General features: G+C 43.4%; 5 protein-coding genes across 8 annotated transcripts in view; 2 read left to right on the top strand and 3 right to left on the bottom strand.

Moving 5' to 3' along the window:
* Positions 1-12,098: 12,098 nt before the first annotated feature.
* On the bottom strand, positions 12,099-19,248 carry cpsf2 (cleavage and polyadenylation specific factor 2). 2 transcript variants are annotated; one of them, XM_053445588.1, is made up of 15 exons: positions 19,109-19,248; positions 18,599-18,765; positions 17,836-17,995; positions 17,632-17,737; positions 17,408-17,537; positions 17,212-17,327; positions 16,744-16,931; positions 16,359-16,649; positions 16,158-16,258; positions 15,602-15,805; positions 15,370-15,522; positions 14,773-14,995; positions 14,182-14,496; positions 13,538-13,672; positions 12,099-12,529 (listed from the first exon to the last, which is right to left on the bottom strand). In XM_053445588.1, exons 2-15 carry the CDS (start codon positions 18,745-18,747, stop codon positions 12,437-12,439), a joined length of 2,364 nt encoding a protein of 787 aa, XP_053301563.1. In that variant the 5' UTR covers positions 18,748-18,765; positions 19,109-19,248; the 3' UTR covers positions 12,099-12,436. The 2 variants fall into 2 exon arrangements, with proteins under 2 accessions (XP_053301563.1, XP_053301564.1); XM_053445589.1 differs by having other exon boundaries at positions 18,599-18,762.
* Positions 19,249-19,457: 209 nt separating this feature from the next.
* Positions 19,458-21,372, top strand: LOC128460411 (NADH dehydrogenase [ubiquinone] 1 beta subcomplex subunit 1). Its single transcript, XM_053445592.1, has 3 exons — positions 19,458-19,541; positions 20,573-20,717; positions 21,218-21,372. The coding sequence occupies exons 2-3, from the start codon at positions 20,578-20,580 to the stop codon at positions 21,252-21,254; spliced, it is 177 nt and encodes a 58-aa protein (XP_053301567.1). The 5' UTR covers positions 19,458-19,541; positions 20,573-20,577; the 3' UTR covers positions 21,255-21,372.
* Positions 21,373-21,469: 97 nt separating this feature from the next.
* On the bottom strand, positions 21,470-26,260 carry riox1 (ribosomal oxygenase 1). Of its 2 annotated transcripts, XM_053445591.1 has the most exons (15): positions 26,125-26,260; positions 25,095-25,250; positions 24,827-25,020; positions 24,586-24,685; positions 24,228-24,341; positions 23,815-23,921; positions 23,420-23,527; positions 23,308-23,342; positions 23,019-23,197; positions 22,798-22,902; positions 22,575-22,716; positions 22,208-22,328; positions 21,945-22,044; positions 21,768-21,854; positions 21,470-21,611 (listed from the first exon to the last, which is right to left on the bottom strand). In XM_053445591.1, the coding sequence occupies exons 1-15, from the start codon at positions 26,209-26,211 to the stop codon at positions 21,552-21,554; spliced, it is 1,695 nt and encodes a 564-aa protein (XP_053301566.1). In that variant the 5' UTR covers positions 26,212-26,260; the 3' UTR covers positions 21,470-21,551. The 2 variants fall into 2 exon arrangements, with proteins under 2 accessions (XP_053301566.1, XP_053301565.1); XM_053445590.1 differs by having other exon boundaries at positions 21,768-22,044.
* A 1,338-nt stretch (positions 26,261-27,598) lies between these two features.
* extl3 (exostosin-like glycosyltransferase 3) lies at positions 27,599-52,583 on the top strand. 2 transcript variants are annotated; one of them, XM_053445498.1, is made up of 6 exons: positions 27,599-27,708; positions 44,560-47,164; positions 48,081-48,208; positions 49,182-49,326; positions 49,454-49,582; positions 50,646-52,583. In XM_053445498.1, exons 2-6 carry the CDS (start codon positions 45,029-45,031, stop codon positions 50,853-50,855), a joined length of 2,748 nt encoding a protein of 915 aa, XP_053301473.1. In that variant the 5' UTR covers positions 27,599-27,708; positions 44,560-45,028; the 3' UTR covers positions 50,856-52,583. The 2 variants fall into 2 exon arrangements, with proteins under 2 accessions (XP_053301473.1, XP_053301474.1); XM_053445499.1 differs by lacking the exon at positions 27,599-27,708 and adding an exon at positions 43,529-43,729.
* Positions 52,584-56,063: 3,480 nt separating this feature from the next.
* LOC128460292 (synaptotagmin-14) overlaps positions 56,064-56,130 on the bottom strand; it is a 7,932-nt gene continuing 7,865 nt past the window's right edge. Inside the window, exon 9 of the mRNA XM_053445410.1 lies at positions 56,064-56,130. This exon is cut by the window's right edge and continues 250 nt beyond it. Within this exon, the coding sequence (XP_053301385.1) occupies positions 56,064-56,130 (67 nt within the window).

Genomic DNA, 56,130 nt, shown 5'->3' with positions numbered 1-56,130 from the left:
TAAAAGAAAAAAGATCTCGGCTGTAATATCCTCCTCCAATCCGTGGAGTGTTTCCTTTTATTTTTTTTGGGTCTTTCTGTCTTGCGTGAGATGCGTCAGTGTCCGGTGATCAGCGTGGAACCGCTCAGCTGCGCCGCGCCGTGGACTCCACGCACCTGCGCCTGTTGAGTGAAACCAATCCGTGCTCATCAAGGTTAATTGTCGGATGCGGCCGGAGAGTCGTGCCCACTCGCTCGGGCGCCTCCCCCTCCACACGAGTCCCTCCGCGGTGCAGAGGAGCCTTGCTGATGATAGAGAGACACAGAGAGAGAGAGAGAGAGAGAGAGAGAACAGTCAGCTCCCTGCGCCTCCAGCTGCCCTCCTCCTCCTCTTCCTCCTCCTCCTCTTCCTCCTCTATGCCCCACGCTCCCTCCACACAAACCCTGGCCTCCTTGAACTTTCCCGAGCTCGTGCACGTGCAAACAGCTCTTAAATAATCCCTCTGTCCTCCGTCTCGTCTGTTTCTCCACCGGCTCCTCGTCGATCACTCTGGACCCCGAGGAGTAAAAAATACCAAAAACAAACAAATGGCCACTTTATTAATGAAAAGATAGATTTGTGCAAAGAGGCGCCCCCGCAAGTGCAAAACATGTCAACCAAGGAGAAAACTACAAATCGCAAGAGATAAGAAATCAGAAAACACAACAAAATATGAGTTAAAGTCACAAAATCACAAAAGATAACAACAAATATAATCAAACGCAGATAAGAAAATGCAACAAACTATCACATAGCACAAAACACAACAGTCAACAAGAAACACCAAATTCCAGAAGATAACAAATCACGAAAGACAACACATAAGAAAAAACACAACAACAAATAGGAAGATACACTGGCAAATAAGGAAACAAAAATGCTAAAAACAAATTACAAAAGATAACAAATACGAAAACACAACGGTTAAGCAGAAAACAAAGTCATATCAGACAATACGACAACATTGTGTCAGAGCCCAGTTCCCAGATCAGGGGCTGAGCTGGAGCTGTGTTTCTTGCAGCCGTTAGCTCTGGGGCCAGAGCCAGGCCTGATCCTGGTCTGTGTGCTAAGCTAAGCTAAAGATAAGCTAAGCTACCAGCTGTAGCTTCATATTCACATTGCAAAGCACATCCTTCAGCTTTCTCTCTCGACTGTCTAATGAGGTGAACCATTTCCCCTAAAGAGTCAAACTTTTCCCTTTAGCGCTTGAGTGCGATCTAGTGTTGAAATTTAAAACAACACACACCGACACACACACACACACACACACACACACGTGTTGGGGCACATGAGAGGCCACAGATCAGAGGCTGGCTCCAGGCCGCCTACGTGTCACCTCGGCTGAGATAACATCACAGGATCTCTGCCACAGCCTCGTGTACATCCACAGGAACAGGCTGACGAGGCTGAAACAGCTCGTCCACTTGTGCCCACATAGGCAAAAACTGAGAAGCCTGCAGGGGTCAGAGGCCTCAAGAGCAAGGTCACGTAAGGTCGGGGCCGTCTCTCTCAGTACAGTGTGAGGCTGACCTCCAAAAGGATTTGACCCCATCATCTCCGAGAGGCCTGGAGACACTGTGTGAGGGCCACTGGTTAAGTGTGGAGGGCGTCGCAGGTTATTAGTCTGGGCTTTTCTCAATCTGTCGCCAGGTATTGTGTTTATCCTGCAGCTTGGGTCTCCTGCGTGCACACACACACACACCCACACACACATGACCATCATCATGTGTGACCCGTGCCCATGCCAGGGCATTAGTCCCCTCCGGGCCCCTGCCCACCCTGCAGGCAGAGGCAATCGGGGAGCGGTGCCAGCGGCTGCTTACAGAGCTTTAGCCGCTGCTCTCCACTCCCTAGCTGGGTCAAACATACACACGGTCGTCTTTGCCTCCCACAGGAGCCGGTGAGCGGCTGCTAATCTGCAGCAGAGATAACGTGTGTTGAACTCTGCTTCAGAGACGGCGAGCGGCCGGCCTCCTGCAGGAGTGCTTCAACGTGGGGCAGATCTCAAAAGGAGCAGCCAGTGTAATGTAAACGTGCTGTTGCAGACAAATGCCAAGTATGTGTCACGTCCTCGCGCTGCAGTTCACTAATGAGCGAATGTGAGTGTTACACAACAATTGCCTTTTGACACAGCGCTGCTCACGTCCAACTCCATTATTGCCTCGATGATTCATGGGGATTTGTTCGCCGGTTCAATAGTGTGATTAAGATCGAGCTCTCCGCTTACATAATGTTTTTCTAATTGTGTTGATATTTGTTTTTCATTGTGAAATTCACAGCGTTGGCTCCTGATGCAGACACGGACATTGTGCAGTGCAGATGTATTTTCTTAATGCTGTTTGTGTGTGTTGGTGTTGTACAGAATTAGGCTGATTAAAGGCACTTTGTCATCAGACAGTTAATGATCCTCTGCTACTTCAACTTGCTGTGATCACACACAACCACGGCCATAATACAAATGTGACATGAAGGATTGAAACTGCCCAAAAACTTTCCAATTCGGTGTTCTCGTGTGTGCAGCACTAAAAAGATGTGTTCCAAGAATCTGGAGGTATTAATGAACATTCATCACATCGAAGGACATTTAAACATTTCTCGACCCTTTTAGAATTGTTGCCCCTAAAACATTGTGACGAGTCTCGATGGACAAGTTTGATCTGTTGTTTGATTTTGTTGTCTCGAGAAGCTCTGGTTCGACAGAGGAGTTCCTGTTAGTGTCACTAGCTTGCTCAGGAAATGGAAGGACACATTTGTCTGCTGCATTTGAAATAGGGGATATTACCCCAGTGTGAAGCAATGTTGTGACACAGCCTTCAAATGCAACCTCGGAAGGATGCAGCCCCTGAGTTGAGACACAACTATAGTTTCCTTCATCCCACATGATCTCCTTCCCTCGTCAAAACCTGGCACCTACATTTCCCATAATGCAACTTGGACGGCCCCACAGTTCAGTCGGAGATGGTAAATGGATTTGTATAGAGCTTTTCTAGTCTTGATCACCACTCAAAGAGCTTTACAGTACAGTTTTACATTCACCCATTCACACCCACATTCACACACACATACATACAGTGCATCTATTCGCAGCACTTTGTTGTTCTATGGGGGGAAATTCAGGGTTCAGCAACTTGCCTAAAGGACACTTCGGCATGCAGATGGGTCAGACTGGGGCTCGAACTGCCGACCTTCAGGTTGGAGGACGACCACTCTACCCCTCAGCCACAGCCGCCCCTTGAGATGAACTCTGCACAGTGGCTGAAGCAACCACCTTAAACCTACTTTATTCCAACTCCCGGATTTCTTTTTCATTTTCCAACTTGTCGTCTTCAGACCCAAGTGGCACCTTTCCCTGCCGGCAGACATCTTACACCTGTAAATTGATTCCAGTATTTGATGGTGCAATCAATGGCTTCACTGTGTTGGTGTAAACCCATGTGTGAGGGAGCACGATTTCCGCTGAGTCGTGTTTCGTGATGTGTCCAGGTGACCAGGTGACACTGAGCCAGAGAAAGAAGCGTGACACCTTCCATTAAACGCTCCGCTGGCATCATAACCAATGTTCAACTTATCTGAAGCAGGTAAACAGATGGAGGGATAAACACCTCCATCTCTTTTTCCCCCTCAACCTGCCAACTATCGCCGAGTCCACTTCAGAGAATGGCTGTGTGTGTTGGGCGTGCGTGCACACACACACACACACAGGAGACGTCCCTGGAGACCTGCTGATTCCACTTCTCGCAAAAGCTCCTCAGTCATTCGGGGGAAAATGAAATATTCATCATGAGCGTTGAGCGTTCTAGGGCAGCACCGCGGGTTTATTTGTATGTCTCCTCAGGTGTGAAGAGTAAACAGGGCAGAGGAGAGTGTAATCTGTGTGTTCTGGAGGCAGCAGGCATCTCCTGCTCTGCTCTCTCCATCTCACCGCGTCGCGAAAACTCACCCGTGCAGCTGTCGACAGCACGAGGCGACTCAGTCAACCTCAGAGTCAGCACCCGGGCAAACACGCCAGGAATCATACGCTTCTCTTTATACGACACACAGGTTTACATGCTCCAGAAAACAGCAAATTGATCAATTATGTGTGTTTTAATGCTGGCTTGTTTCTTCATCTAAAAAAAAAAAAGACACACATTACATAACACATACCGGAGGGGCATACAATCAGAGCTGCAACCGGGGCAACCTTTTTCATTATTGATCAATCTGCTGATTATTCACTTCACAAGCAATTTAATCACTTTGTCTGTCAAACCTCAGTGAATAGAGAGCCCGCTAATTTCCCTGCACCACAGGTAACGTTTTCAAACAAACCTCCAAAAATTGTTGTGTATACATGACGGATAAAAACATCCAATCTTATGTTTGTTGGGCTGAAATTAGAGAATAGGATTAGGACTGAAATCATAATTAATGATGCTCTATGGTTAATTGTCTGTCAACTTATTGATGTATGAATCAACTGATTTTACAAAGAGTGGCCTCTGAGGTCTAGACTAGACTCAGGAGGCAGAACTTGCTCATTGATGTACTGTATATGTAAACACTTGTAATGTGCATAGTCTACTCAATAAGCCATAGCCGAGGTATTTCCTCCCACAGTCTAAAGACATGCAGGTTGGGATTAGGTTAAATGGAAAATTGTTGTTAATGGTTGTGTGTCTGTGTTGGCCGTGTGATAAGCTGCTGACCCGTCCTGGGTGTGTCTCTCGTCTCGACCCTCAGAGGACAAGTAGTAGGCCTGTAGATAATGGATGGACAAATTGGAGCTGTGGTTTGTGTTGTTTTATTATAAATATGCCTGCGCTGCTCTGGAGGAAATATCTCTTCGATGCTGCTGATTAAATATCTCAACACGTCACTTGTTATTAACTTTCACCTCTTTTTCATTATTCTGGTGACAAACTCCGATAACTACACCTCCTCAGTTTCTCCCTTTTCTTTCCTCCTTTGCGCAAACTGCCGTCTACAGATCAGATCAGAGCATCACCCGCCTCCCTTGGGCCCAAGACATCAATCCCAAACTTTTCTGGCGACATTTAATTCATTTTGTGCTCGAGCATCAGGACCGCGTGAAATTGGATGACGGTTTTCACAGTTGCCGGCGCTCTCCTGTCAAGCGACAGGCAGTGGCTCGGGGAAAAAGGTTATATCTGAGAGGCTTTGCCTTTTGGTAATGAGCTGAACATAAATAACTTCATTATTCTTTTGTCTGCAGAGCAGCAGAGAAAAGAGCAACCTTTGCTCCTCGCGAAAGAACAGTGGAGAGTCCCATTCAGACGGACCTCAGAGGTTGTGCCAGCAGAAGTAGGAAGCCAATTCATACGATAGCATCAGAGCTGCAGAGTTTATATTAATACAGTAGCAGTACACCCGAGAAACAGAGGACAAGCGAGGGTGAGGTCTTCATTCACTCGGAGCTGTGGGGGGGGGGGGGGGGGGGGGGGTGCAGCAGAGTCAATGAGCCAGTAGATTTCCCTGCTGCGTGATTCCATCACCCTGAACACCTCCATGCTGGACACAAAAGTCCCAGGCACTGTGTGGTGGGAGGGAGAGTAGGAGTTGTTAATGTCATAAGCTTATTATTCATAAGCAGGCACGAGGATGGCAGCGTGATTTTCTCGTGGAAAACTTATCAGAAATGTTTCAAAGAGCACTGCACCAGAAAGGGTTCGGAAAAGAGCTTTTTAAAAGTCTGAGCAACTCACCCGGAAAATGTGATTCATCTTCCTTTAAACTGCACTGTAAAAAACTGTAAACAGATGGTAAAGAGTCTGATTGCTTCTTTTTTTTATATATTCTATAGAGATTTTTTTTAAATACAGATAAATATTTTTTGTTTTTCCAAATAATTCAGTGTTATTCAACATTCAAGACCATAAAGCAATTTTTTTTGTATTAATTAATGGATTACCATACCGCGTACTTTTGTTTTACTGTATTTGGCATTTACACGTTACAATAATTTTACACTTGTTACACTTAATATAGTTACTTGAAAAGACTAGAAAATAAAAGTCATAATATCTTGTTACAGTGCTGATCATTCTAATCTTAATCTGTTTCTTGTGAGTCCCTAGCCTAGAGAGAGTGAAATGTTTAGTTGCTTGAGTTCCCCCTCAAAGACTGAAGTCAGTTGAGAACCACCAGTCACATCTGAAGAAGCCGATCCCTTCAGGGCGACTGAGTTCCGGAGTCCTCATGAACTAAATGCCCTCCGGTCTTCCAGGTCCCTGAATAATTCAAACGATATAACATTCTATCACGCTCCTCTCCGCGCTGCTGTATGAGCACATGTGACGAGGTAAACTTAACTCGAAGGTCACAGGCTTCAACTGGACCTCTTTATGTGCATCTCGTGGTCTTCATCAATGAACAGGGGTCAGAACTAACCGGTCAATCATCAACCAGGTCAACTGATCATCTGACCTCGGGCACCAGAGACTCAGGGGGTCTGAGGGATCCAGGATGTGGTTGTTCTATTTAAAATGTATTTGGTGATAACGTGTTTAGATACACACATTATCACCAAATACATACACAATGGCGACCCCTACCATTACATCTCATAATCTTGAGGCCCTGGTTTGAAGACAGGCCCAGAGTTCAAGGGTTTCATTTTTGTTATTTGAATCAGATTGCCACAGACAGATGATCATTTAGAAATATTTATGCAATGCACAGAATTGGAAAATGTCATTGAGGGCACCAAGTGTTTATGGCCTCAGGGGAAAGCTTGTTCATTTGAAATTTTCAGGTTTTTACTTGGATCTCAGTCTCCCTAAATATAACAGATTTTCTTTCATCATTCATTCTAAAAAAAACCTTCATTGGGATTCGGCCCTTAGTCCGGAGCTGTGTCTGAATTCAATGGGTTCTGGCTCGTGCTGCCTCCTTTTACAAATACTCATTACAAATATATTCTGTAGTTTTTGCCGAATCCTGTTCACAATCAAAACAACCATCAGTCTAGGGTTATAACATGTCCTCCTTGCCAGAGGTCTATATCATCTATGACCCTTTCACCAGTGTCAAAATACTCCATTCCAGTTAAACTCCAACGTGTCAGGCCCTCTGCAAATCCCAGAAAGCATTGGACTATTTAAAAAGAAAATGTATTCGTGTTTCCAGTGAACGGTCTGATGCAGAAAAACCTCATTATGTTGTGCCACAAGTTAAAGCAAGCAGAATAATTTGGACCCGCAGTCTGACCCAGGTCTGCAGGCCCCCGACTCAGAGCGCATCTCAACTGAACTGCACCGAGATAAATGGTTGTAGTGCGGCGTCACCGAGTCCTCGGCCTGGCACCTACTCATTTTCACATCACCATCACTCCCCGCCAATGATTCAGCCCTATTACACGACCCCTGTGTCACGGAGTCATTCGGAGTTTATAGGAGAGACGTCTGCGGGGGTAAACACAGGGAAGCTAATCCTCATCGTGCTTCCCGAGCTAGAATTAATCACCGGCAGGGTCTCCTCGCAGCTCTCAAGGTGGTGTCAGCCGCGTCACATCAGATGAAGCCTCCTCCCTCTGATGTGCTGAGCGGAAAGAGCAGGGCCCGGCCAGGTTGGATTCTGCTGAGTGGCTGGAAGCGCAGGGTCAGCCTGGATGCAGTTTTCCAAGAGGAGAATACTGCACTCGCCCCAGGAGCACGTTTCCTGAGCGCATCACCTTCAGTTACAGACAACCGACCGTGCAAGTCTGCTTGGGTCCAGATGGAGAAGAATGCACTGCTTGTACTGGGAGCCAAGCAAAACATTCTCATGTGATCGGCCCTAAATATCCAGTCTCATACACATGATCGCTAATTCATCCACATGTCTGATTGCCTGAGAGCCAGCGAGGATAAGTCCCAGCCGTGAATGAGGACCAACAAAAGGCATTGTTTCCTCAAAAAGGCAACATGGCAGCCGCAGCACTGTGGACAGCGGATAAGAGGACAGCGAGGGCCTTTGTGGGTTTGTGCTCGTGAGCGTTCTCGCTTTGTGGACAGGGTGTGAAGAGCAGGTTGCATAAGAAGATCTCCTCTGTAGTGGTGTAATTCAGAATTCATGCTCAACGCAGCCCCACTGTGTGTATTTCAAAGGAGTGGGTGAGCTTATAGGTTTCCTTCACTCGAGGACCATATCCACAGGAAGATGCTGGCTCACTGGGATTATATATTGATGGAGGAATAAGGGATGAGATGGAGGGGGGAAAGCAACCGAGGCCCCTTGTAGAGAAATAGGAAGTGTAGAAAATGAATGAAAACAGGAAGGAAACGTTTCAACTTACTTCATCAACAAACTGATTTTACAAAAAAAGAGTATGTCATCTCAAGAAATGCGGTTTTCACCTGCTGGCCGGGAGTTAGTGTAAGAGATCAATACAACTCTGATATCTGTGTGCTGACCACTGAGCAAGGAGCGTAATTTATTATGACGTAAAGAGATGTAGCATACACCACACCACTACAATATACCAAATCGCACAATGTGTCTTAATCCTGAAAACAAAAGGTGGAAATTGCGCTTTTACTAGGAATGAGCTGTATTAATTATATCAGTTTTAGTGATTTCAATTTAGACGTAGCAGCCATTTTGCTGATGGTTCATTTACAATTCTGTAAGTTTGCGATATCTTGGTCTTGGAATCAGAAATAGGGGGATGATAATTCTGTGGTTTTTTTAATCAGTCTAAACTACAAACGTGAATGAGGTCAAAAACAATAAAGTTGTATCTTTATTTCACAAACTCATTCTTTAAGCTTCTTTTTCCAGTTTCCTGAGCCATATTTCTTCCTGTTATCTCTTGTGGAAAATATCATAAAATCTTGGAGAACAACCTTGTGATAAAGCTCCACACATTTCTGCGTGAAGTCCATTTGGGCCGGCCGACACCAGCAAGTTCCATTTTTAGATATCATGGGACTTTTGTGCCTTATGCTTATGTTTCATAGAAATCCATCCCCTCTTCACATTATTACACTGATGTCATTTACATTAAGTGGTCTGCTTAGCGAGGAGGCCGGGAATTCAGAAGGGATTAAATTCATTCATCCTCCAATCCACACGGATGAATGGGCACACACCGCCAAGATGCTCTCTTTCCGAGTGCAGCTCCTCGCTAACGAGTGCGGTGTGAAAGGCGAGCGGGCGGCCACCCTGGAGCCAGGTGACCGATTCATGACTTGATGCGGCGCGACAGATTGACGGGGCGAGGTCAGCGGGAGCACTTGTTGAGCGGGAGAGCAGATCTCTCGCTCGGCCTCCAGGGGGCAGAGTGGCCCGTGTGGCCCCCGGGGCGACCGTGCCCCCTGTGCTCTGGGCTTAGCTGCTCGTTACATTAAAACAGGGGCTTCTGTGACAGAGTCAGCATTATGAAAGCTAAGAGGATTAGCTGATGGACATTTCTGGCGTTGCCGGTCAATTATCAAAATGAAAAGCAGTGACTGGGCAGGGCTGGCATGCTCTATGGCACAGAAGAGCTCCTCTCTCTCCCCTCCCCACCTCCACCCCAGCTCTGTGTCGCTTGCCCCGGCCCCAGTCTGTCACAGGTCACTGTGGTTCAGGGTGGAAAAAAAAAAAAAAAAATTAAGAAATGAAGGCATCACTGGTGTGTTTCTGAACATGGAAGTTATTTATTTTTTTGTTGAGTGTCTGTCTGTGTGAGCAGCGGATTAAAAAAGAGCATTTAAATTTTAATGTTTCTAAAGTGCAAGACTGTACGTTATGCAACTGTGTAAAAAAAACAGGCCTGCACGTCAGCCGGCCATCCATCCGTGCTCAAGTCTCACTCCTCCAACCATGTGCATGATCACCCCCTCACACACACACACACACACACAACACACACAACACACACTTTCACAGCTCACTTTCACTGTCCTACTTGCGTGTGTGTATGTGTGTGAGTGTGTGTGTGTACCTCCTGCTGTGATTGCTTAACAGGCTATCAGTGTAGGAGGAGACTCCATCACCGAGCGTGTCGTCACAACTGTGGGCACGTGTGAGAGCTGGAGAGCTGGGGGGGTGGAAGGGAGGAGGGGGGGGGGGGGGGGGGTGATGGAGAGGTGGTTTGTTTTGGTGTATCCAGATCCAACACAGGGATTCAAACACAGCACTGCAAACCTAATCATCCGAGCCGAGGTGCCACCGCGGCCACGCTCCCTCTTATCACCCAACTTTTCTAATGCTGCAGTTCCACCTCACCGGGGCCCTGCAGAGATGAGGCCGTTTATCCATGTGTGCCGGAAAGAGATAAGAAAAAAAAAACTGCTGAACCATCTTTTCATTATTTCATTTACTTTTTTTTATTGCAATGTCACAAACGCTGCAGTTGGAGAACATAAAGAGGATATGGTAATCCCAGCTCACAACACAGCAGGCTGAGCTCCATTCAATCCCAGTTATCACTTCTGGGACAATGTCATCTCGGCCCCGTGCTGCAGATGGTGCGGCTGCACGGGCAGATTCCATGTGGTTTGTTCAGAGGCCGCTGAGATGGAGCTGCAAAATGTCTCCATCTGCTGTTAATGCAGTAGCTAGTGGAGCTGGTATCAGTGCAGCTGGTGTGGTGATAGCACATCACACCTTGTGCAAACAGGGCTGGGTAGTGTTACGTAATGTTTGGTGTTTGGGTGTCAATGTTTTACTTTTTGATACTTTTGTTTTAGGAATATTTTATTTTTCCTCCCTTTTTTTACATTAATAAATATATAATATACAAATATATTTCATACATTTTACACCTGAAAATCAGGTTACTGGGCATGAGTCCTCTTTACAGCATTTTTAGAGTGGAGTATTTCTATTTCCAGTCTTAAGTCTTTATTTTGTAGGTTTAAAATCATGTTAGATTAGATATGATTGAACAGATTGCATGTGCATTCAGTAATTTGTAAGCCACTGCGCAAGAGTCAGTCAGTGTTTTCCGTCCGTCCCATTATCGTGAACACGATATCTCAGGAACTCCTCGAGGGGATTTCGGACGGGCTGATTAGAATTCGGTGGTCAAAGGTCAAGCTCCCTGTGACCTCACAATATCATTTTTTGCTTCATGGACACCTTATCTTAAAAACACCTTGAGAGAATCCAGCCACAAATGTTACTCCCAGTTTAACTGATAAGATGTGGGTGGTCAAAGATCCGAGGTAGAGACATGAGATCTCAAGACGGCCTTTAAGGAGTTTCTTCAAATTTGTATCAGTTGATTCAAAGATGGACTAAGGTCACGGTGACCTCTGGAGAAAAATGTATATAGACTGAAATTGCACTGGTTTTGTTGCATCTTACATTTTGTGTTATTATTTGGGAGGTGTTTAAAAACCAAATGACACAACTGCAGTGTTCTGTCCGGACACAACTCATTTCTAATGTATGTGAACACATCTCCTGTGACTCTGCAGGAGCTTTATGAGTTTTAATATTATTACTCTGCCGGACAGAAATCCTGTAGTCTGAGCTGTGGAGGAGGAATCATCCAGAAAGGGAAAGAGGAACCTTAACGTAATGGAGGATGCTATCGAGCTGCGTTTTAGACAGTGCAGGATCCACCTTTTTTCAGCCTGACCTATATAAGGGACAAAAAAACTCAGCACATCTCTGCTGCAGCATTTCTCCTTTTCATCCGTCTCCTGCAGGTTCTCTGACTTAATGGAAAACGATGATTAATAGCTGGTGTATCTCTAATGTTCTTTCAGAAAATAGCTGCAAACTTTGTTATGATTAATCTTGAAATATACTATCAAAGATTATGTTAAGATTGTTAATCATCATAAATTCAGCCTTTATAATGTTCGTTTTCTGGTGACATGGTTTGAAATGTGTAAATGATTAGTTTTTAACAGAGGTCATATTCAAAGGAAGGTATAGCACTGTATTACAGAATATGCAGAGGTGTTCCTAATGTTTTGTTTTTCCTACTTACTTAAATGAGGCCTCTGAATGCGATGCAATCTATCACAACACATGACTTCACTGTGACCTAGTTTCTGAACTACTGAAACTTGGTAAAGCCACATTTTGAAGGCAAGTATTTCAACTTGAATATCCAAACCAAACAATGGACCCCTGAAACAAACCTTTCACAACGACGCACATTTGAAAAAGAAAAAACAAGACTGCTTTTAATGACAGGACATGAGTGGGCAGTCTTTCCTCGTTACTGTTGAACGTAGATGATATTCAGTCTGTGATCATACAGAGAAACAATCTGCCTCCAAAAATGTGCAGTAAACTAACAACAGCAAAAATAGCACATTACTAACCGGGGAAAAAAATATATAAAATGGAAAATGTACAAGAAGGTCTGCAGTAAAACAGCTGGAACCGCCCAAGGGGGGCAGAGGAAGCTGGAGCGTGGTACACTCTTGTCCTCTGGGTAAAGTTCTCATTAAGGATTGTCTCTATATCGCCCTGGAATAGTCTGCTGCTGCTGCTACACCACGGCGTACTGCTGATACAGCAGATCCCGGATCTTGTAGTAGTCGTCACACAGGCAGCCTTCCAGCCCGATGCGTCCGGCCTCCGTCTGGACAAAGAGCACAAAGGTCAGAGAACATTCATTTACACTTTGCACAACATGGTCTCACCTTTAAAAGTGAATGTAAAAGCCTTGTGCAGCACATGGCTGACCTCGAAAACTAAATGTAAAGACATGTTCCCAATTATTTCTTACTGACTTTAAAAAGATCTGCCTAACAAATCCAAAACCATCCAGATTAACACACACACACACACACACACACACACACACACACACACACACACACACACACACACACACACACACACACACACACACACACACACACACACACACACACACACACACACACACACACACACACACACACACACCTCTTTGATTTCACTTTCTGGGTTGCATCTATTTTTAGTTCTTGTCAATTATGCATTTTGTTGTTGATTTCCTGTCTCACTCCATCTTCTCCTTTTACTTCCATTGTTACGTTCTGCCTGGGATTCTTCTGTGTGCATCTGGACTGAGGCTGTATTTGTTTCTCTTTGTGTTTAATGTTCCACTTTATTTCATTGTGTAAGTTTCATTGGAAATTTGGTTATTCCCTACTAATTATAGTTAGAAATCTTTTTTGTAAGACGTTTTGCGAATCATGACGAATCAATTTTTTATCTCAAACAAATTCAACGTTGATTTTGGTTTGTTGTCAGTGGGACAACATTCAGCCGTGCGGTGCTACTTCTGATGGCTCACAGTCAACAGAAACTATAAATACTCATGTGTAATGGAAATGTATTAATTCCGTCTGTCTGTTGACATAAATCATTCCTCTCATTAGAGTGGCCTGAACTGAGGAAACCTTTAAAAGACCTTTAAATTTACTTTTTGAGTCATCTTGTGTGGGCACTCAATTCCTCTGGTTTTATACAGGCCCATTAATTCTAAGTTCTTTAAATTTTCAAAACTTCTACAGATCTTATCCAAATACCAGCAGCTGAACAGATAATTCACTGGTATCTGTAGCAGACGGATGGTGCGCTCAGGGAGAAGGACACTCACCCTGCGGACGGCCACCATGTTGTTGCACACCAGAACTCCTCCCACAAACTCGGCCTGGATGCCCTCTCTCAGCAGGACCTGCTTGAAGTCAGACAGGCGCGGCTCGTTGATGAACACCGACTGATGCCCGGCAATCTAGAGGGAGGAACAGAGGAGTCAGACTCTGTGTTGAGTTTTTTTGTGAACTGCACATGTCACAGGATCAAGTTAAAGTTGCTGTCAACGAAACTTGTTTTTGCTATCCCGGCTTATTGTCTCTTCTGCTACTACTTGTAATTTAAACTGGAGTTTATGGTGTGTTTGTACAAGCACATATTGCAATATCCTTAATTTCCCTTGGGGTCAAAAAGGGAAGTGAGCAAGTAAGTCAGTGAGTCATCTATCCATCCATCACACAACTAGTGAGCTCATCCTGATCCAAAATGCAACTGGGCCATAAAATGTAAGAGGAAAACATGAATCTTTCATAGCGCAGATCCTGAGAGTTCTGTGAAGTAGCAGACATCTTGTGTTTTCATAGATCACGTTCACTGATTAAGAATTTTTCAATGAAGAAGCAGTAGTTGAGGCAATATCGATAACATTTTAACTGGGTCATTTTTTACAAATGCTGAGAGTGAGAAGGTCTGTTTGCGTTCCCTCACCTCGGGCGGAGGCAGCGGCTCTAACATGGGAATCACGTCACTCTCTTCAGACAGCTCCTTCTCGTCCTCTCCGAACAGGCTCTTGAGGGCTCGCTGTGCGGCCACCGCTGTGGCGCTGATGTCGATGCCGAGATCGGAGGCGACCTCCATGGCCAGGTCGCCCTCCTCGACGTCCTCCTTCACTCCCTCCTCGAGCATCACGCCGGTGTCCACCTTCACCACGCGCATGTCCAGCACGCCATCAATCCATGCCAGCTCCGTGTCCTTGGCTTTGCAGAACTGCAGAGAGCTCACCAAGGAGTCCTTCAACCGCACCTTTATCATGAGAAGACGAGATTGAATGAAGACACGGGCCTGTCGTGGAAGCTTGCTTTTATCCACTGACTCAGTAATAGCTAAATAAATCAACCCTGTGGCAGTTTAATTTCTGACCTGACAAAGAGGGATCCATCAAATGTTATTATAGCAAAGTATTTATGAATCTACAAAACACATTTAAGGGTGGGATATTACACTTTGTTTACCAGTTCTTCAAGAGGCAAACTGAATGCCCCCCAATAGAGCAGCATGGCCTGACTGAGGCGTACGTACCTGGTAGATGTGTGTCTCGCTGGTGGCGTCTATGGTCTCCTGCAGTTTGGGTGTGTAGACCTTGATGTCCTTGCTGAAAGCCTTACAAGACTCAGCCAAGTCCAGACTGGCTTCTGGTGGCCCGTGAACGATGGCGAGCTGCCTGGGCTTCATCTGATTAATGATCTTCTTTATGGAGTCGCCGTCAGAGCGACCTTCGTAGTCTATGTACGTTATTCTCGCTCTGCAAATGGACAAAGACATGTTTTTATAATTCTGCAGATTTGACAGAAACAGAGTTTACTGCAGAGTCATATGAGCCAGGAGTGAAAACTGATTGTATCCACCCCCATAGCAGAGAAAAGCCAGGTGTTGGTGGGTGTTAGTGGGTTTTTTGACCAGTGGGAAAGGAGGCTTGAGCTTCACTTTCAAACATTAACACTCATTCACACCGGGCGGCCATCCAACAACTACAACACAATACTGTACTGTTGGCCACCGACCAGCTGTGAGGGCAGAAGATTCACCTACACAGTATTATGGGAATTAAAAACCTACAAAGACCCTGAACTCATTAATATGATTCCCAGCGGTCCATAGCTTTGGATGGACACTCACTTGATTTCGAGGTTTTCTACACTGGAGATGCATTTGGTGGGAACGACCGAGAGATCCTGGTCCATGGGTTCATCCCCGTTGGTCATCCCGGATTCAAGTTTGCTTTTCTCCTCCTCTGTGGATTGCAGTTCCGGAACCAGAAACTCCTCTAGCCTGTGAAAACGCAGAATTCGTTTACTTTTAACAGCAGGTTCGGACAATCTCATGTGTAAACGTGTCAGTGTTGTAATACCTGATGATTTCCCCATACTCGTCCCATTTGATCCTTTCCTCGTGTGTGGGGAACATTGGATATGATTTTTTGGCTTGTTTGAAGAAACTGCCTTTGCGGCTCCCCTCGCTCTTCATCATCAAGTCATGGTGTTTGTTTTTTACTACTGCAGGCTGGTCCAGATCATCGTCCAGATCACTCTCATCGCTGGAGTCCACGTCCACCCTGCAGGAGCAGTGAAAAACACATTAAAAACAGTACAAATGAGTTCCATCTTTCCAAGGACAGAGAAACGTTTTTTTAGATTTTAGTTTTTATAAACGTTGTCTTCATTAGGTCATGACTCATCCTCCATTTACAGATTTGCATTTAAACAGCCCGTTTTAGACTTTGACTCTAGATCACCATTAGCATTTCTGGTGGCTTTTTACATAATGAGCTGTTTTAGTTTTCATCAGACTGTAAAATTACATGAAATAAGGGTTTTGTGATCTAACCAGCGAAATGCATCATCGAGAAAAGACAATTAACCCATAAACCACCAAAATGAATGTAGCTTCTCTCTACTGGGACTTACTCTTTTGCTTGTTCAAGTTTTTTAGCAGCTTCTTTCTTTTGTTTGTCCTTTTCCAGGAATTCTTCCAGCTCCTTGCCTTCGAGCTTCACTCTTTTCCTCACCTGTCATAAAGAAGAGCAAAGAATTACATATTTTGTTGTTTCTTTAGCTGAGGCTGAATATGAGTGAGGAGTAAATCAGCATCACGACCACTGGTCTCACCTCCAGATCCAGCATCTTCTCTCCGGGGTTGTCGATGAGGTAACGGGCCAGGGTTCCAGGTGTGGTGCGGTAGGTCAGGATGATGGAGTTTTTGGCGTCTTGGCACCACTGGATGAAGAGCTCTCGAGAAAAGCCGGACTCGAGGTCTGGCTGGCTGCAGAGCACCACCTTGGGGCTGGGCACCCGGGCCAGGTCTGCCAGACTGTGGCACAAGGTCAGGTGACGAAACTGGAAGGGGTTGTTTCTCTTGTCCTCGAAACACCTCATGAGTTTGTCACTCATCCACTCGACCTACGAACAAGCAGGAGATTATAAGAATGTTATCAAGCTGCTGGTATCTGCACAAGACATCTTCTAACAACAGACTGGGACCAGTGAATGTTACCTGGGACTTGGAAAACTCCACCACGTTGTAGCTGACATTGTTTAGCAGAGCGAGTGGGTAAACTCCCAGCCCAGCATCCTTTGTCCTCCAGATCTGGTCCAGGAGCTGAGCCAGCTCCAACACGCGCCCTGCTGTGTCCACGGCAATCAGGACATTACCGTCACCTCGGAGAGTCTCCATCACATTCGCTTTGAGGAAAAACACATAATATAAGTAATTTAAGGTAAAATATCATGCAATTTCATCTCTGCCTAACAGAGCTGGAAAAAATCACGTTATTTACTGCACATTTATAAACAAAACTGTCTTAAAAGGACAGAAGATGAGACGTTAAATGACTAAATGCTTTTTGAAACAATAGGGTCAATTCGTATGACGACTGGAATGGGTTATAAAATGATGATTAACGAAATAAATGAATACACAACCATACTGGACAACTACTATAGCTTTCATGAGTATACTTACTAAGAAGCTGCTCATCTCTTTGTTTACGACGTGGCTGCACATATGTGGCATTGAAGGAATCTGTAATAAGTAAGGAAGGACGACTTATGCTCTCCAGCATGCAGCCATTCAGGTGACTGGAAACAGAAAACAGGAAATTAACTAACAGCCCAATAAAGAATCCCTGTTTATATGTTTATCTTGTGTCTGAGCTTACATCTCTCTCTTGTGGTTGAAGTCCACTGCGTAAATAATCTCCTCCTCCTCGTCTTTCACAATTTTCCAAATGGTGCCTCCAATCATGTGACCGGCCGAAAGTGGCGTGATGGAGAGACCATGTCCTTTGCCTGTCAAGTAAAAAGAAGGATGTCAGAGAATTTGCTGGTTGTGATACATAACCCCAGGCGACTTCTGGCCTATACAGATCTGAAACTGTCTCACCTTTCAAGTGGACAATCTGAGAGTATTTCAGCTGCTGGATTTTATCAAAAGCACAATCCACATCATCCAGAGTGAAGAGCTTGAAATCTTCACTGTTGTTTCGAGACTAGAGAGAGTAAGAAATTATTAACAACAATATTAACAACAATTGTAGCACTGAAACTGAGATCTACATGCATAGCATTTTTGACTACTTCTCCTTACCTGGTAAAGATCATACATGAACATCTGACCCATCTTATAAACAGGAATGGTGGCATAAATTGTACAGTTTAGACCCAGTTTGCCCACAGCGTAGGGCAGGGCTCCCAGGTGTAAGGGGTCAGGGTGGGAGAGGAGCACAGCATCGACCTGATGAACATATCTGAGGAGGAGAAAGGATATTTACACTTATACATTTTGCAGATGAAGTTTGCAGAGAGCGCACTTAAAAATATAAACACACAGTACAATCCAAACTGCAGTGGATCCAGGAGAAGTCTTTGCATATATGACATTTAAATGTGAACAGTGCATGACAAGAGATAAAGAGGGATCGGAGATAGAAAGAGAGAGAGAGAGGACGAAAGGGATTTGGCTGACTGAGTCAAGACACATTTTCAAGTCACCAATAATCAGGTGCTCATATGAACATTGAAACTGGTTTCAGTCCTAAGAGGAAAGGCACATTTACTTGCTATAATAGTTCTTTCTGTTTTAACTGGCTATTAAACTATTCCAACCCTAAAGGGATTTCAGTCTATAACATTGTCCTAAAAGAGGGAATGTTGTACAAAAAGAGACAGGATATCCACTTGATTTGATTAGTTTACACTACTAACGCCTATTGTTAACATAAAATAAAACTCTGCAGAGGTTTTACTTAGATTAAGAAAAGAGGAGACCAGAGATGACTAGTATGTCATATATTGTTATTATATCATCCCTCTTGGCTCAATCTAGAGACATGATGGAGCATCATAGTCACCGTTTCATTGCATCGATGATGTCCATGGAGAAGTTCTCATCCCAGCCACAGTCCAGGAGGAAGCGGAATTCATCCACCTGCAGCAGGTAGCAGAGGGCGGACTCCTCCTGGACGCCTGACACGGCGGTCAGCTTGATGATGGACGTCATTCTTCTTCAGATGTCCTGCTGAAAGTTCAGGGGTGCAACAGGCGGATGAGACTGAGCCAAAACACAAATCACCACATGGAACTAAACATGAGCATCTCGGGTTAAATGCTGTGCTTCTTCACTCAATTACCAACTTATCTCCCCCCGGATCATTCAGTTAAAACAATGGAGCTGCTGTCAAGTGGAACCTAATCATATAATATCAGGTTTCAGAGAATTAAATGAATGAATTATAATTTAATGTGGATGCTAGTAGCCGTTAGCCCACACACAATCAACAATGGTGCGGATTTAGCATGCTAGCTACATGCTAGCATGGGGATATACGTGACTTAAATCTCGAAAGGAACGTGCAACACACCGTTCAATGTGACACGGTACAAAGTCTCTGTCGGTGGAATAGAAAAACAACAAAGTGGCGTCTCTGTTATTCCGACTTTAGGACATTTTGACTCGCGGCTTCAGGAAACACTCTCCACTCGCCGACATGTTGGCGCTGCGTCAGTGTCAAAGTGCAAAAGAGCGTACCACGTGTAGAGGGGCGACTAGGAACGGTTTAATAACAAAACGATACATTCTCGTTATTTTATCACGCGAACATGAATTAGAAAACACCCAATAGATCATGTATGGAGTTATTTAGCTGTGATGCTTAAAAAAATACATTGCGGTAGTAATTATGTCTGTAGTTTATTTTCCTGATTACGCCCCCACGACTTGGTTGCGCAGTTGGTACAGTCCAGTGTCCTCTGTTGATAGTAGAGCTAAAGGCCGCAGCTCGGTGTGAGAACAAGGTAAAGTTCAGACATTTAAAACCCGTTTAAACCTCATAAGTGTTTCAGTACTTGTGCTTTAACGTGTTTGATGCACTAAATTTGAACCAGCTATTCTAAACGAGACACGGTTCTAAACGTAAACCAGACGTTTAAAGCCGGATGCTACATGGCTGTCCAGCTAGCTAGCCAGGCTAGTGGGGGGTGATCACAGGCTGTAAGCGTTTAACATGTGTTTTTAAAAGTGAGCAAAAGCTTAATTTCACTTTGTGCAAATGGTGAAATGACCGCAGTGAATATGTGTTGAGGCAGAAGCAGAATTTACTGTGTTTTCATTTATGAAGCTGTAAGTTGAGGCGATGTTGAATTGTTTAAGTGAAGTGTTTAGTTATTCTGTCCAAAGCATTCATAACATCGAGTTTAAGCTCAATTTAAAAACCTGTCATTTTATTATGCAATAATAAACTAATAACATTAACGTAGCATAGTGCCTTCTTTTTTTTTGCTAAGGATTATCTTCACTGTCTCTTATGACTGGGTAATAAAGCAATATCCTACAATCACAATATAATTAATCAATACATTTAAACCAAATAGATCTAAAACCACAAACTTCACCCTGGAGTTAAATCCAGTCTTTAAACTTAAGAGAAATAATGTTGCATTTATTATGATGATATCTTCCAGTCCCACTGTCTCCAGATCAAATCCCTTCTAAAATATATAGGTGTTCATTTACTTGTTGAGAGTACATATGGTTTAAAAGATGTCAACAAATGTAGTCGTAATATAATGTGTCTTCAGTTTCCTCAACATGTACATTTAGTTTTAAGGGGCTGTGAAAATCAATACCACTCAGTTTAAGGCAATTATATTATTATATTGTATCTGTTGAAGTCCTGTTCTCACATCAAACTAATGAATCCATCAGTTATAAGTGTGGGAATGGATAAGTGACAGCTTTAATCACTCTACATATGTGCTAATGTAAACAGATTTGATCAGCGAGTAAAACTAATGTTGCATTGCGTCTGTTTTTGTTATTACTGTAGGAACCATGCTCAAATTTGTCGGACTAGCGCGTGAGCACTGGGTGACCATATTGGTGCCCATGGGTTTTCTGGTCGGGTGGTACCTCGACAGACAACAGGACCTGAAGTTGACAGCATTCAGGAACAAAAGTGTTTTGTTCAGCAGGTAAGAAACAACTATTACCTACCTGCATGTTTAAGTAAAACCGGCCAGTGTATTAAATATCAGTTATGATTCCTGCTGCTCTGAATCAACTTTGATCCTTTTATATGTATTAAGTTGTGTAGTTGCTGTCAGGAGATCATTAGGGAATACCTGGAGTTGCAGCTGCATCAGCTTCTCAATATACAGTCACTCCCCGAACAAATATTTGAGGTTTTCATGAGATGATACAATTTCAGTCATATCAGTGTTTTGATATGACTGAAGTTCTATCAAAACACTGATTAGCTGTGATGAAGAATTAAAAAAAACTTGTAGAAATGATTTATTTTTAAATTTGAAACTGTTCAAATATGGATCCTACATTTTCACAGCAGCCTCAGAGTGTGTGAAGTGAAAGCAGAAGATTTATTGCGTAATGCACTGCTTTACAAAGGTCATCTAATGCCAGCAGTGGTCGAGGCACAAACGTTATGTAACTGTCTAATTTGTCCTCTCCATAGGGAGCTGAAGCCCGGTGAGGAGGTGACCTGGAAGTAGATGTGTCCTGTGGTGTGAATGACTGATGGATGTCCCTCAAACCAGATTATTTAAGACTCCTACACTTTTCCTTTTGAGTTGTATCAACCAATAATAAACATGCCCCTTTCTCATCCCACTCAGTTTCAGTTTCTTTTCTAAAAACGTTCTTTCATAAATGGCTTGTTCAGCACAATCATTCCAGTACAGCTAATAAATATATATGGGACAAGAAGTGGTTTGAATCAAAGACTGTATTTTGTACAAAGGCAGTTTTTAATCGACTCATAGTCGGCATGGTTAAAGAATCTTAGGCCATTACAGAGGTTCATCAGTGTGGATGATCCCCTTCTCAAACAGCAGCTCGGCCAAGGCAACCTGGACAAAAAGGAAAAATATAACTGGTCAAAGCCGAGCTCAGATATTCATTATCTGGACGTGAATATGGGATGTATTTTAGTCTTTAATGCATACATTTCCTAAAGCAAACCCTGTAAAACAACTGTATAATGCAGATCATATGTAAAAATAAACCTTGTCCTCTGCAGCATCGCATGGGAAGCTTCCTACTTTCACAAACTCCGGATAAGAATGGATCAGAAACTCAACAGCGTCCGTGTGCTGCAAGAAGAAGCAATGATTAGTTATTGACACCGTCAGCAGAACGCTGTGTTCTACACATGAGATTTGCAAAGATCTTCCAGTGTCTACCTCCGCTTGGATTTCAAAACTCTTGGGCTCCTCTTTGTGGTAAACTCTGGAGTTGTCTGTGGTGTAGTAAAGATGAACGGCTTCTCCATCACTGCATAACCTGGCAAGAGAGAAAGCTTGAGCGCACTAACTGAACAAATACATTTTTAACATTGTTATTTTATCAAATTTCTGCTTAACTGATCATTGGAGCAGGTAAGGCACTGAACTCATGGTTGTCTGATGCGTATGCACAGATGAATGATTTTGAACAGTTCTATTACCTGGCACATTCGGCGCGGAGGACTCGGACTCGGGTCTGCAGATTGATGCGTGCACCCACACTCACAACTTGCCCACATTCCCACGTAACAGAGGCTCCTTGAACACTGGTGACCAGTTCCTCTGTAGAAGATGCAGAGAATAGACTGATCAGTATTTATTAGTCACAACAAGTCAAACAACATTCTAATCTCCAGGTGGAATAAAAATAAATAAAACTTGCTGCAACTGCTTTACAAAATACTTGGAAAAAAACCACACAGACCAAAAAAAGACATTAATAAAATATTAAATGCAAACAACATCCATTGAAACCAACCAAAGAAATCTGGCAATAAATGTCTGTCCAATAAAAATGTGTTTCCATACCTGGAGTCAGCATGGGAGGGAGGCAGTCATGGAGGAAGGCTCTGGCTTTCTGATCCACGGCAGCATCGACCGGGGCGAAATTTTTAAGCCTCTTTATCAGATTCTCGATCCGGGAGAAGAATTTGATCCGACGTGGGTCCTCCTGCACGGGAAGGACTGGAGTTAGTAAATGGTGAAAGGACAAAGGAGAGTCGCAGCGGCTGAGAAAGAAAGGCCTCACTACCGTGTCAGAATTCTGTACTCCCATGTACGACAGGTAGTCCAGAGGTAAACCCTGTCTGAACTCCACATCCTCCTCCATCGCTACTTCCAGTGCAGCTGGAACAACCTGGAAAGAGCAGCTGGTGAATTTACAGAAATATTCGAGATGATCTGTTCTCACTCCCAGCAGAGTCTCTGGCTGAGAACGGAACACAGCCCTCGTCTTCATCAATGTGTATTAACCTTCTGCAGCAGATCGCCCCAGCTGTTCTTCTGGTAAGAGGAGATGGTGATGTGCAGGGAGTGAGCGTCCGGCAGGCAGTCGCCCTGGTGGATGAATCCTCTGGGAAAGTAGAGGAGATCTCCGGCTTCCAGCACCACCTCCAGGATCGGCCGACCAATGTTTCTCTGATCGAAGTTCTCTGCAGAGGGAACGCAAAGAAGTCGGCTCAGAGAAACGGCGATTTATCAGTTTAAATTTGAAAAGTACTACATTACAAAGTGTAAAAAAACTGTTTAATATTTTACTCACTGCTTGAAACCACAGGCAGCACCTCTTCGTCTGTCCTACAAAAGTAAGAGGAACAACTCAGAGTGGGTTCCTTCATATATGTGTTGTGTTTAACTTTGTGGCTGTATCTTACCTCGGCTTGTACACTCTCCAATGTTTCTTCCCTTCCAGCTGAACCACAAACGCCTCAATGTCGTCATAATGTGGAGCAAAGCCTTGTGTTCCGGGTGGTGTCAGGTATCTGGTGAAGGAAAACACAGACATTTAATACCAAAACAAAAACTACAATGACACAAGGTTGACATCCCTCGACAGTCCCTTGAAATTCAATCAAGCTGCAACAAATGTCCCACACTCAGATATCACTTCCTCAAATATGTCAGTTTTTTATTTCAGGATCCATTAATTACTTCCTGGGAAATAGGTGAAAATGTTGAAAAAGACGTGAAAATAACCTCTTTGTTTGGAGGTCAAAACTGAAACACTACATCTAAATATCTCTGGTGTGTTTTTGTCTCTGCTTCTTACACGTTGGCTCCTGCCATGCTGCCGAACTGCTCCTGAAGGATGGACAGCACGTTCCACACGGTGGAGGAGGAAGACTGAGGATTCAGCAATCGGAGGGAGCAGCCACTCTGTACAAAAAAATTGAGATACAGTAAGTATGATGACTGCCTATCTGCTGTGAGAGCGCTGTGCAGATGGTGCACTGATTTGGTTAAAGCTAAAAATCTGTTTCTGACTTGCAGCACAGAAAATGTGTTCATGAGGAGATAAACATGCATCTCACTCCTGCTGCACCTGATTTTGCAGCCAAGGTCCCAGTTATTAGGAACATAATCAGAACCATAAAAATGCATAATTACTTTAATATTGCAGTAGAAATACCCACATTCTGTAAACATACAAATCAACTGCCTGCTTCACAGCATCCCCTTTACCTCATAGAAGTTCCACACAGTGAACGGCAGAGCTCGCCCTGGAGGATTGTGCGTCTCCCTCTTGCCGTTGGTGTAGCTCGTGACGTCCAGGTTCACGCCGTACTGCACATCCTCCTGCAAGTGAAAAAACATGTGATTTTCTGTCTTTATATGAACTAAACAATAAGATGAACTTTAGTAAACTTCCCACATTACCGGTTTTAAAGTTGAGACTGAACTGTGTACCTCCACCAACGAAAACTAGATACCTGCCACTGACTGCTTATAAACTAATATATTGTGTAAATATTTATATATAGTCTCTGATAAATGCAGTATGATGCAAAGTGATGAAATACATTATATTCCAGATTCTTACCTCTCTTAATATGCGATCGAACTCTGCTGTGGAGAACAGCCCCTTGTAGTAATGTGGATTCTTTCGTTGAACCAGAATGGGCTTCTTTTCCCATGTGTCCCTTATGGAGGGAAAAATATGTATAGGTTAAGAAAATTGTACTTCTCTTACTTCCTTTGCTCATTCAAAATTGTAAAAATTGCATTTGCTGTCAAATGCATTGTCATATCATCATTTTGAAATTGTGTAAACCCCTCAGTACCTGAAGAAAGGTTTGACAGGAACAGGGTGAATGAGCCACCTGAACAGCTGGCTCGCTCTCTCCCTGCTGTTGTTCACTCTCGCCAGCTCGGCCAGCAGAGTGTCAACCATCTCACCGCCAGCCTCGCCATCACCGTTCACACACTCCTCCTCTTCCGCCTCCTCTTCCTCCTCCCCCTGCTGATGTTGCTGCTTCTGAAACACATACACTCTGTTCAGGTTGAGAAGAAGAAGATGTGGTCATCAACGAGGCATCGATCTCGTCTTACCTCTGCGCTTCCCTTCTGTCTCTCCGCTCTCGGTGAAGACTTCTGCAGCTTCTTTCTCATCTTCTTTTTCCTTTCAGACTTCAGTTGAGCTTTAAGTGCGTTGGCCTTAATAACCGCGACTCCATTTTCCTTTCTCTTTCTCTTCTTAGTGACCACCTAGAAAAAATTATAAGGAAACACAATGTTAAACAGATAGGACACAAACGGTAGACGTTCTGGTTTCAGTTCTGTTCCCTCTGCAAAAATTGCCTTTACTGTATATAAACTAATATAATCTCCCGTTTATATCTTTACATACAGTCTTACACATTTTTTTTGAAACACTGAGGATCAGTTATGTTTAATACCTTCTTTTCTCTGTAGTAGCATTATATTATGATAAATACTGATATTATTGCATTGCCCAGCCCTAGATCACACTTAATACCTTTTTACATTATGAATACGTTCATCCTATCTTAGCTTTGTACAAAACAATCTACTTGTTCTATTCTTTGTCCAGAATTTTTTTATCTGTGCATCATCGCCTCTTTCCTCCTCGTAAACATTACTGTTCTGGTTTGCTCTATTGAAAACTTGAATGACTTAGAATGGGACCATTTTTCAACTACATTAACTAGCTCTTTTTTTTTTACAGAATTATGATGATACCTACTTTTCCACAAAAAAACCCCCATAATATATCATAATAGGGAAAAAATGATTGGCTAATGACACTACCTAGTGAAGTTCCACAATCAACCTGATTAGGCTGTACTTATTATTAACTTGGATATATCTAAAGCTATAAATCCTGTAATATGTTCCTCTTATCTATTGTTATCATATTAGATCAGGTCATGAGGTGTTGGAGTGGGATCAGGAACATGAGAGGAAGCAGAAGGGAAAGGAAAGGTGAGGGAGGAGGAAGCAGTATGTGATGTAGTAGCAGCAGCAGCAGTCGCATGGTGGTGGTGGTGGTGGTGGTAGCAGCAGTAGTTTTAGTATTTGATGAGAAAAAAGCAGAGGTGTCATGTTTATTGATTCCTACCTGAGGGGGGGTCTTCTTCACAGGTGGAGAATCGTCTGTTGGCAACGTTTGATACAAAGCAAAAGCAGACATGTGTTTTCTCTCCATGATTCAGGAGGATCACGTCATCACCCTGCGACTGCAGCGAATGCAGCCTTCTTCTTCTTTGCATTTAGCTGCCCACCGGGCTCACTACCGCCGCCTGCAGAGTCACAAGACATCAACAGCAGGTAATCCAATCCTTAATGTTAATAAACCTGCTGAAGTTTGGCAGGCTGTCGTGTTGGCAGGACTCCAACCCCCTATTCATTGCACAATATCTTACACTATGTACATTTTAAAACAAAATTAATAAATACACATTTTTAAATATATATATATATTAATAAATATAAAATAATAATTCAATTAAATGAAAAAATTAAATTAAATTAAATTATCCTGCGCAGTTGACTTCTGCGCACATTTAATTCAATTTAATTAAAAAAAAATATATATATATATATTTTTTTTAATTTAATTTATTTATTTATGTTTGTTTTTAAATTTACATAGTGTACGATATTGTGCAATGAATAGGTGGTTGATGTCCTGCTAAATGATTGTGTCCATATCTTGCCAAGGACACTTTGGAATGTAGATGGGGAGGAGTGAGATTCGAACCGCCAACCTTCTTTTTGAAGCAGGATTCCCTCGAGAAACTAAGCACACCAAGAAGATGGACAAATTATTGTGTGTCTATGCTGCTTTTGATACACATTTCAGAGAAAACTCTGTATTTTCTACTTTACTACATATATTTGATAGCCTCACTTAAAAGTTACTTTTATATTTTTGGATTTAGATACTGGATGATTTAACATGCTTTAAAAACCTATTGTTAGAGAATAACCCTGTAGTTTCCAGCCTTGGCTTCTTACACCTTACAAGAATCACAGTGTGGGACACATTTAATTTAATATAATTCTGAAAATTCATGCAAAATCTTCTACTTTATATTCGGTGATCAAATAAATGACATATTGTTCTCATCAACTGGCACAAGGAGTAAGGTTCACTCATTACTCATTAATCAAATCAAACCCCGGGCTCCTGAACTTTTACTTTGAAGGTGAGCTGTCTCTCTGTCCCCGGCTGGATGTCCTAGAATCTTATTAAGTGTTACATGAATATAAAATAGCAGTGTATGTTGTTGGGATATAAATTAAACCAAATTAAATAAATATATATATGATCCACTTTTTCCACCACTTCAAACAATCAGGTTAAATTCACGTTAAACACATTAGTACCGACATCAACCACCAGGTGTAGCATTTAGCCCCTTTTCATAAACTCCCCTCGAAGGGTCCGCTTCATAAACACAATGTCCCACAATGCTCCGCGGCAGGCTGTCGGTGCCGTTTGTCCGTCCGTCCGTCGCTCCGACACAATGCAGCTTTTAATGGAGCTGGGGCTGTGAGCGGTGCGGGGCTCGAACACGCAGCAGCACAGCGGGCTCGACCGGACACCGCGAGCCTCCCGGACCCGACCCGCCGAACCGTGACCGGCCTGACGGAGCCACCGAGCGGCCGCGACTCGCTTTATCCCCGGGACTCCGCTGCGGTGAGTAGCCACCGAAGCTAACAGCGTTGTGTTGTGACCACTGTTGGCTAACAGGCTAGCTAATTGACCACAGGAGACATATGTCCCCGTGTCCCTCTGCACCTCAGCAGCCCCACGTCCACAGTTTACCTGGGTTTAAACGTGACACTGCTGGAAATGTAGTTTTTTGTACGTAAAGACTTTGGAGTCGGTTTTTTTGTGTGCAGCCAATGAAAGTCGTGAGTGTTTCTGCTTTGATCTCGGCTGAGGTACACGTCAACCAGCCGGCGTTTCACCCGGGAGACGGTTCCCCCGGTACGGGACTCTTCCCCCCCGGTACACATCCCGGTTGGGTGCACATTTCGATTTGATCGTCCCTGTTCTCAAACAAGCCCTCAGTGTAGAAAGTAGAGTGTCACACCAAATTCCATTAAAAAAAAGTGACAATTTAACGTGGACCTCCTCAATGGCAAGCACATACACGAGCGTTACGATTCACGATGATTGTGAAGATCAGACGTGAGCATCCAGGTTAAGTGAACAAGCTTGAATACACCGAAAGTATGTACTAGTGTGTCCTGACTACTGTGTATCAGTAGGCAGCGAACATGCACGTCTGTGGGTTATTGCTCACGATCCAACTGTACAATTGTAGATTTGCGAATGGAAGTTCTGTTCGGTGTGTGTTTGGAAGGTTTTAGATCTGCCCTGTCAGTCATGTACTGAATCTTTACCATCAGACCCAGTGCTTTTTGTAGTTTCTTCCCTACTGCAGACCTGTGTACATACAGAGTATCCCCAGACATTGCTGGTACCATCTAACACTTCATTTAATGTGACATTTCTTTCATGAAACCCACATTTTGATTCGGAAGTTATCATCCTATTTCTTTATATCTTGTTTAGACCTAAAGTCTCTTGGTATTACGTAATACGGCAACTGTTCTCTCTACAGCATCCTGAGTCAGTTGTCTCTTTCCTCTCTCTCCCATCAGTCCTTGTCTGATCACCACAATGCAAATCAAACATCCGAACACACAATAAATGACACAAAACCTGCACAGAGTGATCAGTTTATTAGGTACACCCAGCTGAAACCGATGCAGTGCAATACAACCATCCTGCAATGGAAGTAGGTTGCTGCAGTCAGATATTGATTTGATTGATTAGATATTAGAAGAGGTGTTAATTGCATTTTCTGTTCATTGAATAATTGCAGGCTGGTTGCATGAACCTGCGTTCGTTGTTTAAGCTAGGTGAACCTAATTAACTGACAACTCCATACAAATGTAGTGTCATTTTCATTCTGGTTAACAACCATTGACTCACTGGACAGGGTGGTTCAAGTACATCTTTAAGCGGCGTCCACTACACTGTATATAAGTTGAGTGTTGTATACACCAGCCTCTTGCAGTTTTGTTAAAGAAGCCACCATTAAGACGAGGCCCAGCCTGTTTGTGGGAACAGTAAAGTTACTGCCAGGGGCCACTGCTTTTAAATCACATTTCACTAACCAGTAAATCAGTTTTCACTTAAGATTCCTTGGCTCAGAGGTTATCACTTAATAAAATCCTCACCAGAGCTGTTGGACAAGAATGTGGTGTCTTTTTTGTGTGTGTGGCTGTCTTCAGAGTTGTTGTGCATTGTTACTCAACAGGAAGAGGGTTGTGTCAAATCAGATGGGAAGTCCTTGTAAAGTCGTGTAAAATATGAGCCAGATTTCCCGTTTTATTACATTTTGTGTTACTTTTGTGTCCTTCGAGGTCTGAAACTCGATGGAGAAACAAAGTTGCTGAGCTCGTACATACGCGGTGTCCGAGAATCTGATGATGCAGAGGAAACTAAACAGGAGATTGCAGTGAAAAGTGCATAATCTTTACCTCAGGTATAGAGGCAGGAGATGTTAGAGTTCAGATTTCACATTGGGACCGTATCACCTTTCCTCACTTCCAAGCCATTATCCAAATATCAGGTTGTGATGTATATTCATCATGTCTAACTAGATTTTGGCATCTTTGTGTGGGATGTTGAGGACGGGGCACGTGGTAGTTTTTGCAGGACCGCTGTCTTTCACCGAGTAATTGGGGTCAGTGAGTGTATCACAGCAGATCTATGCTCGTGTTGGTTATGAATTGGTGTTTTTATTTGGAAGCCCTTTTCCATCATTGATATTTATTTTCTGTGCTCAGATAAACAGCTGTGTGTCATTTCAGTATTTGTTAACTGGGAACTGAACAAATTAGGCTGTCAGATTAAATGTCAGCACAAATCTCTCTGGAATTTGAGATGCTGATAGGGATGTTATGTTTAGATAATGTTGTGAATATAAAACTTTCCCCTCTGTTGTGGTCAGATTGAACCACAACACACATTGATATGACTGTACAGGGTAAAGTGTATTCCACTGTGAACACTGATATTTATCTTTTCTTCTCAAAGGTTTTGCTGTTGCCACAATGTGTTGGGACAGAAAAACTGCAAAGTCAGTATTTCATTATATGAATTCTGTCTGTGTGGAATACTTCCGGCCTGATAGGGATCTTGTACTTTGGAATAAAAAGAATGTGGCTTTTTGAAACACTCATAACATAGCTGCGCATTTGGTTTTATGTGTGATTTCATAAGTCCCTACTGTAAACAACTGGCTTTCAATTTAGTAACCGCAGTACATGCTTCAGAATGTGTTCGCTTACACTTGGCCCATGCACTGTTGGATTCTCTAGAAGACAATATTTCCAAAAACGCTTGTTTGACCAATCACCAGTCGGGGTCAGTTGTCAATCATGACGTTTTGCCCTGTTTTTATAGCATCAAAGAATTCATTAAAACCAAACTTCAGCACTTTAACATACAGCAGTGTGATAAGAACTACCTTAACTTTTTTGTTTAACCCATGTCCCATCTGCTAACATGGAGTAGCCGGGTTTTTCCAGGTTGCGATAGGTATAATTAAGCAATAAGGGGTTGTTCCTACTCCTGATCTGATCCAATCTTTTCTCAACCGTGCGAGTAGTTTCATTACAGTAGAAAAGTCGCCTGTGATGTCTGGGAGTCAAAAATCATAACACAGAAAACAAATTGAGTGCATGGTTAGAAAATACGGCGAATCACCAAGTGAAGAGAAGGAGAGGAGTTCTTACTGAACACAACATATGTTTTTCACAGCAACATTATGAAATTTCATTGCAGGAGCAAAACAGATGGAACTAATAACATGAATGCATTTTTATTTGGGCTTTCAACTCCAGAGTCGTGGTGTTGTGCATGCTGGCTCATTGGCTGTCGCCTTGCTGAGTGGAGCCCTCTTTTATGTTGGTGGTTACACATGTGCTTTTCCCTTTTTGCATTTTTACTATTGTTACAGCCTGTAGAGTGAAAACTATAAATTGACACATTTATCTGGTGTAGGGCTGTTCTACTTATGTCAGGGATGGAGTATGCTTCTTCGTGGCAGCCTTGAGTTATGATTACAGTCTGGTAAAAATGTCACGGGCCAGTGTGAGAGAACTTGGTTGCATTGTTAAAAACACTGAGGCATTAATTGGCATGTCCTTGTCAAATGGCAACCGCTATCTCTCAACTTCCATTCTGTCCAAACTGTCCTGCTGTCCTCTGAGAGAGCGCTGAGGTTTAGCTGAATAGCTGAGTGTTCTCGGTATGGAGGAGCCAGCTCTTCTACCCCTAATGAACATCTGCTTTAGGAGGCAGGAGAAGTAAGGCTACAGAACCCAAGGACATCTTGTTCTGTGTGTTTATTGAATAACAGGCAGAGAGAAGAACAGATGTAACAGCTCGAAGCGGTACGAAGAGTAACTGGAGAACGAGAGATGGTATGACTAGTTATACTTTTGGCAAAGTAAGAAAACAGCAGCTCTCCGTGCCATGCTCGCTGTAGAATTTCTCAGCTAATTCGTTTTCCAAACAGAAATACTTCCTTAAATAGAAGTCCAGTTTTCCCTCCTACACTGGACCTTAGTTAGTGAACATCAATGTCGAGCTCGAGGGAAGTGCTGTGTGAGTAAAGCAGTTAAAAATAAATATGAAATGAGGCAAGAGTGAATATTTGATTGTCAGTCCCTTTTTTCTTTTTCTTTTTTACAAATCACACAGAACCTGTTGTCTTGTGAAAAGAAGGCAGTCACTGTCTCAATGAGGCCATTCTAGAGTGATGTGTTTGATCTGCGCCCCCACACAATTTTCCACTTGTTGTTCTTGACGTCCCGAGATCGAGCTCGGTGCATTTGAAAGACCGAATGGGCTCTAACAACATGACTTAATGCTGTGTGCGTGCCCCTCGCTGACACTCAGGTGCAGTCTCTTTTGGGGAGGTACACTGTAATAATTCTCCCATGTCAGGGGCTAATCACCCTGGCTCCCCTCCCACAATCCATCAGTGTCTGGAGTATGAGGCTTGCGGGGTTCTGGCAGCTGTTGTCGGGTTGAGTCAATCTGTTATGGCCTACGCCAGCCTGCACAGGAGGGAGAGGGGGGGGGAAGGAGCTCTCAGGAGGACACAGCGAGCGGGGCTGCTAATGCTGCCACGGCGAGATAACACAAGGATTTATTTGTTGGGGGGGCGGGATTTATGGGCTTGCATGTTCATTTTGCTGAGTTTCCGCTAACTTTTTCCTCTGTGAAATATTTAGGGAATAGTCAGGTTTCATCATCTATGTCTAAAAGGGGAAATATTTTATTACAATTTTGTACTAAAATTTAAGATAACCGGGCTGATATGAGTAGTTGATAGACTAAAAATGATTTGCCTTTGTCCTTCTATAATTGTTGAAGTCATTTATTATAAAAGCTAAAAAAAGCTTCTGCAGTGGGGACTACATGGTGGAGGCAATGATACAGACAATACTGTTCAAATGCTGATTAGATTGCACTCACTTGTGTCTGTAGCTTGATCGACATGTTTATATATCTCGATCTATACAGGAAATGTCTGACTTTTAAGATATTTGTGCAAACAAACATCAAAGTGATCTATGTCTAAATTTGTCTTATTTTTGGAACAAGGACAGCACTCAGTGGATTAAAATCACTTAAATGTCTAAATTACTTTTTATTATTTTCAGTAATTATCGTGGCTTTAGTCCTATTTATGGATTTAGCCTAAATGTTGACATTGCAGGGTTGGCACAGAATGGTGTTGATGCCGTGAGTTGGCAGAGACCTCACAATTCGACTCAGTTGTCAAGGCAAGTATCTGGAGTCATGCTTCCATTTGCACTCTGTTCAGAGTGCATGTCTGTTCACAACTTTTCGAGAGCCGATGGAGGGGAAAGTTGAAAACAATTGTAGATGTAATGCTGAACTAAAAACATGCTCAACATGCGCATTTTGATTTGTCACAGCAGGAAAAGCACCAACCTTAATGCCTATGTTCATTCAGGTGTGTGAGTAAGCAATAATGCAAATACCATGGTCCTGACATGTCAATGCAATTTCTTTTTTTTACTGTGTCAAGTCTGAATGCTTGCAGTATTTGTTAATTATAGCATCATTTAATTCATGAGAAATCGAAGCTAGTTATAGCTGTTGTAGTGAAAAGTTTAACCACTTCCTGAGTTAACTCGGTAGTGAAAGTAAGTTTAATTCCATCACATCTCTTCCACTGGGCACAAACCACATGCAGTTTCTCTGGTGTTCAGTGAAGCAACACACAATGTACCACAAAATTCATGTTATCTATTCCAAGTGACAGGTACACATGCGTGAGAGAGGGAACTGATTACTTTCCACTTGTGGGATCATTGACAGCTGAAAGTACAAGGTCTGACTGTCTGCATGGATGGTAAAACATAGTGGATAAGAGCGCACAAGCAAGCAGTGCAAATACTGCTGCACATCTCATGTCATTATGAGATGTGTACAAAAAAGGTAGGTTCATTATGAAACTGTGGTGGGACGAATTAGAATATGGCGGGCTGCCACAGTCTAGGTAATAAAGGGGAAACACTGTTGTAATTAGTTTAATTGGCAGAAATACCACTCTGTATTTTAGGTATTTTGACTCTGATGTTATTTTGGAGCCCAACTGATATGGATTTGGTGTAATAAAAAATGCATATCTCATGTGTTGAACAGGCTTCAACACTGATGTTTATAGGTTTGCGTTCAGGAAATCAAGGATCAATTCAGAAACTGGAGATGTGGATGTAACTTGTGAACCTCCATGTTTTTCTGTCTCCCTGATGTGTACTCGTAAAGAGAGTTAGTATTCAAAGAGCAGTGTGCCTCGGTGCAAACCACTCAACTTTACCCTCAAAGTTTCGAGATTGAGAGGAAGACCGGTTTCTTCGGACTCATGAGAATCTCTGCTGCACTGAGCACCACATGTAATAAATCACTGAGGCAGCTTTCACTCTGGAATACAAAAAATACTTTTTCTATCCAGCTCATTCTTTTTCCTGTTCTGGACAAACACATGGAACACTGAGCTGTTATTGTAATTATGATGACTGGACTTAATTTGTGCTTGAAGATAAGCAAAGCGACTTATTCAGATTGGACCTGGCCCTAAAAAATATGACTGTTTGTCTCGTGTAATGTCTCAAACTCTTGTTTATTGAGAGGAACTTACTTTCATTTATTTCTGAGTAGCTTAAACCATTTTTTCTTCAATTTATTATCTTTACTGCTTATCTGGTTTGAGGGTTACTGGGGGCTATAGATAATCCCAGTTGGCATTAGATGTGAAGCAGGAAACACTCTGGACAAGTCACTAGTCTGTCTTGACATATAGAGACAAACAACCATTCACGCTCACATTCCCACCCACGGACAATTTAGTGTTCCCACTTGACCTTCACTGCATGTCTTTGGACTGTGTCAGGAAATTGGGTGGCAGAGTGGTTAGAATAGTTGCCTCCAGGCAAAAGGGTTCTGGATTCTAACCGGCAACCATTTCTTATTTGGTCTGAAACCATAGGACAATTATAAAGCAAATAAATGCCAAACGGAAATCAATGCTTTGATTCTAAGATACCCTGTTGAAAGAGGAGAAAAAATATTGATCCTTCCGTTTAGATATTATCATGATTAGTCAAAGATGTTTAAAGCAGCATCCTACACAAAGCTGCTTCTGGTTTCCATTTTACCTGACGATTTACTAGATTCTGTTGGCATGGACATGTTTCCTCAGACTTTTCTGTGTCTTTTCATCTCTGTCTAAAGTAATTACGCAAATGGTTAAATGAAAACCATGTGGCAGCCTGTAATTACATTTTCGGTAATGAATGGGTCAAATACCAGTTTCACAGAAATTCCCTCTGAAGATAGATAGAGCTTCACGAAAAAATGGTGCGTCACATGAGACGGGGACCTGTCGTATAACAGAACACATGGATGAGAAGCTTGTTTGAATTTTGGTTTCCAAAATATATGATGTTAGTCTTCCACATTTAAAAGACTATTTCGATTTCAGAGACCTACATACGCGTCTCCCAGAGTGTTGGAGCTGATAAACGAGTCTCACTGCTTCTTATGATGGAAGCGAGGATCTGATGTCACACATCCAGCTTGAAACGTTAGTCTGAGAAACACTTACATGAAGTTGTTCACACTGTGAAAATGAGCTGTTACAAGATGCAGCATGTAGGCGACTAATTGATAGGAAATGAATCATCAGTCCTAATGGAATACCTGTGTTTGGCATTTTTAAGCGTAAATGCCAATTTGATCCCTTGTCCTTCGTGATGGTACACTGAATATATTTGTTTTTTTTTAAATATGAAGGACATTTAAATTTGTGACATTTCAGAGATGAATCAATAATTAAATAATTGTAACGTGCAGTCATAATGTTAACCCAAAGTCCTTTTTTAAAATGTTTTTACAATGCTAAAGACTAATACCAAGTATAGTCATCCATAGTTTTTTATCTTTAGGGGTCAAATTGAAAGTATTGAACTTGCGCTATGTGTCCACAAATGCCAGTGGAACCTTATCCGAATCTTTTCAAACTGTAATATTATCTGTGGCTTCATAGTCGTGTGGTTTCTTCTCTGATCAGTCAACGGTATCAGATCCAACAGCTCTGATTAATTCAGGAAGCTCATCAGCAACGACTTTGCGGACTAATCAAGAAAGCTAGGCCAGCTAATTTATTTTCAAACTGCGACCGACACAGACACACAAGAACATTTGCCCTTGAGAGAATCACAGAAGCTTACTGTTTGTGACCACACATTAGATTACTCTCATCACATTTTTTTCATTTCTGCAGATGTTACTTTCTCCGTTGAGTTCCTTCCCCTCTGCCTCATCCTGTCAGACATTTTCTGCTCTGATGGACGAAGTGAAAGCAGTTGAAAAACCAAGAGGGAACACAGATATGCATTTAGGTCAGGTTCTTCCTCTGGTACCACAACAGTTATTCTCACTGAGGGGGGATGGAACATGATATAGCTCAGGAGAAACTTTTCACATAGACACCTTTGAGAATCATAAGTAGAACAAACATTTAAATAGCTAATTTACCACCAGGCCTGGCAGGAAGAAAAAAGCCTGCGGAAAACAGTCAAATGCTTCTTTTCACACTACATTAAAAACTAGTCATGCATCTCGCCTGGAGTGTGATCACGAGACCCCGCATCTCATCTATTTGTATTCAGCAATGCTCATTCTATAAACACATCCAGTCTTCTTCTCTGTGGACCGAAAAACTGTAATTCTGGGCCAACGACTTCGGCAGTGAAAGCCAGAGGCCGGAGGCAGTGTGTTTTCGAGTTGTCCATCCATCCGTTCCGTTCTTGTAAACAGGATATCTCAAGGATAGCCCTCAAGGGAATTTGGTACAAAAGTTTAGTTTGACTCAACGATGAAATAAGATTTTGAAACTTTTTTTTTTTGGGGCTCATGAAAGTGAGATAATTCTTTCAAATTCTGCACAAATGTTCACTTAAGCTCATGGATCAAACAATTCGATTTTGATGGTCACATGTCAAAGGTCAAAGATTAACTGAGTAGATTTCAGGGTTCAAAGGTCACATTTACCTCATGATTCTGGAAAAAATATATGTAGACTGAAATTGCACTGGCTGGAGGAGGCTTACAACCGTTAGTTATAACCATTGTTATTCTAATTTTACATAAAAATAGGCAGGTTTTGTCTGCACTTTGGCTCCAGAAGTACAACTTAATGGAAATTAAACTTTAAATCAATACCAGTGTAACTGTAATTAAAGGAAAGCTAACTCTGCCTGTCGTTTTTGGGAGGAGCAGAGTAACAATGCTAACTAACCATAATTAAAAATCTGCAAAGTGAGCGAATAAAAAAAAAAGTAGTAATAAATTAAAAACATTAATGAAAATATCTTTAAAGGATTTTAGAAGTTGAAGCTAATTAGTAAACGTTTGGAGTTGTGTGCGTGGGAAACCTTAACGGGGGGTCCTGTGTGTCTGAACATCTGCTCCGACTCTAATTGGTTGTCACATTCTCAACTCTCACCAGCACAGTGAGTGTGAGTGGCTCCTCGCCTCAGCCCTGCAGGGCACCGTACTCGTGCCACAGCAGTTTTACAGCGGAGGCTCCGGTGACAGATTAGAGATCGCCGCAAAGCCGGTGTGATTCATTTTGTTTATCAAGCTCCCAGGCCTCGTCAAACACAGATCCTCATCACCCGTCAAGCTCAGAGATTGGTAGACAGATGCAGTCAAGTTGCCACAGCCCTTTCTTTGATACTCTTGAGAGATAGCTTTATCTTGAGTTGTCTCTTAAAGGACGAACATGTGCACCCTTTTTTGTGGAGGTTGTAAGGCATCCAGGTCCATCTGTCATTATGCACTCATTCCTTCTTTCCCTGGTTCTCTCTCTTGCCGTCTCTGGTATTCTGCAAACGTTATAAATACACATCACACACACATCAGACAACTGGTGTGTGTGATGTTTGTATCCACACAGCGGGGGCATTGAAGGGTGGGTCTTCTGTCTGCCTCCATTTGTCTTTTCACTTTTGATGCACACACTGAGAGATAAAGGTCAACACGCTCGTATAGTTTGCAGCGAGTGGGAGGCGGTCCACACGGAGGACGATTTTAATTGCGCCTGCGCCAGGTCGTCACCGCACTGATGGTCCTGATGATCATCACAGCCTCATTTTTATCTCCTGCTCCGTGTTATTGGATAATAAAAAGAACAGCAGCTACTGGAAAGTTTTCACTGCCGACACTATAGACTGTAAATAAAAATGGACGACATATCTTCACTTCCTCCCGTCGTTGCAGAAAATGAGGCTAAAATGTCACAGATGCAGGTGCTGCCCTCATGAATTTGTCATTTAGATGCAGGGTCTGTGCATTAGTGATTCTACCAATTATGAGTCAGTTTCAGCTTGTGGCATCGAAGAACTAATTTAAACCAAATTGTATTTAATGAACTCCTTTTAATTAGGCGTGCATGTCATTTTTTAATATACTACAATATGGGTTGGATGATGATATAAAAGTTAATTAACTTGTCTGCTGTCTGAGTTTTTATCATGGAAGCTAATGGAGCACGGTGGAACATATATTGCTAATTAAGCAATTAACAAAAATTAGATTTTTGTTACTGATTAAGTATCTTGATCTTTCATGTATTTACTCGATAGGATTTTCCATCAATGGTTTATCAATACATTTCCAGAAAACGTATAAACAATATATTTTTATATCCAAATAGAAGTTACAGACAAAATGCTTTTATACATGTGACCGAATCACTAAACCATGTTGTTAGTCTCAGATCGGGTTAGCAACCAAGAATCCTTTTCATTTTTAGATTCATCTGTGAACTAAGCACAGAGTGTATTTACATGCACACTAGCATCCTTTTTTAATCTTATTTTAGACCATATCCTTTTTGATATAGTGTTTTAAATAGATTTCAAATTGTCTGCATATCACGGGCATGTCTCAGTCTCTTCTGCTCTGACTCTGCAACAACACACATTGGAGGATGAACCCAGTTTATTTTTCTGTCTTCCTCTGTCGGATTTAACGCTCTGCTGGATTTGGCTTCTCCGTCAGTCACTGAAGGCGAGGGCTACAATTTTAGTTTATTTTCTGAAGCACTGGTGTCATATCAATACCGGGGTGTAAAACAATTTGATACCAATATTTTGCCAATATATATATACATTTAAAATAATTTGTCAATCTTTTCTAGGATATAAAACCCTTGAGAGAAAGAAATGTCATTGAGGCTTGATATTTCACAGTTTAACCATAACCTTTATTGTAGATGACTTTAAAAAACACAAATGCAACCAAATATCAGCAATAATTTCTATGTCTGTTCATATCGACTTATATTATCAATGTTTATTGGAATTAATGGAGTTCAAGTCAGAAATTGTTCAAAATATTGATATCAACATTTCCCCAAATTCCAGATGAGATCTTTTGATGTCAAGTTAATTAACTGCTTAAACTGTACTGAATTAGACCATCAGATGTTTTGTTCAAAGAACGAGAAGAGGACCTTTTGAATTATTTTTCCAAGCACTCTTACATCCTCTGACTTTTCATTCCCCCTTTTGAGTGCGACTCCACAGCCCTGCAGTCACCTCTGTAATTCACCAGTGAAAAGATCCTTGAGATGGTTCAGTCAGCCGTCTGCAGATGAGCTGTGATCCATGGCTGCAACAGCTGCTCCCCTCACACAGCCCTGTGACTGTGCCTTCCCCTGCAGCTGCCTCCATCTCTCCTTTCCCCCCCTCCCCCCATCACCTCCACAGGGAATGCCTTACCTCCATCTCCTCCATGAAATCATAATTAATTATGGGAAGGCTAGTCTCTAAGCACAATGTGCCAAAGCCCTTGAAGGGGTAAAAATACATCAGGGTAACCTGGAGTCCCAGCAGGCACAATGGTTTTTCCGAGGTGCAGCAGTGTCACCTCCAGAGGCCTGTGCTGCAGCAGGATAGAATTGTGTACGTTTGGATTTATGTCACTTCCAGGCTTTAGTTTGCACTCTTATTCCTTTTTATGCCTCAGCTCTCGACAGCTGTGGTCGAGGCATTATGTGTTCGGGTTGTCCGTCCACCTGTCCGTTGCATTCTCGTGAATGTGATATCTCAGGAACGCCACTAGGGACTTAAGTCAAACTTGGCACAAACATTCAGTTGGACTCAGGGATGAACAGATTCCTCTCAGACTGTTGTGGTTTGGATATATACATACATATCCTCACAGAGATGCTAGCATGTCTGCAGACTCTTGGGGCTCGATCTTACACCTGGTTCAAAGTAAAAGTAGATTTGAACCTGCCCCAAAAATACTTGCTGCCTGAAATTTAAGAAGCACAGCCCTTAGGGTTGCTGCCATCTAATGAACTAGACTAATACCAAAGCGGCTGTCTTAGAAAATTACAGATTATTTTATCTAGTAGTGAGGCTTATAGGGAATACATATTCACCTCAGTTAAAACTGTATCAAAGCCCACTTCTGCCACTTAAGTTAAAAATATCCTTTAAGTCATTACCATGAGAAACTAACTCAAAATAATTACATATTATCTCATAAATTTGATTTAGTATTCTTTCTTAAATGGGCATCCATTAAAAATGTGTCCTCTCAGTCATGGGACAAAACCTTTGATGGCCGCAGCATCTGACACAACCCCAATAACCCCCAGCCTCTTACGTATTCAAATGGTTGTTGATGCCAAACAATTTTGAATTTAATGACATTATCAAGGCTAAGAGGAATGTCTCTCCGCCACCGTGCCAAAATAGGATCCATCTTCAATAGTACTTGTGGTCACTGTATCTTTTGGAGACGTGCTACCTAAGGTCTTATTTAAAATAGAAGCTGTGTCATCTTTCCCTCATTTGCTACCTGTAAAAAACTCCTAATAGACGGGATAGGAAAAACGTCCAAAGATCCTCATTCTCAGAATCATCAGCTTTCACAGATTCACAAGCTGCTAATGCCGTCTTTCCCCTACATGTGATGGTACCCTGCCGTTAACTCGATAGTGTTCGAGTGAAAGCCTGTTGTGGTTGGATGTCGATTCTGTCTCTGCTCCTTCATGGAGGAATTCCAGGCCGGTCTCAGAAAGCTGGGCCAGTGTGCAGAGGGACTGTTCAAACATTTATACAAGCGCTTTCCCTCAAATGTCTGAACTTGGAAGCAGCATCCTCAATCCGTCATTCAGCCCCTGAACTCTGCACCTGCTGCAGTTATTCTTTTGAATTTTTTTTTTGCCCGGAGCAGCTTGGTATTTAATCACAGCGTGGTGCGGCTCCGAGTGCCCGCAAATATTACTGCAAATTCTTTCACGCTCATTAACTTGGCTTAAGCGAGGAATTTGGGGTTTGATTGACATTAAAGTCTGCGCTCCGAACGTCTTTCCAGTGCACATCGTCGGTTTTTATACCCCTAAATCAAATTAACACACTGCTAGACGACCGCAGTCTGCGTTATTCATAGGCCCGGCCGGTAATTTGCTGACTGTGTTGCTGCTTGCTCAGTGCTCACCATGTGGAGCAAAGGGGTTTTATCTGGGTCATCAGTGTGGTGGTGGCAGCTGTGCCTCAGCTTCTCCTTTCGCCTGAGATGACTGCAGACTGTTTTATCTAAAGTGTTGAAAAAGAAGCTTGAGCATAAACGAAATTTGCGTTTTTCTTTATGAGTTATTAAATATAATATAAAGAGATAATTCAGCTGTTTGCATCAGTTATTTACCATATTATTTGTACAATAATAATTAGAATATAGTACCACTGCAGCTACACAGTGATGGCTTTGTGTGAGCATGTATCAGCAGGACGTGTTATGTTTGTATAAGCTGAAGGCAAAGACTGGCATGTTATAATCTCTCCAAGTGGAAGTAGTTTTATCATAGTGCACTCTTACATCTGCTGCCTTGTACGTCTAAAGCCTACGAGTGGAAATGGCTCCATCGGCAGTCCTTTAGGTTCTTAACACCAAACCGCCTCGCTGCTCAGTGCGAGGCAATCACAGCATTATAATTGATCCCTGCAAACTAAGTCCAGAGTGATCAATGCCTCACTGTGTGTTTTCCATTCAGACAGATTAAGCTGAGTGTAGGGGAGGGAAGACATTCTGCAGATTATAAAAAAACTACAACTGAAGAGATTTCAGTTTAGTTTTCCTGTGTATGTGTATGTGTCGCTCAATTTCCCAGATGCTTCCACGAGCAGAGCTTTAAACCAGCTTGTTTTTTTGGCCCCAGATTAGGCCGAGCAGCAGCGTTTGCCAACATCTGCCCGCCATTACCCCCGGTGACATTGGAAGTCATGCAGCAATTAATCAGACTGTTGTGATAGTTGTCTAACGGTCATTTCGCAACCTCAGGCGCATCACTGAGCAGCAGGATGGAGGTCAGCGATCAAAGGTCGTAATTCCTGGGAGTTTCTACTGTACGTGTTCCCCTCATAAATACACCAGAAGCCACTGGGCTCTAGTTACTTTGTAAAACCAAAGCATCTTGTCTAATTAGCCTGGGGAGCTTTGTTTCCGCATTTGTTTGCTCACTGTTTGCTCAGCCGGCTACGCATGCTGCCGTTGTGTGCCGATGACATCTTTTGCTGCCAGTAGTAAGAATCAAATCCTCTTATATTTTAAAATCTCTGTCTTACTATAGCATTAGAATTATTTCCACAATTTATTTCGGTGTAGATTATTGAATAGTACGATCATCAAATATTTTATTATTGGACATTTTGCAATAAAAGTCAGCATTCTCTCAGTTTTAGCTTTTCATTGCCATAAATATTAGTTGTTGGTATAATCTACATTGTTTTTCAGAGAAATTAATGTAAAGGTGCTACCTCCCAGGATTTTCCAACATTTATAGACAAAATCAATAGATTCAAACAACTGAAATATTAGCTGTGTATTAAAAGGTTTTAAGTGGTTTTAGGCATTTAGTTACAGAGAAGGAAGTAGACGCTGGATATGTCATTTTTGTGAAGATAAAATCAGAAAGCTTTCACGTGATTTACCTCTCCTCGTTCCTCTCCCTGAACTGTGCACACGTGTTGTTGTGGGTTGTATTTCAGTCAGGAACCTCTGAAATGTCAGTCCAATGGAGGCAGCAGAGAAAAATGATTATTTGACGCTGACAGAATGAAAGACGGCTTCTTGTTGTGTTTTTTAGATGGTATCTGTCAGTGCTGTGATGAAAGCAGTGCAAACACCGAGGTTTGAATTCACTAGTAGCCCAGACATTATCAAGACAAGCTGTTATGTCAGGGAATGGTCAACACCATCACCACCTGCATTTCTTAAAACCTTGGGTCTCTGTGACTGTGTCTCTCAGAGCTGCTCTGCTTTATCACGGCTCTCTCTCTCCCTCAGTGTTGTGTGTTCTGTAATGCATTGGATAAGGGCTGCTTGGCACTTAGCCTATCAGTTGCCATCCTCAGGGCTTGCGATGTGGTGTGATGTTACATGAGCTAAGAAAGCAGACCCGCAATCTGTGGGGAAATTTAGATGATGCTTGTGATGTAGGAATCTTTATTCGGTTTAAGTATAAAGAGACGGCCGCTGTTCCTTTTCATCGCCCGATGTGACTTGCACGAGAAACAGCGTAATTTCTGCTGGCTTGTGGCTTCATATCCGCTGGTCTCGCAACTCCTTACTTAACACATCTAATGCAACATGAGTCGAGCTTGAGTCTGGAAACAAGTCCGTCTCTACAGATATTGCAATGCTCCCTTGTTAATGTCCTTCATGAGATTACTTTGTCATAAATGTTGCAGCATAGAAATTGTGAGATTGCTCCAGGAAGAAAGAAGTCAGTGTCAAAACCGTTAGTTTGTGTTTCCTTTTTTTTCTGCCTTTTTCTGGCAACGTGATTGTATTTTCCTCGATGGCTGTGATTTAGAAGAATACACCAAATTGCTGCTCCTCGAGCTCGAGGATGAAAGGGAGAGGTGTCATTTTTGCGTCACAGCTGGCGCATGCAATGACCAACCTGTCGGGAATAACCGCAGCTTCACTGTGACTCCCAGTGCTGCTTTGGTTTTTACCCCGGAGCGACTGCATCTTTCCTAAACCTCTGCAAACTGGAAAAGCAGCTGCTGAGGTCCTGTGTTTTGTTGCATTCTTTGTATTTGAACATACGGTGTAGGTGAGGCTGCAAAGGAAGATTCATCTGAATCTATTCTAGCATCAATGTTAGGATGAGACTCAACACATGAGCTCTCCTCCAGTGGCCTCGGGAACATGCTGTAAACCTCTGAAGAAAGCTGGCAAGCGTCTGCATCAGAAGGTGCAGCTGATTTCCTTGAAGTCATTTTCTCTTCTGGACTGGTGGAGATAATTCAACATCACTCTGGAGAGTAATCAGGGATGCTTAGTAATTTGAGTCAGTGATGAGTGTGGGATGCAGGAGGAGGCCTTTAATGAGATTTGCGGATAGGTGCTGTTGGCATGGCTCGCCTGCTGTGTGTAGTTTACCAGTGATGGCTCGCCGTCGTTTTGTGCTCTTTCTATGCAATAAAAAAAAAATGACATTGATATCCCCTGGTATTCAGCAGCACACTGCTTCTTTCTTTTCCTGGTCCAGTCAATCATACACAGAATGCAGTGAAAGTAGGATGAGCTGCAGAGTCTTGTTCTTACATTGGCCGACTGTGGAAAGCCAGACTATAAATATTACAGATGTACTTTAATGTGATCTTGACTTGAAGGCCCTGCACCCTTTTGCATCATGCATTTCTGTGATGACAAACTGGGCTGCGGTTAGGGCAGGAGAAATAAAATATCTTAATAAATTTCTCATATTTCATTAAAACACAATTTGAAGTTTTTGTGAGGTGCATGAAAAATACAGTAAATACAAAAATAGTCATTCTTTTAATCATAGATAATACTTGTCACTCATTGGCCCTTTTTCCTGTTCTTTTATCTCAGGTTCCTGTATCAAGACGGCAAAGGAGAAGATTGTCGAAGCTCCACATCTTAAGGAACATCTGAAAAGGAGTAATGAAATGAGCACATCACAGATAGAAACAACTGGGCCACACAACTATCTCACTCACCCGTGAGCAGACATGCTCCCACTGCATCACTCTTCGAGGGGCATCCCTCCCCAGTTGCAGGACTGTTTCCTGACATAGATTTGGAAAATGGCTCTACCTTGTGACAGAAATGGCAATAGGTTGTGTGGGCTATAACACATTAGAGTACAGGTGAGGCTGTTGCCAATGCCCACAGGACCCTAAAGAGGACTCCGATGACCTTTACAAAAGGACATAAATACGCCCCAGCTTTGAGTTAGTATCCATCTTACTGCCTTGCTGACAAGGTTGACTATGGCTGCTGTTGATCCGCATAGCAACGGTTCCATGATGGGGCGAGGAGCGGACTGAGGGAGTTGACAATGCAGCGAAACGGTGGTGGGGTGGGCGCCGGAGGCCAGCCATGGGTGTTGCGCCGTGTGCGTCTTACGTGGCTCAGTTTCATGCTCTTCTTTATCCTGGTCTTCTTCCCACTCATCGCCCACTACTACCTCACGACCATTGATGAAGCTGGAGGTCCCGATAAGCGTATCTTTGGGCCTCGGCCTGGCGGTGAACTGTGCGAAGCCAAACATGTGCAGGATCTTTGCCGCATTCGTGAGTCGGTCAGCGAGGAGCTGCTGCAGCTGGAGGCCAAGAGGCAGGAGCTCAACGGGGAGATCGCTCGACTCAACTTGCGCATTGAGGCCTGCAAGCGCAGCATTGACAGTGCCAAGCAGGATCTGCTGCAATTGAAGAATGTTATCAGCCAGACAGAGCATTCCTATAAAGAGCTAATGGCCCAGAACCAGCCCAAGCTGTCGCTGCCTGTAAGGTTGCTGCCAGACAAGGAAGACCCAGGGCTTCCACCACCCAAGTCTGCACGCTCCTGCCGTCTGCGGTCCTGCTTCGACTACGGGCGCTGCCCTCTTACGTCTGGGTTTCCTGTTTATGTCTACGACACAGGCTCTTATTCATGGGGGGACTATCTTGACCCACTGGTGAAGCAGGCCTTTGCTGCATCAGTTAAGAGCAACATTTATATAACTGATAACCCCAGCATTGCCTGTATCTATATGGTCCTTGTTGGAGAGCTACAAGAGTCGTCCTCCCCTCCACCATCTCCTTCAGAGCTGGAGAAGCAATTAAAAGCTCTTCCCTACTGGAGATCAGATGGACACAACCATGTGCTAGTGCATCTCTCTAGAAAATCCATGACTCAGAACTTCCTGTATAATGTGAGCGCAGGACGAGCAGCAGTAGCTCAGTCCACCTTTTTGGAGCAGCAGTACCGTGAGGGCTTTGACTTGGTTGTATCCCCACTTGTTCATGCCCTCTCAGAACCAAACTTTTTGGAAGTGCCCCCTCAAGTACCAGTCAAGAGGAAATACCTCTTCACATTCCAAGGAGAGAGGGTGGAGTCACTGAGGAGCAGTTTACAGGAGGTACCCCCTCAGTCATTCGAGGAGGAGATGGAAGGAGACCCACCAGCCGACTACGATGATCGCATTATTGGCACCTTAAAGGCAGTGCAGGACAGCCACTTGGATCAGGTGCTGGTGGAGTTCACCTGTAAGGACCCTCGGCCAAGTTTGCCAACTGAGTGGTCTCTTTGTGGACAGAGGGAGGACAGGCTGGAGGTGCTCAAGGCTTCGACTTTTGCCCTGGTGATTGCTCCAGGAGATGGGCAGCTGGTGGCCTCAGCAGGCTGTGGAATGAGGCTCTTTGAAGCCTTAGAAGTAGGAGCCATCCCAGTCATGTTAGGGGATCACTCCAGACTACCTTACCACCATTTTATCCGCTGGAGTGAGGCTGTCATTATAGTCCCCAAGCCCCGTGTCACGGAGCTGCACTTTCTGCTGCGCAGCCTATCAGACAATGATTTGCTAGCTATGAGGCGGCAGGGTCGCTTCCTGTGGGAGACCTACTTCTCCACCTCAGAGAATGTTCTCAGCACCATCCTGGCCAGCATCAGAACCAGCATCCAGGTCCCTGCTGCACCCATCAAAGAGGAGCCCGCCCATGAGATTCCTCACAAAGCTGGAAAGCTGGCCGGAACTGATGCCAACCTGGCTGACAATGGTGATCTGGATTTGGGTCCTGTGGAGACGGAGCCCCCCTACGCTTCTCCACGCTTTCTGCGGAACTTCACATACACAGCTGCAGAGACCTACAGAGCATGGAACCGGGCCCCGGGGCCTTTTCATCTGTTTCCCCACACGCCTCTAGACCCTGTGCTGCCCTCTGAAGCCAAATTCCTCGGCTCCGGTACCGGTTTCAGGCCTATAGGTGGAGGTACGGGAGGTTCGGGAAAGGAGTTTCAGGCAGCTTTAGGAGGGAACGTGCCACGAGAACAGTTCACAGTGGTAATGCTGACATATGAGAGGGAGGAAGTGCTGATGAACTCTCTGGAGAGGTTGAACGGACTGCCGTACCTCAACAAGGTAGTGGTGGTGTGGAATTCACCCAAGCCTCCTTCAGATGACCTGCTGTGGCCCGACATTGGCCTTCCCATTGTGGTAAGTGCTCCTGCAGATATAATCCTTATTCAACCAATGTGCACATATTAATCAGGGTAGTGTTGGATTATTCAGTAACGTAGACATCTCTCTCATCCTGACTCTCTGAAATGCAAAACAGTAAATCTGTAATATGCGACTCTGCGGGAGTCCTTCCAAATTACCAGAAGCTTTTCTACAGGGGTGTGAAGAAGTCTGCTGTTCATGAATAATAGAATTTGTGCTTTCGAAATTAAGCTTGAAAAGTAAAATATTAATCCATTTCATTTCCACACTATTGGTTTGTGACAGAGACTCTGTGGATGAGTGTTAAGCTGTGAGGGAGAAACTAAAGAACAGGACTCTGTTCTGTAGAGTTGTTGATGCAACATGGCTCTGAAATTGGACAAGCTTGTGTGCAAGTAGATTATTTGGAAATCAACTGGTGTGAATATTGATTCCAGTCTCTTACAGGATGTGCTGCTTTTCTTTAGTGTGAGTCACCTTTTGAGCTGTGTTGCCTTTGATTGGTTAAAAACAACAACAACAAAAAGCTTTGACAACCTGTGGGGGATATACTTATTTACAATGTGTTGTCTAATAATCAAAATAATTATTCTACAAATGAATATATTGTATTGATTGATGAAGCCCTTCAATAGTTTATACCTTAAGATCTTAGTAGAGCTGAAAAGCACTTAACCTCAAAAATAGTCTTATGCACCTAGCTGCATTTAAGTTGAGTCATAACAGTCATTTGCTGCCAGATACCATTTACCTGTCATTCAGTTTTAACATCTTTTATAGGGAAGCGTACGAAATGCTCCGTGTGCAGCATCACTCAAAAATGTTCTCGGCAGTACTCACCACAAGTACCCGTTCTAAAGTGCCCTCCATAAAAGCTCTTGCCAAGTTGTGTCTGGTCTCGTCCCTGCAGGTCGTCCGCACAGACAAAAACAGCCTCAACAACCGCTTCCTTCCCTGGGACGCGGTGGAAACAGAGGCCATTCTCTCGATTGATGATGACGCTCACCTCCGCCACGATGAGATCATGTTCGGGTTCAGGTCAGTGATGGTGATGGAGGATGGATGAAGCTCTAGGAATTTTGGGGGGAGGGGTAAATTGTCAAAGGGATTAATTTGTTTTGCAAGCATTGTATAAAAAAATAGATATACAGATTAATCGATGTGAGGTGAACACACAAATGAAGGAAAGTGGAAGGGAGAAGCTTTGTTACTTGTCAGAGGGGAAAACTAAAAAATGCAGACCCATCACATTCCTCAAATCCCTGAGAGAAACTGAACCAACCAGTAGAGACTGCAGCAGAGGAAATGAAAGGCAAACATTGGATCAGCATCTTGTATCGATCCCTTTTTCAATGTTTGGCTTGGATGAATATGAATGAAGTTGAAGATCCCATTGAACCAATTAAAAGAAGTACGCTGTTGTGTTAATGTGGCTCAGCATTCCCCCCCGTCACTCAGACTCGTCTACACCTTAGTGCTGCTGCAGCTTGTCCATACAGGCAAAGACTGACTGTGTGTGTGTGTATGGGGGTCATTTGTCAAACACCCACCTCGCAGAATTACCCAGGAATGTATCCACACCTTCAACTTCCCCCGAAGAAGAAAATCTACACATCATCCTAAGTGGTTTCCTTTGAGCACGTCTGAGATTTCAGACATCGTCTGCTGTGTTTAAAATTCATCTACTGAACGGAAACTTAGCAACTGGGTCTCAGTGTGTGTAGATGTGAGCTAAGAACGATGTTTTTGTTTAAATAAAATTGTCATGTTGATAGAAGACATCACAGTTGTAACTTAATTGGTCCCAAGAGGAACAAATGGTTGCCACCTGTATTCTGTAGATGATGAGCAGAAACAGATGGATGCAGTGGCACAGCCTCAGACACACTTATAACTTCACAGAACCACAGATTACCACAATTGGATATAATCCATAAAAAACATTTATCAGATGGTCGGATTTGTTCTTGAGGAATGATTCTGATCACCTGTGCTCGGTGTTGTGTCGCAGAGTTTGGCGTGAGGCTAGAGACCGTGTCGTGGGCTTCCCTGGGCGGTACCATGCCTGGGACGTGAACCATCAGTCGTGGCTTTACAACTCCAACTACTCCTGTGAGCTCTCCATGGTCCTGACGGGAGCTGCCTTCTTCCATAAGGTCAGAACCTGCACCTCACCCGCTCCAAGAAAAGAAAAAAAAAACTACCACGTTAATCAGATTTTTATTTTTATTTTACTTCAGCTGTGTCATACATGTGTCTCCCTGTGTCTTCGTGTACTTGCAGTACTACGCCTACCTGTACTCCTACGTGATGCCCCAGGCCATCAGGGACATGGTGGACGAGTACATAAACTGTGAGGACATCGCCATGAACTTCCTAGTGTCGCACATCACCCGCAAACCACCCATCAAGGTCAGTGACGTTCGGCTGTGCTCAGCTCCACGTCGGCAAACTTTGTGTCTCCCCCGGGCCCTGTGTATTTATATTTTTCCTCATTTAGCCTGGCCATTACTCAAACTGACACATCCAATATTCCACACAAATAGTAAATCAAAATAACAAGATCGAATTTGTGCTTTCTGCCTGGTTTTTCCTCCTGGATTTTTATTGGAAGGACATTTATTACCGGAGAGTTTTATATATTTATGACTAGACAAATAATTATAACAATCAAGCCAAGGAGGCTGCTGGAGCTGAAATGTGGTCGCGGCCCTCGGTTTAAGTTCTTTTTGATTTAGAGGATGTTAATAGTCTGGGGTGTTTCAGGGGGAATTAAGGGCAGCTTTGATGGAGTGTGTTGCATGACAGCGTTTCGCTGCTTGGAATAAGCCTTGTGAATAATGAATTTGGGACAAGTTTGGATGTGGAGTCCTTAATAGTAAGACTACAATTCTATTTTAGACCAAAATCAGACAAATAAAGCAAATAATAAATTGCTTTAGCTGTGCACAGTGAGTTTGTTGAAAAATCTGTGTGTGGCTACCTGACTGTTTCTGTTGTTACTGTTTCTCCTTTTTGACCAAAGCAGCTTCTCATTTCTCACCATCAACCAAGTAGTTTGTTATTTAGAAGTTCGTTAAAGACCAGTAAGACTTATGTTAGCTTTCTGACTGATGTGAATGACACAGTATCTTGGGTAATGGTTACTGGGGTTGCCAGAGTTCAATAAAGCTAATGGATGCTAACGGTAGCCGAAACTCTCACAGCAGTGGATGTGAAGAAAAATAAATGGGGTGTACGTGGCCTAGGGGGTAGAGTGGTCGTTCTCCAACAAGAAGGTTGCCGGTTCAAACCTCACTCTTCCCCATCTGCATGCCGAAGTGTCCTTGGCAAGATACTGAACCCCTAAATAGCCCCTTATAAATGTTGAGTGTACTAATTGTAAGACGCTTTGGACAAAAGCTTCAGCCAAATGTAATGTAATGTAATGTACGTGGTTAGTTAATGACAAGCTCTTTGACTTCGTCTTTCCTAGGTGACCTCTCGTTGGACTTTCCGCTGTCCCGGCTGTCCCCAGGCCCTCTCACACGACGACTCCCATTTCCACGAGCGCCACAAGTGCATCAACTTTTTTGTCAAAGTGTACGGCTACATGCCGCTGCTGTACACGCAGTTCCGCGTGGACTCGGTGCTGTTTAAGACTCGTTTGCCCCACGACAAGACCAAGTGCTTCAAGTTCATCTAGCATTGGGCTGCGTGGCCCAGCGAAGAGCCAAAAAGCCAAGTGGATTGAAGCAGTGGAAGTATTTAAAGAGAGCAGCAGCTCCCACGGCGAGCAGCGATGATGGAGGGAAGGATGGACGGACTGCCAGATGCACAGAGTCTTGGATTAGGATTTTGCCCCGGGGGGGAAACGGACATATTAACCTTGTGGTCTAACCCACGACTACTGAGCATTTGGAAAGTGGAAGCTGAAAGGGACCACTGCCAACAAAATAAGTCTCTTCAGTGGACGTCACTCCTCCTGTTTCATGTCCTTCAATCACGCTCAATCATTAACCACTACAGATGTCATGGCACCTCCAGGCGGCCTGCTGAGGAACGAGGGCAGTCGTACCCCGTGTACAGAAACTCTCCCAGGAGACTCTACCTGGTAATGGAGCGACGAGTTAGTGCATCACTGACAGACTGACGCCAGGCTGCGCTCAGATCAGCAGCCTGTTGACACTTTCCCAACAGTGAGCAAGAGTGACACCAGCACACGGCTGCCGCTGTCTGATTTCCCTGTTACAGAAACAAACTGTACTTCCTGTACTTGTACGTGAGAGAAGCACTGATGGTCACAAGTATTTTATTGAACAAACTCTTTTTTTTTTCTTCTCCCCGGTTTTTAGATAATGTTTAAATGTGTAAATCTCTATGTGGAGCGAACAGTTTCCAGAGCCTCTCTGCCTGTGGGAGATCAGAGTCAGAGTCAGTCTGAGGAAGAGAACAGGACCGTGACCGAGGATTTAATTAACACGTAGGCCCGATCATGTTCAGCAGTGTTTCAGCAGTCACCATAATGCCTCAAATTTGTCATGAAAACCAGCCGCCACCATTTTGTTCTGCTTACAGGCGCTCGTCTCTGATGTTTAAAAATTGACCTGTTTTTTATGCTATAGGATGTTTACTAATGTTTGTTCAATTGGGTCCGAGTCACATTTCAATGTAATAATATCGACCAATCATCCGTTACGCTTTCCTTACCGAGAATCACAGCTGCCAAAATGAACCAGATAGGTTTTAATCATGCAGACAGACTCAATGCAGTTCAGTGTGCTGTTAGATCAGGGTAACAATGTTAGATTTAAAGGGACAATACGCTTATTTGCATTCTGGTAGAGATCTGGATGAGAGTTTTGGAAGTTGCTGCATTAGCATAAGAGCAATATCAATCTCCCCCAGAAAGCAAATAAAGGTAATTCCCATGTGTTTGAAACTACCTGCTGGCTTTGCATCAGAGTTGCATTAGATCTACAGAAGCGTCCCAGCTCAGACAAAAATGTCACTTTAGTGTCGCCATGTTGGTTTCACTGTTGTTGTTTTTTTTTACCATTGCTTGATGAATGTTTCCTTTGCCAAATAGGTACGATATCTGCTGCTCGACAGCAAAGCTCAGAGCTCGGGATGCAGTCTGGTACACCGACTTCCACTCTGCATGGTACTTTACCAGGAGTCAGCCCATCGTGTATTATAAATCCAAAGTTCTTTATTTGACAATGTCCGACTAAGTTTCCTGTAATCTGAACAAAACATCAACCTGAAAAGAAAGATATTTAGATTAGCGTCTCCTTCCCAACAAATTCTGTTCTGTTCTACAAAAGCTCTCATTAAGTCCATGGTTCCTGTATATTTATTGAATATATTATGAAAAAAAGATTTTTTTAAAAAGCTGATAATGACACATGCAATAAAATGAAAAGACATTGTAGTTTATTATTCCTGTTTTCAAAGCGGTCGCAGCCTGAAGGCGCCGGCAGCTTCTTTGTGTCCGAGGAGAACGAGCTCGTGCCGTCGACCTGAGAGCAGACGTGTGTTCTCCTGTGATCTGGTTTTTCCAGAGGTCGGACTATAAGTAGAATGTCATTAACTGAGTTTTTCAAAGAGCCAGTGGACGCTGGTCGAAGTGTCTTTGAAGCCAAATCCCGACCTGCTCCGGTGGCTGCTGCTGCTGTGCTCTGACCCCCTCCCCCTCCACCTCCCACCCCCCAGGTGAAATACAAACATATTCGGATGGAAGTATTTTCCTGCGAGGGATAAAATTAAGGGAATGTTTCCTAATTGCTGTGGTTTACTTTGGCAACACGGCAAAACAAACTAAACTAATCCAAATTTACATTTGTTGCTACACCAGACTTGGAAAAAACAACTTTTTAAAAACCGCTGTCACATCCCAACAGAATTTTTTTTAATTAGAGCTCGAGGGGCCTCATAATTACTTGGCCGGCTCTAGACCTGTCCTCGGGGCCCAGTTTGGGTCAGCTGGTATTTTGGAAGGCGGAAAAAAAACACACAACCTCCCCATTCCTCTCCCACCACCCTCCTCCCCTCCAGGATCTGCGGCACAGCTGGTTTTCTCTGCCCTGAAGCAGGAAGCGTTAGAAAGGTGGAACTATCAAGTGCTCCGGGGTCGGCTCCACCACCGGGGACTGGGCACCACCACCGAGGACTGGGCTCCAGTGACCTGCAACGCTGCTCGAGCTGAAACCAGACAAACCATTGAAAGCCAGATGAATGGAAATAAAAACACTCAACATTGTTAAAAACTTGATCCGACTTTTGTCCTCATTCTTCTCTCGTGAGCACATTCCTGGATTTGTATTAAAATGAGAATATTGAACAGGGAACTTGATTTAAACTCCGAAGAACAAAGAGCCCTAAGTGGTTGGATGAGTGTGAGAAACTTTATGAAGTGTGTGTGTGTGTGTGTGTGTGTTAATCAACTTCAAAGAGCAACACTCGAGTCGTCACATGATTGATCACGTGTTCGCTCACAGAGGCAAACAGCCAATCGGAAATAAAAACCCTTAGTTTATTCAGTGGTTTGATATTCTGCAAGAACATACAGTACATAACTTCTTTTTAAAAGCCCATTCCGTTAACTTACAATCTCTAAATCTCTGGGAATACTTCATATGAAAAATGAATATGATGTATAAATATATAAATAGGGATGAAAAACTAGGAAATTGGCTGAAATGGAAGTAATGTTGGAAGACGATAGAAGCTTAGAATTGAGACGTGCATAGATGTTAATTACAAATGAAATTAAAGCCAGATTTATTCTTGATTCTTTACACCCAAAGAAACGTGTGAATTTGTGCGGTTCACAGGAGCTGTTAGGTGGATTTTATCGTCTACACAAAAGTACTGCGTTTAATATGTATAATTTATCACATGAATAATACTGAGAACCATTAGTACTGACCGGCATACGCAGAACATAAAATAAATACAACTGCCTTCCTGTTTTTTAATGGCCCACGCTGCACCTTTTGTTTAGTTAGAGATGAGTAAACCTTAAATGAGCAGAATATTTTGAAGGAAGTAATGGAACGACTCATTAATCCATTAAATACTCAGCTCAGATTGAGGTTGTGTCCACAGTTAATAAAATCTGCCTAGCAGCCCCGCGTTTATCTCAGGGTGGAAGAAAAAAGGGGACGTAAAAATGTGTGTTCTTTTACGAGGGGGATTGTGTTACAGCAGTAAACCTCTGCAGACTCAAAGTGACATCAGGTCTCCAGTAGCCAGAGGAGCTGCTTCCCCTCCTCGTCTCCCTGTATTCAGCACATGGATTCCCACAAACGTGTCAAAACTTAATGGTTTTAAATGCTGGTTTGTGCACAAATTGAGCTGAGAGCAAAAACACGCCCGAGCCCAAAGTTGTGTTAGAAGCCCCCCCCCCCCTCTCCTCAGTGGCTGTTATTCCCTGTTTTCGGCCAATTGTCTATGTCGCAGGAATGCTACACATCTGGTTTTCATCAAATCCTCAGAAATCATCTCATAATGAATAAAGGGAGAGGACTGAAGGGACGAGGTGCAGCATCTCCAAACTCAGGGGACTGCTGTGAAGTCACAGGGGTGAAGAGAGAGAGGAGTGCATCCTCTGCTTCAGGAGGGGAGAGGGTTTGGATTTTACTGGTGGGTGTGGTGGTGCCATCTTTACAAGTTGGGGGGGGGGGGGGGATTTTCTGACTCATAGCTTTTTATTTGATGCCGACACTTTGCAGATTTCTCACCGTTCTTGCTCGTTTGATTAAGTCTTTTTTTTTTTTGTACTGTTACATCGTCCGTTCACACGTGATGAGCAAATATGATTTCCCCCTTTCGTGTATTTTCATTTTTCCCACTTCACAGCGAGCGCGGGGCTGAGGCTGTCACCGGCGGCTTCATGGGACTAGAGCTCAGGCGGCTTTTTGCATATTCCTCCTCAGCGGGAAGCACCGTGTTTCTACACGAATGAACATGGCTGAGTTGTCAGAAGGCTGGATGGTAAAACAGGCTCAATCTGAATTACACAGGCCAGCAGGCTGCTCCTTGGATACCAGTGGCATCGAGCAGAGCTGCTGCCGCCGTCCAATCCCGTCGGACTCAGCGAGCACGAGACCAGGAGTTCCAGTCGTCTCGTTTAAAGTGGCGTCAGATGCATAGTGTACAGGGTTCATGTTCATTCTGCAGGACCACGCCGAAAAACTAAATCTGTCCTTGTGTCACACACCCCCCCCCAACAACTGGTAAACACTTTGACTGATCATCCAAAAACATAAAAAAAACAAGGGGGGAACACAGATGAATGGATCTTGCATAATGTCATGTGCATGTAAACAAAGCATAGCTGCAGCATGTGGTCTGGGCCTTTAGTAACAGTCGTCTCTCTTTGCCTTCTCCTCTCGTCAATGGCCGCGACTGCTGGAGAGATGTCCGGTGTGCTGGTGGCAGCTGACGTCCAGAGAAGAAGTTTGTTCGTCTCCTGGATCGAGCTCTTTGGTCCAAGTTTCACAGACGGGGGGGGGGGGGGGGAATGTTTTTTGAGGAAAAAGTGTTCTTTTAACATTGTCCTGTAAACAGTGTGATTCATGCAGATTCAGCTGGAGTCAGTGGAAAACGCCGGCTCTCGGTTCGAGTCCTTTTTTTAGTCTGTTCCTGTCGATAAAGAGGCCGGAGCTGGAGGTGACCCCCCCCCCCCCCCCCCCGCAGGTGAAGTCAGGGAGACGGCCTCAGAAGAGAAGAGGCAGATTAAAGGGTGCTCGTCTCTGGCAGTGAAGATAGGAGCCCAAGCCTGTCCTCACACACACACACACACACACAAACACACACACACAGACACACACACACACAGCTCACAAGGTGCCTCCAGCTCGGCGCGTGCAGGGGACGCTGTTGATCTGAGTCTCTGTGAATCCTCGCCCTATGTGTCGGAGAGCGTGTGCCAGTGGCAGACCTGCTGGCCCTCGGCCTCCTTCATCTCGGTCCAG

Source organism: Pleuronectes platessa, chromosome 17 (genome assembly GCF_947347685.1).
Source record: "Pleuronectes platessa chromosome 17, fPlePla1.1, whole genome shotgun sequence".
Lineage (NCBI taxonomy): Eukaryota > Metazoa > Chordata > Actinopteri > Pleuronectiformes > Pleuronectidae > Pleuronectes > Pleuronectes platessa.
Note: the sequence above shows the minus strand (reverse complement) of the source record. Positions and strands in the feature narration are given on the sequence as shown.

Bases quoted from the DNA above. Each gene is read 5' to 3' on its own strand.
- extl3 (XM_053445498.1), top strand. From the start codon at position 45,029: ATGCAGCGAAACGGTGGTGGGGTGGGCGCCGGAGGCCAGCCATGGGTG. The intron at 47,165-48,080 runs GTAAGTGCTCCT...TCGTCCCTGCAG, and splicing joins ACATTGGCCTTCCCATTGTG to GTCGTCCGCACAGACAAAAA. The intron at 48,209-49,181 runs GTCAGTGATGGT...GTTGTGTCGCAG, and splicing joins GAGATCATGTTCGGGTTCAG to AGTTTGGCGTGAGGCTAGAG.
- cpsf2 (XM_053445588.1), bottom strand. From the start codon at position 18,747: ATGACGTCCATCATCAAGCTGACCGCCGTGTCAGGCGTCCAGGAGGAG. The intron at 15,806-16,157 runs GTAAGTCCCAGT...CTGCTCCTGCAG, and splicing joins AAACTTGAACAAGCAAAAGA to GGTGGACGTGGACTCCAGCG. The intron at 15,523-15,601 runs GTATTACAACAC...GCGTTTTCACAG, and splicing joins GAGTATGGGGAAATCATCAG to GCTAGAGGAGTTTCTGGTTC.
- LOC128460411 (XM_053445592.1), top strand. From the start codon at position 20,578: ATGCTCAAATTTGTCGGACTAGCGCGTGAGCACTGGGTGACCATATTG. The intron at 20,718-21,217 runs GTAAGAAACAAC...TCCTCTCCATAG, and splicing joins AAAAGTGTTTTGTTCAGCAG to GGAGCTGAAGCCCGGTGAGG.
- riox1 (XM_053445590.1), bottom strand. From the start codon at position 26,211: ATGGAGAGAAAACACATGTCTGCTTTTGCTTTGTATCAAACGTTGCCA. The intron at 25,021-25,094 runs GTAAGACGAGAT...TATGTGTTTCAG, and splicing joins GACAGAAGGGAAGCGCAGAG to AAGCAGCAACATCAGCAGGG. The intron at 22,329-22,574 runs GTATGGAAACAC...CATCTTCTACAG, and splicing joins CCCTCCCATGCTGACTCCAG to AGGAACTGGTCACCAGTGTT.